Genomic DNA, 72,089 nt, shown 5'->3' with positions numbered 1-72,089 from the left:
AGAGTGCAGTCATTGAAGAATAAGCTTCTGAAGCTGGATGTTTAATCTTGGCTGCTGTTTATAAAAAAGTTAACAGTTATCTATGCACTTTCATAGTTTTGTTATTGGAGCTGAGTTTGTTGGACTTGTTTGTTGAAGTGTTCAAGCTGCAGCTGTGAAGCCATAGCAAAGTCATTTTTGGTCTTTTTCCATTGTTTTACCCAAATCTGATTACTTAGAAATATACAGAATACTTGCTGACTCAAAAGGTTTACACTGTAGTTTCATGGCCATAGCAGTGAATCCAGAAAAAGTCGTCGTTGTATATTTCTCAATATTTCATCTAGTTGTGTTTTGTATTCAGTGATTATTTGTTCTTTTTATTTGTTTTGGTCTCAAAATCTCTAATACTGCTTTTTTCACTCCTTGGACTCAGATTGTTTATGTACCATTGTTTAATTCAGGCTTACTCTTTTATAATTGGTGCAAAATCTTATATCGTTTTTTTATTCCTATTTGCAAACTTTCTTTCATGTTTGTATCGATTTATTGCATTATAATTGATATTTTATTTAAGATAAATTATATTAATATTGAAAAGAGAGCTTTTTGTAAAATGTATATTCAGTACCATGAATAATGTCTGGATTTTTGGTTGTGGTCATTTGTTTCTGTTTACTGGAGAGTTATTGAGACTCAATGCCTTGGTTTTATTAAATGTTATTCAATAAATAATAGCATTTATTCAAGTTGGATTGATTCATATTTTGTCTTGGAAAAGTCTCTAAATATCTGTTCATTCTTAAACTCTTCCAGTAATCAGTTCTGCTGTTTGTAACACCTCAGCTTATGGACAGACTGAGATGCAGACAGATACCATAAGCACAGACACAGCTCTTATTTTATATGCCACCATTTGCTCTTTAAAGACTTGTCTCATTTGTTTTAAAATGGATTTGAATGGGCTTGAACACGCGTATGAAAACAAACAAAACGTTACACGTCTCATTATCAACTTCTTTGGAGCATTTATTAATAAACTTGAACAAGCATCGGCTCTGTACATCCGACATTAACACTATAAACGTTTTACATAGAGTGCATTGTATAACGTAATGACATCACACCCAAATGAACCGTAATACATTCAATAAAACAAGAGTAGTTCGGCTGATGCCGTAATCTAACGAGTAAGAGTGCAATACTTAACACCCACACTTGCTCTTAGCTTATTAAGTTACCTGAAAACAAAATAACAAATAAGGCTTCTCTTTCACATAAACGATGTAAACATAAACCTTTTACTCTTTTAAGTACCAAACATATCTCGAGCAAACCTCTTTAACTTTAGCTTAGTGGCTGGCTTTGTCATAATGTCAGCAACCATTTGCTCTGTAGGTATTCCAAGATTACCTTGCCATCATTCACAGTTTCCTTTATAAAGTGCTACTTGATGTCAATGTGCTTGCACCTTTGCCTGTAAACTGGGTTTCTGGCTATTGCTATTGTACCTTGGTTGTCTTCATACACTTTTGTTTGTGCGTATTGGTATGTATCCATACCTTTGAGTAGCTGCTCTAAGTAGATACATTCCTGAATGGCTGATGATAAGGACATGTATTCTGCTTCGCAAGTAGATAATGCTACTGTTGGCTGTTTTCTGGTTTTCATGAGATCAGAGTAGTAGAGTAGTAGAGGTCACAGTATTTATTTCCACAATGAAATATTGAAATTTGGAGATTTTAGAGACTCAATGGTGAGGGACAAAATAATCTGTGGGATTCCTGATAATGGTCTCAGGGAAAGACTGTTATGTGAACCAGCTCTGACACTGGAGAAATCAGTCAATATGTGTAGACCTGCTGAAATAACTTGTGCACAAGCCAAGGAACTACATAGAGAAGATGCTGCAGTGCAGGCCATTAAAAAAGAGGAGCAAAACACATTTTGCAAAGCAAAAACTGCAAAGAATGAAAATCCCAAAAAGTAAATGTTGAAGATGTGGAGGCAAAATCTGCAACAATAATGTCTCTCCTGCGATGTCTTGCAGACCAAGATGACCTGTTAGACCTCCTGAAAGGCTTATTGAAATTTGTTAAATATTTCAAGGACTGGGGCTATATTCATGTGTTTTACCTCTTTTCTCTCTCTTATGTTAGTCAGCATGACTATGGTGGCAGATTTGTGCTCCCAAACCATTCTCCAGAAATCAGCCACTGTCTCCGGTTTCGGACCTGCAAACAGACCTTTTTAAAGCTTTCCAGCAGAAAGTCATGACATTCAGTAAATTCATTCTGACATTCACTCTTCTGATCTGTATGCTGTGTAACGTGTGGGTGACTGCTTCTGTGTTAGAATCTTGAAAACTGATGAAACCCTCAGATGAAAGGTCACTTACACTAACTACTAGCTGTAGTTAACTTTAGGTCTACACATATTGACTGCTTTCTCCAGTGTCAGAGCTGCTTCACATAACAGTCTTTCCCTGAGACCATTATCAGGAATCCCACAGACTATTTTGTCCCTCACCATTGAGTCTCTAAAATCTCCAAATTCACAAGTCTTACTTAGTGTGTGCAGTTCCGCAAGGTACTGGTCAAAACTCACTCCTTGTGTCTGGTCAGCAGAGAAAAACTTCTCAAAAGTGACATTCTTACTTGGCACGAAGTATTATGGAACATGTGCCACACACAAGACCTGAAATAATTGTTTGGTCTAAAAACCACACACCTGGCAACACACAAACATCATCTGACATTCACTGAATTGAACTAGATGACTGTTCCTGAGAAAATTCAGCAACTTATTATTTCAATCAATTTACGCGCTAGGCTTTCTCACAACAAATCAATCTCACTGTTGGATATGTAATCTAATGATGATGAGGTAGTTCTAGGTTTCGCCTTGTTTTATATAAGCTGTATCCGATACTGCCATCCTGTGGTGAGATTGAGAATTGACCTAATACAGGAGACTTACTATCAGGTACCACAGAGTATAGAAGTAATGCATTAAGTCTCTTTATATACTTTCACAAGAAGACCAGCCTGTAACCACTTAATGAAATAGAAACAATAAATGAATTAAATGACTTGAATGAAATTTGTTTTTATACTTGTACTTCTTGATATAATAAATAGCTTTTCTTTTCTTTTCTTTGTTAAACACTTCAGTTTCAGACATCTGAATCAGTGTTTATAAGTTAGGTCTGGTGATTAATTTCAGCTGGAGGATGTAGAAAGAAAACAAGGCCTGTCCCTGCACTTTCCTTCACTTAAAGCACTCTGAAATTTCCTTCAGGATGAATGTAAAAGTTTACAGAATTGCCATATTTGGCTGACGGTCTGTGTGCTCAGCTGTTTAAAGAGGCAGAAGGCCATCATACAGAGGTGGCAGCAGGAATAACACAGACTACTGACTTAACACCCTACTACACACTGTGTCACTTTAAATTTCATTCATCTCAGGTTACTTTTAGAAGCATTACTGCACTTTAAAGCTTTGGACCCTGTGTTTTCTATAATGTATAATTTTCATTTTGAATGTACTTTTTTGTGATTTCAGTATTTATACCCTATACTCTTATACTTACACTCTACCCATGTGTGTACTTACCCCCACTGTTACCCATAGCCCCTCCCTGCATGCTTAGTCTCGTCAGCACTGTGAATGTCATACATGTGTCTCAGACCTTGAGTCCAAGAGAATTATTATTTCATCTCATCACACTGTATGTGGCTGTGATTATCTTGAAATACCGCATAGTTAAAGCTCTGTGAAGAGATTCTGGCACTTAGGTTTAAAACACTTAAATCCTCATTATTCCCATCCTACAGTTCTGTTATTTATTTTAAAGTAAATTGTTCTTCATAAGTATACCAGTAATTGTTAAGAAGTTTCTGTCAGTTCACATTTCACAATACAAATCAAATCCAGCTCCAAGAAGAGATTCAGGGTCTAAGGTGATCTGTTATAAAGAAGGTATCAGCTTTCATATAAGCATTTCTTTAATGTTAACTAATGCAGTAAATAAAGTAAGTTAACAGAGCCTTAATGTAAAGTGTTATCACAGTATGTTTATATGGTTTATTACTCACATAAATAATTGTAATGTGATAAATGTATTGATTATGTCCACTGAAAAAAGTCCAAAATTCTGTGACCACATTAATAATCTGGGATTTTTCTTCAACTGCATTTTTTCCTATTTAAAATATAGAAAGTAAACAATAGTTCATTTAAGATTCTGTACTCTTTCTAGGTGTCTATTTAAAGGTCAGATTTTCCTCATGTCTGATCTTTTTTACTGAAGCATGTGTTCAAGTGACACACTGATGCATTTGATCTAAAATGGCTTGTAAGGTTTTACATAAACTTGTGGTGTCCATGCAGCTCAAATGCACACACTCATTTAAAGCAAAAAAGGCAACATGCTAAATGCTAGAAGCTCAGAAAGGCATCTTGCATAAATTTCAAAGATTTTACTTCAAGTTGTTGTCAAATAATATAATCTGTATAACAAATTGATGTATTAAATTAGAAAAAAATGCCAAAAAGAAGCATTTTTACTAGTGGTCTCAGACATTTGGACCCCACTATATATTTTATTATGGCCTTAGCAAGGCTATAAAGTGTCCAGCTTTTATATATTTCTTTTCTGTTCTGTACATTCCTTATTTTGAAGGCTAGTGTATTAATTTAAGTGTGTTCATTTATGACAGAAATGGCCTCAATGTGTCTTAAAATGTCCTTGTTTTGTCTGTGCAGGCAACATTTATAACTGATTCCAGGTGTTTTGAGGAAATGCATCTCAAGCTCTGACATACTGCTGTGGCTGAAATTGATTTTTAAGACACTAATGTACATGGAAGTTACTGGACAAAGCTCAGTCTGATGGTGTGCTTTTAGATCATTTGTGGCATATCTTGCTTCTTGTCATAGATAAATGTGATCTGTCTGAAAATGGAAAAATGGTGTTGGCAGTAGGACTAAAAGGGAACTGGAAGCAAACATTTTGATCAGTGGAGTTAATAAAGCTTATCTAACAGTTAGAACAGCTGTCCTGTGTTGTAATTATTTTATTGTTCATATTCTTCTTATTAACATGAGTTAATCATAATGGACTTTATACTGGACAATGGCAGCACACTGAGCGCTTACTCTAAATAAATGATGTTTATTATTATTTTTGTGGGAAATGGTGATGGAGTTCTAACTGAAAGACTACAAACTAAAATATATCATCCTATCATCACATACTCTCCCATCCAGCATGTCTAGACAAACATGCGTACACATGCACACGTGCACACAATCTTGGGATTTCCAATGACCTTCGTATTGGTGTAGATATTTAATGGAACATGCCATTTCAGAGGCTTGTACCAATCACTGTAGTTCCATAAAGCTCAGTCTTTACAATATGAATAGGTAAAAATCATCTTCTGTTGTGACCTAAATCTTTATAAACTACTGTGTTGAGACAGTGTGTAGAATTCATGCACTTGTCAGCCGTAAGGGTGTTTTATATTCTGACTCACATGTCAACAGAAACAGAAGCTGAACAGATTCTGGAAGAAGCCTTAAAAAATAATCAGACATGATCTTCCATGAGAGCATTCTCTGGACATCAAATAAACCCAGACACACCTCATATTTCTGCCCTTTTCATCTGGCAAAAGGGTATAGATAGGTTTTAAGTTAGTTATAGTTATAGTTAGTGCTGGTTTATACTGGTCTATACTGGTTTAGTGCTGGTTTATACCAGTTAGTGCTGGTTTATACTGGTTTATATACCAGTTAGTGCTGGTTTATACTGGTTTAGTGCTGGTTTATTCTGGTTTATACTAGTTAGTGCTGGTTTATACTGGTTTATACCAGTTAGTGCTGGTTTATACTGGTTTAGGTATTAGAAAAAAATTATGGCTGCTTTCTAGACGTGCTAAACAAGTATGTAATTTTCTGCAAACCTGTCCCTGGGTCATAAGCACAAGAAAAAAACATGATTTTGAACAGTGACCAAAATTAGTGAGAGGCTAATCAACCCACTATAAAATAACTTTTAATTAAATGAAAATGAAATGGCCTCAATGTGTCTTAAAGTTTAGTGAGGAAATAATAAAATACTACTAAAATAATAAAGTAGTAATAAAATAAAGGACAATAAGAAACGCAGAAAACTTATGCTGATTTATTTTGTTAGTTCAGATTCATTCTGGTTTAAATGTTTTATCATTATTTACAGTAACTTTAGGAGATAAAACTCATTCATAATGGTTAATAAAGGTGTCATGAAGACGCTGTGATTTCTATTTCACCAGCAGAGGGCGCGCTGAGACTGTCAAATATTCCCTAACAAGAACCTGAAACATCTCAATGGCGCCATCTAGAGGGAATCGTGCAGAAAATTATTTCTGTATCTTTGAGAATTTTTTAAAAGCATCAAATTTTTTTGGTAAACGGAAATGAAATACGTTGTGGAAGTGCAATTTTCATACGTTTTCATTAAGATTAAAATGGATTAGAATATAGCTCATATCTGTATATATGATTATATCTACATATATGATACAGTATAAACAACTCAATTCAATTCAGTTCAAAGTGTTTATTGTCTTGTGCACAGTGAGGAAAACAAGTTTCCCTGTACAATGAAATTCTTTCTTTGCTTTTCACAGTTAATGCCAAGACAAGTCACACACACAAAAATATAACTCAGTGTTCTAGTATTCAGTAGCATATGGTGAGATGCTGTTGTTTAACTGTTTAATTGTTTCATCTCAGTACACACACACACACACACACACACACTCTCTCTCTCTCTCTCTCTCTCTCTCTCTCTCTCTCTCTCTCTCTCACAGCATTTCACACAGTAACATGACTGTTGTTTTAGAAAAATACTGATATGTAATACAGCAATACTCTACTCTTTTTACTGTGTAATTATATGAGAAACAAATGAGAAATGTTTATGATGTGTTATAAAAAAAGACACTTGAGACACGTGTGTAATGAACCAAAAAATATTGTATTAACTTTTTACAAGCAATGACAAACTGTACACTTATTACAGATATTAATATTTTATATAATATTTTAACATTTTATACCACAACACATTTGTATAACTTAATAGTAATAGTCTTAAAAATGTAATATTTACATATTTACAACAATGCATAATTCAACAACAATACAATTATATTTATTTATTTATTAATATAAATGACAATAATACACATAACATAAATAAACAACATTAATATATTATAATTTTATAATTATAAAAATCCTATACATTTAATACAAATTAAATGCAAATGCAAAAAAAAAAACAACACTCACATATTTAACTAGATGCCATAATTACTTTAATCATACCACAATTATACCATTAAAATGATTTACATTTAGAGATTATGCTAGAGATGGTGGTAAGAATCCTCTGGATGCCTGCGCAATCACACCGAGATTCATAAAGTGACCGAATGATGTAGCTATGAACTATGGGCTATGAGCTCATAAGAGGTGTTCTTAAAAAAACTACAGAAGAGGCCTGAGCATGAACACTGGGCTCTTGGGTCTACTGAAAATTTTGGGAACAGGTTACATAGTTAGCTCCAAAATGTTTTTTTTAATTTTTTTCCAACACAACAGACGAGAAGGTATCAAGCGGATTCTCACCACCCCACGTGTTTAAAAGACTGAAATACTTACATAATTATTAAAAAAGACTAATGCTGAAATCTAGGGGTGAAATAATTATCACACATACTTACCACAGATACTTACCATACATCATGGATATGAGGTGATGAACATGAGGTGATGACTGAGCTTCTGAACTTTTGAACACCTCTCCCATGTAAATAGAAACCAAGTTAACGGGGAAACGGATGATCCATACAGGTGGTGGGATCCATACAGGAGAGAGACCTCTCATAGGTGGGGATGGGATCCTCACAGGTGATGGGATCCATACAGGAGAGAGACCTCTCATAGGTGGGGATGGGATCCTCACAGGTGGTGGGATCCATACAGGAGAGAGACCTCTCATAGGCCAGATGTCATTGTCCTCAGAGTCACTGAGCTCTCTGTTATAGCTGAGCTCATCCTCCGGAAACACAAACGTCTCCCTCTGTGTCCCTGTGTCAAAGAAGATAAACAGACAATGTGGCACATTTAAAAACGTCTCATAAAAAGAAGCAGAAACCCTTTTTAATAGCACTGTGTATGTTTTGTAAAGCAGGAAAACCTCCCTATCAAAACAAGACGTATTTACACAAGTTATATTAGTAAGAGTAATTCTGCAGTATGATTAATGCTGTCACACCTAGACTACAGTCTACTGGTCAAATTTAAGAAAAAGTATCGCAAAAGTAACATAACATTACTTTTTATAAAAAAAAATAACTAAGTAATGCAAGTAGTTACTTTTTTAGGGAGTAACACAATATTGTAACGCATTACTTTTAAAAGTAACTTTCCCCAACACTGAATATAATATATAATAAAATATATATAAAATAACAAATATATAATATATTTGTTATTTTTCACATTTTAGTAAACCATTTAAAGGTTGTGAAATTCTGTAAAAATGATCTGTATATGAGTGAAAAATTCAGTTTGTGTTGCGTTTAAAGGAAACTTTTATACATATACTGATGGCTAAAAATAATCAGAATGAGACCGCAATAGGAACAAATATAAACATTTATTTAAGCAAAGTCTATAAGAAGTATACAAATAAGTTTATTTCTAAACAATTCTATACATGTATTTACAATCTATAGGCTATTGATGGGAATAGGGGGAGTGGGATAGGAACAGAGGGATAGATTAATAAGGGATGATTATTAAGGGATGAGGGATCTTAAATGCTAAGGTTAAGCCCTTCTTCAGGTCCTGGGGTTCACTGTACAAACCTGTAGGAAAGAAAAGAGATTTTTTAAATATTAAGTTGATCAAAAATAGAAATAAAATGATTTCATACTTACGTGTGGAGCCTGAGCAATGTAGGAAAAAGAAGTGAGAGAAAAGAAGATGAAATGAAACAGAGGAAGAAAAGATGAAGTGGGTAAGGGGAAAGACATTGCTCAGAGCTCCTCCAAAATGTCCATCATCAGCTGGACGTGCAGCTTGAGGAGTCGCTGAACTGTGGTGGCTAAGGCTGCTGGGTCACTGTAGAGCTCCAGAGGCTGAGTGAAGAGTACTTCAGCAAGCTCTGTAAGGTAATCCTATTGACAAATTCCACACACATCCAACATAGTGTCACTGAGTTTAAGATACAATCCTGAGAATTTGTGGATCGTGGCATCAGAAGATATTCAACACTTACAATAAGCACTGTGAAGTACAGCTCTGCTGCAGGCTCCCACACGTCCACGTCCCACATGCTGAAGAGCGCAAGCAGGCGCTCCAAGAAACCTCCCTTAAACTTTTGGAAAGAAAGACAAGCTTCATTAATGCCATGTCTTATCAGGTTTAAAAAATATGGAAAAAGAAAACCAGATCAAATAGACCATGTTCTGAAACTCAAACATTACTTAGAAATCTCCTGATAAGACACTTACTGGCTGAGGTTTTGAGCCATTTATAAAGTAGCTGAAGAAAATCAGCTCAAAAAAACATCCAGGAAGTTGTAGTGGTGGTCCTGTACAGAGTAGAAAAGATACAAAAATAAATTAGCTTTACATATTGGAGTCCTGTTTTCTATATTAGCAAAATCTGTTATCGTTAAACATCTGTCATTTCACACAGGCGTTTATTAGCTTACACAGGAGCTGAGCTCTGCTTTAATCGATTCCTGATTGGAAGGCGTCCTCAGGAATCGAATCAGGGTCTCGTAGGCCAACTGCACACCAACTGCATCCTGTTAAAGCAAACGAAAAAATCTCTGTAACTCACTTTGGCTATGGCTGAGAAACTGAAATTATTTCCATCACAAAAATGATACAGTCTTTCATCATTCTGAAGTCACCTGGTTGTTAGCTGCTGCCAGTCGCATGACCATCTTCTTTCCAGCCATGAACAAGAAGTTCTGGTTGTGGATGCTGGCAAGCAGAGTCTGAATATAAGACAGCACACAATATAAAAGTTAAAGCAGAGTGGACTTTACCTGCGCAGTAACAGCAGCTGAATAAAGGTTTTACTCACAGCAAACGCCTCACGAAGCGCGGGCACCTTCAGGCCGATTTCAGTCACCCCTCTGTCTGAAAGATGGCAGCTAAGAAACAAGAGATGTAAATGTTTAGTGTATATTAAACATACAATACACTGTTACATCATTAAAGAGTGAAGAGGATCGTACCAAATAAAGGGCACCTCCAACTCCTCTGGGTTAAGGCGCTCCTCACTCTCCTGCAAGCCAAATCATTAAATCATTAAAAACTCACACAGTAAATTTTACAGTATCCGAATCAGGGGAATAGCAGCATATGTAGATACACATCAGGTCTGAAAGTCTGAATTACCTCACAGTCGTTGTGATCATAGTCCCAAGTGGAGGTGAACATCTGTCCATCTTCAGCCACATACAGCAAAGTGCAGGTTACCGTTGTAATGGTTTGCTGTTGAATAAAAAAAATATCCACACGGGAGACAAATAAAAGCACAACTGACAAAATTCTAAAAGTTACTAACTACAAGATACACTTCATGACAGTGCAATAAATTTACCACAAAATAATGTGGCACGACGAATGATGTCTCCATTCGGTTACAGGAGATGAACTCTGTAACCCTCCCAGATTCAGCCTTAAGAGAACAAATTAAAGTGAACACAATTAGTCACTGCAATTAACAAAAGTTTTGTGTTGCCACAACGAATAATCCCTTACCTGTATGCCAGTGAAACAGTCCTCTATGGAGGACTCATAAGGGAATCCCTGCAAATGACAAAAAGCTGAAACTCAAGATCTATTTCACAAACGTGAGCGTCTAATAATCATCAAGGTCAATTCTCTTCCTCAGAGTAATTAAGTCTGTGATTACCATGTGATTCAAGCTGCTCGTCTTGGTGGATTTAAACCAACAAAGACGGCTCTGTGGGCCCCTTATCATCCCCAGGAAGTATGTTTTCATTTCCACTGACTGAAAATAGAGAAACAAAACTAAACATTAGAACTTGTAAAGCCGGGTGTTTGTGTGTTTGTATCTCAGCTGCTGCACTGTAGAATACCTTGAACTGGGAGATGGAGGCCTGTGCAGAGAGGAACTGAATATTACACCAAGCGCTGATCAGCTCACCAGCATCGAGCGGCTGTGAAAAGTAGAGCAGGAAGATCATGAGTGCTTCTGATCACAGCAGTTTCATACTAATATTCTGTCACTTACAGTAAAAACAACCTTGTAAAATCCAGTGATCAGCTTTAGGAAATAAATGAAAGCTTTGGTTACCAGAAAAACAGGTGAAGGGTCTTGAGGTTGTTCTGCGGGCAGCAGCTGGATGTTCGGCTCAACAAACTTAAAACACACAAACACAATTAGTCTCTGCAGTTCATAACATTTTGTGATGCCACAAAGAATAATCCCTTACCTGAATGCCAGTGAAACTCTCCTTATCACTGGTATAATAAGGGAATCCCTGTAAAAGACAATTAGATGAAACTCAAGATCTACAACCACATTTCACAAAAGTGCTCTTCTAAAAATCATGTCAGTTCAAAAATGTCCATTCTCTTCATCAGAGTAATAAAGACTGTGATTACCTCGCGAGTCAAGCAGTGTGTCTCTGCGCTTTCAAACCAGCAGAGCCGACTCTCTGGACCCCTCATCATTCCAATGATGTCTCTGCTTATGTCCACTGGCCAGAAATAGAGAAACAAAACTTAACATTAGATCTTGTAAAGAAGGATGTTTGTGTGTTTGTATCTCAGTTACAGCAGTGTAGAATACCTGGGAGAGGGAGGAGACTACAGACACACTGAACATCACGGCAGGCACTGTCCGGCTCATCAGCATCGAGCGGCTGTGAAATGTAGAGCATGAAGATCACAAGTGCTTCTTATCATATCAGATTTATACTAACATTCTTTACAGTAAAAACAACCTTGTAAAATCCATTGATTGGCTTTAGGAAATAAATGAAGGATTTTCTTACCAGAATGACAGCTGAAGGTTCTTCGTGTGGTTCGGTGGGCAGCAGCTGCAGGATTGGCTCAATGACCTTGACACACACACACAAAAACACACACACACAAAAACACACACACACACACACACAAACACACACACACACACTTAGACAAAAGTGGCCTGTAGGTTTTAAATGAAGTTAAAATATTACTATTTAACTGACACATACCTGGAGGACAGAGGGAGTATCTGCTGATTCCTCCAGCACATCCACAGGCTCTGCAATAGATTATTTTTCTGTGACTCAGAATTATGACTCTTCAATTACACAATATCAAACTTTCCTATTAATGCATAAAAGTTAATAAAGCAGTGAGTTTGATAATTAGTTAACTTGTGAAGAAACAGAAAAATTGTAGCAGTCAGATTGTGTAAATTCACTGTACATGTGACCTGATTAAACTCTCTAAAACCTCCTGCCCCTGTCCACCACCCAAATCTATAAAAAAATATTATACTGTATAATTATTAAAACCTTTATACTCACTATGATATTGTGGAAATGAAACGAGTAGTGAACTTCTCTAGGTAGATACCATACACCGCTCAGCCATAACATTATGACCACCTGCCTAATATGCTGTTGGTCCCTTTTTGCTGCCAAAACAGCCCTGACTGTCGAGGCATGGACTCCACTAGATCCCTGAAGGTGTGCTGTGGTATCTGGCACCAAGATGTTAGCAGCAGATCCTTTAAGTCCTGGAAGTTGCGAGGTGGGGCCTCCATGGATTGGACTTGTTTGTCCAGCACATCCCACAGATGCTCGATTTGACTGAGATCTAGGGAATTTGGAAGCCAAGTCAACACCTCATTCTCATTGTTGTGGTCATCAAACCATTCCTGATCCATTTTTGCTTTGGGGCACGGTGCATCATCCTGCTGAAAGAGGCCACAGACATCAGGAAATACCGTTACCATGAAAGGGTGTAGATGGCCTGCAACAATGCTTAGGTAGGTGGTTCATGTCAAAGCATCATCCATATGGATGGCAGGACCCAAAAGGTTTCCCAGCAGAACATTGCCCAAAGCATGACACTGCCTCCGCCAGCTTGCCCTCTTCCCATAGTGCATCCTGGTGCCATGTGCACACACACCCGTCCATCCACGCCATGTTAAAGAAAACTTGATTTATCAGACCAGGTCACCTTCTTCCATTGCTTCGTGGTCCAGTTCTGATGCTCACGTGCCCATTATTGGTGCTTTCAGTGGTGCACAGGGGTCAACATGGGAGCCCTAACTATGCAGTCCCATAAGTAACAAACCGTGATTTACTGTGTATTCGGACCCCTTTCTATCAGAACCAGCATTAACTTCTTCAGCAATTTGGGCAACAGTAGCTCGTCTTGTGGATCGGACCACATGGGCCAGCCTTCACTCTCCACGTCCATCAGTGAGCCTTGGCCGCCCATGACCCTGTCACTGGTTCACCACCGTTCCTTCTTTGGACCACGTTTGATAGATACTGACCACTGCAGAACGGGAACATCCCACAAGAGCTGCAGTTTTGGAGATGCTCTGATCCAGTCGTGCAGCCATCACCATTTGTCAAACTCACTCAAATCCTTACACTTTCCCATTTTTCCTGCTTTTAACACATCAACTATGAGGACAAAATGTTCACCTGCTGCCTAATATATCCAACACACTAACAGGTGCCATGATGAGGAGATCATCAATCTTATTCACTTCACCTGTCGGTGGTCATAATGTTATGGCTGATCGGTGTACATCTGTAACCATGCCCTTTATCGCGAGAGCTGATTAATCAGTAGTCTAAGTATGATTTAGTATAAAACCAGTAGTCAGGGTTGTTAAAAGTGACTTTTTAATGGGGATGAGTATTATATTGTGGAAATAAATGAAATTCTCGTTGGTCAAGCTCATCAACTCGTTCAGGATTTTAGTGTGTAATGTAAAATAACAGCCAAGTTCACTAGTAGCTTAACTAACATTAGGCTAAACATTATATTTATATTATATTTACCGATAAAATGTGTACAAATTACAACAAATAGACATGTAGATATGATTAGTCCAAATATTACACTGTCATTGAAATCGCTAAAAATCGGCTAAAGTCCGTTAGCGCGCTAGCTGCTGAATCACAAAGCTAAGCACGATTTATTTTATTAAAACCAGGAGAAGGGGTTGTTAAGAATGGACTTCTAATGGGGTAAATATTTCATTGTGGAAATAAAATAAATTCTTAAACCGAGCTTAATGATTTTATTGTGTAGTTTAAACCAGTAGCCAGGTTCGCTAGCACGGTAACTAGCATTAGGCTAATTCACGGCAAGATGAGGTGTCTTGTGTGCTACATAACATTAGACTGTAACACTGTCACTTTAACATGATTTATTGTAGAAACAGTGTGGCATTAAAGGATAAAGATCATCCTACCTTGAGGACACTGAGTGTGTTCAGCAGGAGCAAATTATAAAATATATAATTTGTAAATGCATTTTTTACGGACTTCACTTCCTGGTTTCCGTACAGTTCGGTTTTTCTCGGAGGTTTTCGGTAGATGCCGTAAACAGGAGTTTTTTTTTTTTTTAAGGTCGTATCGTCTTTAAACTGGTCCTACAGCTTGAATTCTAACTGTACAGCTACATGCTGCCTTAAACTTCAGCTATGCTTCACTCCCTGGGCTTCCCGGACATTTCAGCTTATTATTATGATTATTATTATTATTATTTATTCATTATTGACTCTTGTTACTAGTTAGTGCTGGTTTATACTAGTTAGTGCTGGTTTATACTGGTTTATACTAGTTAGTGCTGGTTTATATTGGTTTATACTAGTTAGTGCTGTTTTATACTAGTTAGTGTTGGTTTATACTGGTTCTGAAGGTCGCAAGATTTGGATTATCTTTTGGCATTTTTGCTACACCCCTGTTTCGGATGTCTCTGTACCCCACTACTAGATTTGACTCCTACACGGACTCTACAGCGTAGCGATGATGAACTTCGGGGGAGGAGCCGAGCCTCAGCACCCGGATGTGGATCCCGAGCCCGGATGGAGCGGACTGTACGACCCCTGGAACGGTGAGTTACTGAGTTTCCTCTTTTTCACTTAAGTATAAAGTCTTTTAAACACCGCGTTATTACAAAAAACCACAATCAGGAATATCGTTTTATATGATTAGATGGTTTTGAGAAATTCTGTTCGGCTAATCGCTTTACGTACACGACCAGTATGCTAAAGCTAGCGGACAAAATGGCAGACTCCAGTGAAACGAGCAGGGAAGAAGAAAACAGTGTTGATGTTTTCAGATATGTTAACATCAGCTTTTCATAAAAGTCCCAATGTTTACTTAACGTTTGTTAAAATTTACTAAGTCAAGCCGAGGAGTGTTAGCAAAGATTAGCTAGACGGCTAGTTAGCATGTAGCTAAGTAATTGTTTTTCAGTGTTCATAGTTTTTTTTTGATGGAGTGAATAGAATAAGTTAAAATACTTACAATAACATGAAGTAACTTATTATTTTAAGGATTTTTCATTGTCCGTGTTTGTCGAGTTGTTAAAGCGGAGAGAGAAAGGGGCTGTGAGGAAAGGCAGCTAGCTGAACAAAACCAATCGGTACAAATAAATGGAGCTAGTGTGGCAATGTAGAGTGCAGCTTAGGCAAAAATATCAAGCTGTTTGTTTCAATTCTGTTCAGCAAGGTTTTGTTTCTAGCTGTCGTGAATAAAATAGTTAGGAGTAGTGTAATTTACGATAAAGGGCGAATTTTTGAGAGGAGACACAATTGGACTCAAAGGGGATGTGAACCACTGGAGTAAGAAAGTGCTAAAGTAATAGACTGTAATAGAAATGTATTTTAATCTGCATTTTTTGGGGGAAGATATTTTTAAGCATTGAAATAAGTGCACAGTGTGACTAACAGTGAAGCCGTGATACTGGAAGAGCCCTGTATAACACCTATAAATGCAGCTAAAATGTAAATACTGTAAATGTAAATAAAATAGTTTTTAATGCAGTGTTATAGGAAGATTACAGTAATATAACTTGTGTAAATACTTCTTGTTTTGATAGTGAGGCTTTCCTGCTGTATAAAACATACACAGTGCTATTAAAATAAAACCCCATCCCCTTTGAGGAGGCCACCACCTTCAGGGAGTCCACAGCCTTCAACAGTTCCTTTGCCCCAGCCTTATTTCAATATCGACATCCACAACATTGTGGCTGGTATGTACTATGTTCCTGCCACAATGATAACTCCTGTCCCACGCCAGGGCATAAGGAGGAGGCGGGACGAAGAGGATGGCAATCAAGAAGCCCCTCTGAGTAGACGGCAGCGTGTGGATCCTGATGGGGAGGTGGAGTTCATCAGGACGCCTGGACTTGAGGATTTAGAGAGTTTAATCAGTCACATGTACAGTGAATTTACACAAGCTACTAATGCTACAATTAGTCTGTTTCTTCACAAATTAACTAGCTAACTAACTCACAGGTTTATTAACTTTTAAGCATTAGAAAGAAAGGAGAGAAAAAATTTACAAGGTCTCTCTCTCTACTACCTTATAAATTTGGCCATTTTAATGTTTTACATTTAACAGAAAATATTAGTTGTAATTAAACTTACATGAAACTAATTTATTGCAGAAGCTGTGGATTTGCTGGAAGAATCGTCAGATACTCCCTCAGTCCTCCAGGTATGTGTCAGTATAATATTTTAACTACATTTGAAACGTGTAGGCTGCTTTTGTCTAAGTGTGTGTGTCTGTGTGTGTCTGTGTGTGTCTGTGTGTGTCTGTGTGTGTGTGTGTGTGTCTTAAGGTTGTTGAGCCAATCCTGCCGCAGCTACCCACAGAAACTCACTCCACATCTTCAGCTGTTGTTCTGGTAACCAAACCTGTTATTTATTTACTAAATCTGATCTCTGGATTTTCCAAGTGACAGAATGTTTGAAAGTGTTAGTGTGAAACTGCTATGATAAAAAACACTGATGATCCTCATCTTCTACTTTTCACAGCCCCTCAGTGCTGGTGAGCTGAACAGCACCTGCTGTAATGTTGAGTACAACACTGCAGACTCCTCCAACTCCCAGTCTGGGGTATTGTACAGTGCTGCAGCTGAGATACAAACACACACACATCCTTCTTTACAAGTTCTAATGTTTAGTTTTGTTTCTTTATTTCTAGCAAGTGGACCTTAGGAGAGACATCCTCAGGTTGTTAAGGGGTCCAGAGAGTCAGCTCTGCTGGCTTGAAACCGCACACTGCTGGACTCTCGAGGTAATCACGCTATTTATTACTCTCATGAAGAGATTCCACTTTAACGATTATTAAAAGAGAACTTAAATGAAATGCGGTTGTAGATCTTGAGTTTCATCTAATTGTCGTTTGCAGGGATTCCCTTTTCATAACAACTGTGAGGACAGTTTCCCTGGCATTCAGGTAAGGGCTTGTTCATTGTGTCATCACTAAATTGTGTTAATTGCAGTTACTAATTGTGTTTGTGTGTTTTAAGGTCGTTGAGCCAAACCTACAGCTGCTGCCAAACGAACATGTCCAGGAATCTTCACCCGTCCTTCTGGTAACCAAACCTTTCCTTTATTTACTAAAGCTGATCACTGTATTTCACAGGGTTGTTTTGACTGTAAAGAAAGTGAAAGAATGTTACTTGTGTTATTATAAAATGGCTGTGATAGGAAGCAGTTATGTTCATCATGCTCTTCATTTCACAGACGCTCGATGCTGGTGAGCTGATCAGCACCTGCTGAAATATCCAGTTCCTCTCTGCACTACACTAAGCATGTAAATCTTTTGTTTCTTAGGGACCATCTTACAGAGAGAGGGGTAACTGATATCGGCCTGAAGCTGCATGCTCTCCGTGAGGCGTTCGCTGTGAGTAAAACCTTTGTTTAGCTGCTGTTTTTGCTCAGGGGAAGTTCACTCTGCTTTAACTTATATTATGTGCTGTCTTATATTCAGATTCATCTTACCTGCATCCACAATCAGAACTTCTTGTTCGTTATGGGGAAGAAGATTGTGATGCTTCTGGCAGCAGTTAACAACCAGGTGACTTCAGAATGATGATAGACTGTTTCCTTGTGCAAAATACTTTCAGTTCCTGGGCTTGAAAATGATGTAGTTGTCAACCAAATGTGGTAATGAGTAATTAAGGAATAATAATTAAAATAACAAGCATCAAAAGCTAATTTTATAACAATCATAGCCTGCTAAAAAAAGGACATTCTTAGGATAAATATTAAAATAAAATGTACATAATGAAGAGGGCTCTGGGATATGCAGTAGTTGGACATTTGGCCCATGTCATACATCATCTGTGTATCTTTAGTAAAGTACTGGACATGCTGAGGCTTACATACTGCTTCATTTTAGGGTTTAAAATGAGTTTCCACGTTAAAAAAACTGAAGCCAAAGTGATTATTTTGTTTGTTTGCTTTAACAGGATGCAGGTCGTGTACAGCTGGACTACGAGGCTCTGATTCGTTTCCTGAAGACTCCTTCTTATCAGGACTGGATTGCAGCAGAGCTCTCCGGGTCCTATGTAAGCTTATAAATGCTTGTGTAACATGACAAATGTTTAAATCGAAAAGATTTTGATGTGATAGAAAACAGGACTCCATTATGTAAAGCTAATTTCTTCTTGTAACTTTTCTCTTCTGTGCAGGTCTACCACTACAACTTCGTGGACATCTTTTTCGAGCTGCTTCTATTCGGCTATTTTACAAACAGCTCAATACCTGAGACAGTAAGAGTCTTATCAGGAGATTTAAAAGCCATGCTTGAATGTAGTTTCAGAACATGGTTTATTTCATCTCATTTTATTTTTCCATGTTGTTAACCCTGATATGACATGATATTAATGGAGCTTGTCGTCTTTCTTTCCTAAAGCTTAAGGGAGGATTCTTGGAGCGCCTGTTTGCGCTCATCAGCATGTGGGAGGTAGACGTGTGGAAGCCTGCAGCAAGGACCTACTTTAAAGTGCTTATTGTAAGTGTCTAATATCTTCTGATGCTGTGATCCACAAATTCTCAGTATTGTATCCTAAACTCAGTGACACTATGTTGGATTGTGACAGTGATGATGTAATTTGTCTATAGGATCAGCTTACAGATCTCGCTGAAGTGCTGTTTACTCAGCCCCCGGAGTTCTACCAAGACCCAGCAGCCTTAGCCAGCAAACTGAGACCTTTCCTCAGACAGCGTGTCCAGAAGATGATGGACATTTTGTGGAAGCTCTGAGCAATGTCCTTCCTTCTACCAAATTCCTCTTTTCTTCCATCTGTTCCATTTCTTTTCCCTCACTTCTTTTCTATACATTGCTCAAGCTCTCCACACGTAAGTAGAAATTAATTTTATTCTTATTGTTGATGAGCTTAATATTAAAGTATACTCTTTTCTTCCCTACAGGTCTGTAGAGTGAACCCAGCACCCAAGGAGTCGTTTTAATATCCCTCATCCCTCATAGAGCGTCCCTTATCAATCTATCTCTCTATCCTTGTCTATATAGATAACTGCTAATAGTAATTAGTATAAATAGTAGCTGCAAATAGTATTGTTGTAAATAAACTTATAGTTGTATAGTGTTTATATAGTTTACTTTAATAAATGTTTTCATTTGCTCCTATTACCGTCTCATTCTGATTATTTTTAGTCATCAGTATGTCTACTGTATAACTGCAATAGTGTGAATGAGAGTACATTCCTACACACCATAAAGTCTGATTTTTGTATTTTGAAGACAATTTGGCTTTAAGTTCCAAAAAAGTATATAAGGCTATAGACCAGAATTCTCACATTTCATTTCCAGATATTTACATCTAGATGTGTAAACAACAACCTGTTATTTGAAATCTCTTATTTCACTGCCTTTTTGTTGGTGTCCAGTCTCTGTCATTATGTCTAATAGGTGTCTCCTGTGCTTTGTTTAGGTTTGTGTATTTAAGTCACCCTTTTCCTCCACAAATACTTTGCTTAGTGTTTCCTGTACCTTGATTAAGTCTAGGTCAGCCGTGTGCTCTGTTTTATGGCCTTGTCCTTAAAAGACTTTGTGCATCTGGTATAGTTCTTTGTTTTGATTGATTGACAAGTGCTCTTTTGAATGCCTTATTGATTTATTTTGTGGACTAATTAGAATGACTTTTTGGAAGTATTGACTTTGTTTTTTGATTAGACTCCTGTGAACCTTTTGTATGCTTTTGGATTAACCTTGTGGATTTTGGGGATTTATTCTTTGGAACTACTGTCAAGTCTTTTGAGCTGACTTGTTGGATTTGTTTTGTGGATTATTTGACCTGCATTATTATCTAATTAAAGATAAGTAAACATTTCTCCAGAACTGTGATCTGGTTATCTGAATTTGTGTTCAGCCCCCTTTGATTGTGTTCAAGTTTTCTCACTAGTCTTGCCCTCACTCACCGCCATAACCCACTTTTTTATATAGATATATTCATTCAGAGATCTGGTGAAGACCACACCTCTATGGGTCAGGGCTGCAGGGCTATTTTGGCAGCAAAAGGAGGACTAACAATATTAGGCAGGTGGTCATAATGTAATGGCTTAAAAGTTTATGCATATATATATATATACACTACTGGTCAAAAGTTTTAGAACACCCCAATTTTTCCAGTTTTTTATTGAAAATTATTCAGTTTAATGTCTCATTGCACTCTGAAATGAAAGCATAGTACAAATAAGCAACTGGAGTTAAAAAAGAAATCATGGAATCAATTTCTAGACCAAAATGTATTCTAAACTTTTGACTCATCGAAGTAGCCACCTTTGGCAGATATAACAGCTGAACACACTCGTGACATTCTTTCTACAATAGAAATCAAATATTCTTCAGAAAGTTCTTCCCAAATCTGTTGCAGAAGTTTCCATAAATGTGTGGCACTTGTAGGTTGTTTTGCTTTCACTCTTCTGTCCAGTTCATCCCAAACCAGCTCCATGGGGTTTAAGTCTGGAGACTGTGCTGGCCACTCCATGTTTTCAAGCTTACCATCTTGTTCTTTTTTCCTGAGGAAGTTCTGGCATAGCTTGGACTTATGTTTTGGGTCATTATCTTGCTGTAGGATGAACCCCTGACCAACTAGGTGCATACCAGAGGGTATTGCATGGCGCTGCAGAATGCTGTGTTAGCCGTTTTGGTTCAGGGTGCCTCTCACTCTGTACAAGTCACCGACCCTGGATCCAGCAAAACAGCCCCAGACCATCACACTTCCTCCTCCATGTTTGACAGTTGATGCCACACACTGTGGAACCATCCTTTCGCCTACTCGACGGCGTACAAAGATCCTGCGTGATGAACTGAAGATTTCAATTTTTGATTCATCAGTCCATAATACCTTCTTCCAGTCTTCAGCAGTCCAATGGCGGTGTTTCATGGCCCAGGCAAGCCTCTTTGTCATATTCTGACGTCTTAGTAATGGCTTTCTTGCTGCAACTCGTCCTGTCAAACCTGCAGCTCAAAGTCTTTTATGTGTAAAAATAAGAATTAATAAGAAAAAAAGCTCATATATTTAGAGACAGACCTTTTTTATTTATATATCTATTATATAAGTCAGTATGAGTGAGAGTGAGGGGAATCACCTAGTCCCACCCCCTGTGAGGAGTCCATCCCCTCTCAGGACCCCACCCCCTGTGAGGAGTCCATCCCCTCTCAGGACCCCACCCCCTGTGAGGAGTCCATCTCCTCTCCGGACCCCATCCCCTTTGAGGAGGCCACCACCTTCAGGGAGTCCACAGCCTTCAACAGTTCCTTTGCCCCAGCCTTATTTCAATATCGACATCCACAACATTGTGGCTGGTATGTACTATGCTCCTGCCACAGTGATAACTCCTGTCCCACGCCAGGGCATAAGGAGGAGGCAGGACGAAGAGGATGGCAATCAAGAAGCCCCTCTGAGTAGACGGCATCCTGTGGATCCTGATGGGGAGGTGGAGTTCATCAGGACGCCTGTCCTAGTCCCCACTTGGGTAGTTAGTATTTTTGTGAACGAGATGTAACTTTAAAAAGCTCAGTCTTCACCTCATGTTCATCACCTCGTATTCATGATGTAAGGTATGTATCTGTGGTAAGTATGTGTGGTAAGTATTTCACCCCTAGATTTCAGCATTAGTCTCATCTCTATCATAATCTATAAATGTAAACATTTTAATGATTGTAGAATTGTAGAAAATGTCTGCTGGTTTTTACATTTAGTTTTTGTTAAATGTATAGGATCTTTAGATTATTAATGTTTTTTTATTTCCTGTGTATTAGTCTAATTTACATTAATAATATAATTATATTAATATAATTTGCATTGTTGTTGATTTATGCATTTCTGTAAATATGTAAATATTACATTTTTAAGATTAAGATTTTTTTTCAATAAGTTATAAAAATGTAGTGTACTCCCACCCCCCCGAATCCCCCCCATTCCCTTCTAAACCCCCTAAACACCCCCACCCCCAAGTTTAGAGTTTATTAAGATATTTATACCACAGCGATTTGCCAATGATAGCAATGTTTCATTTATTAAACATTAATGTTACATACAGTAAGCATTTCATAAAAATGTCACATCAACCTTTTTAAGAATCACTTTATTAAACAACAATCAGTTTTTAAATCCATTCATCGTCTCAGATTATGTCTGGCATACACATATTTATTTTAGAAATAATTATTATTAATATTAACGTATAATAAATGGTACTAAAATAACGCTAAAGTGATCGTACTAAAATGTTTTAAAATAATGCACACATTTCAATTAGATTCAAGCATTTTGTTGTGGTATAAAATATGTTAATATCTGTAATAAGTTTAAAGTTCATCATTGCTTGTAAATAGTTATAAATAGTTAATAAATTATTTTTTTTGTTCAATACTAATGTGTCTCCAATGTCTTTTTTTATAACACATCATAAGCATTTCTCATTTATTTCTCATATAATTACACTGTAGAAATTCTCCATCTGCTGGAACTTTGGTGTTCAGAAGTAATTCCACTGTTTTCCTCTCACAAGCAAATACTTTCTAGCCAACAGTCTAAACCTGTTAAATCTGTAGAACTAATGATCTGGTGTTGTTGTAATGCCAAATAAACTGATAACAAGTGAAGCTCAAGATGTGATTTTAATTGTACATGTTCAAGTTAATTCACAAAGGTGATTGCAGCATGTTGGTCAAGTGATCAGTTCATAGATGAGACTTAGGAACTAACGCACCATGAGGAAGAAACTTCAGAGTTCAAAGCAGCATCAGCTCTAAATATGGAGGAAAAGCTGTCAGAGAGATGTTGTGGTCAGATAGACACCAGGGTTTGGATAACAAGTTTGGATTTCCTTTCTGCAACATTTAATAATTAACCACAACACTTATTTTTTCTTTCACACAGATTTTGTTTTAGATTATGTGTTATTTTTATTTTAGATTATACATTATTAAAAACAAACTGGTCCATCTGTGGTGAAAAACACTGGCAGCTGTGGTTGCTAGAACTTTCCAAAAATGATTGTTACTGTTTTATATATATATATATATATATATACAGTATATCACTCATGGGATCAATAAAGTCTATCTATCTATCTATCTATCTATCTATCTATCTATCTATCTATCTATCTATCTATCTATCTATCTATCTGATCAATCGTCAATGTGTGAATATACTTTCCCCAAAAAAAGGGAAAAGCATTATGATTCAGAAATATATTTTGTTCACTACTTGTGAAATGGTGTGGATTAAAAGACAAATAATACAAAATGAAAAAGAATAAAATAAATCAACAAGAAAGAATTACAAACCAGCAAGTTCCAGTGATTGTTGTTAACAAGCACAAAAGACAGAACTGCATCATAGTTGTCAAAATGGAACTACAGTAGTGTCGTGGCTGGGTGGCCACCTGGAATTTCTGAGCTGAGGAAGAAACCACATTATAACATGAACTGAAGTTTATTAACAGACTTGACATGAACACCATGTACCTCATAGTGCATACACAAGCACACCCTTCACATCACATGGCACCATGGCTCTACTTTCTTTTTGTACATAGACGTCCTAGACTATATCAACACATTTGTCTTTAAAAACAGACAATAACAATTTACTACTTTTCCAACTCATCCCAAAACATTTTTTTTTTACTTTTTTTGTATTATATTTAATACACTACACTCACTGTACCACTTTCACAAATAACACAACAGCCAACCAAAATAAATAAATAAATAAATAAACCCTTAACAAAAAAAATCCACAGCATCTTTATCCAGATTCATTGGGGTCTTACAGATTTAACCTCTGGCATACTCTTCAGACACAGAAAGGCTTAATGTTAACAGACCTTTGAGATATTTCTGATACTACTGTTGAATTTTCACTTGCTCTTAACCCTGTTCCTGAAGTGTCACAGACGTTTTGTCTGACAGCGCTTCCACATCCTGCTCAGTATTCATTCATTTTGTTGCTTTTAACTGATCTACATGCTTTTTGTAGGACTTGCCCTTTCCCCAGACCAGGTAAGTAACTGGACCTAATGGCCTTCCACTTCTCTTCCCTTCCCCTGAACTGCTTCACATGTACCTTCTGCTGTGGATAAAATACTCTCACATGAACTGAACTTCTTATTTGCGTTTGCTGCTTTTCCTGCATTTGAGAAGAGAACTGTGGCTGTATCTGTGATAGCCGCCTTCTAATTTTTCTTTTCAGAAACAATTCAGATGGGACTGAAGTATTTCTGTAACAGAAAAAAAATCTGTCACTGCAATGTGGAAGTGTGATGCCTAATTGTTTTTGCTTGTCCAATGACTGCTTACAGGTTTACAAATTGAGGTCCATTAGCCGAAACAATTACCTTCAGTAATCTATAGCTGGCAAACATACTACACATCACCTCAACTGTTGCTTTAGCAGTAGTAGTAGTCATTAGTGTGATTTCTTTGACACATAAAAGTCTCTGAGCGTTTTCAAAATCTCAGCTAGTAGTGTTTCAGACGGTCTTTTTGGTGCCAGTAAATCTGTGAGGAATGAAATGGTCTTTGCACCTACCATACCTTCTACAAAACACAGGCCCGATTCTGTGCTGAACACCGCCATCATCTCTCTCTCTCTTTAACGATCGCTTTTCAGCCTGGTGCTTCTATGCCAAATTGTTGTCACTGGGAGGACACCTGGAATTTCTGAGCTGAGGAAGAAACCACGTTATAACAAACTGAAGTTTATTAATAATCATCGTGGGAGTTCTGTGGATGTGGTATGTACAGAGTTAGATCATTTTCAGGATCAGTGACACATTGCATTTGCAAGTCCAAATCAGGGCAAAGTCACAGCTCCACTGAAGACCCGGATCTCCAGAGTGGACAGGTATGTGTCACACATCAGGATGATGTTCACTACTCCAGCATTCTCTTCTCCTCCCGCACTCAGGGCTCGTCTCTGACCACTGGTGGCACAAAGGAATACGAGCGTGTCCAGTACGCTGAGGTGAAATACAAAAGACCCGCTGCTGCCACCTAGTGAGAATACAGAGTAAATGCAAGCTGTTAGTAAATAAACAGCAGAGATCGAGCATCGTTGCAGATTGTACAGAGTGTGTGCAGTCTACCCAATCAAACAGCTCATAGAATATAGGATCAAGGGACTATTTACTTTGTATAATTAAATTTGCATAATCAGGACTGAATAAACGGGGGAATAAAATATGTAGATGTTTAGAAATAGTAATTGAATAATATATATTTTTGGATAGTGGCTTTAATAAATGTATTTGTGTGTGTGCACCACAAACTGTATTTATATGCAGTAAAACGACATTATATATATTTATTCTTGCAGGAATGTCTAATGTCTTTGCTTTAATGTATCTAATTGTTTCTGTGCTATATTATCTCTCTCTCTCTCTCTCTCTCTCTCTCTCTTTTACTAAAAGTGCATTTTATTTAACTGAAATATAGCATGAAAGGTTTTTTTGGTAAGAAATATTATGTTATCAATGCTTTGTACTGTTTTCTGTCTGTAATGTACAGTTTGTTTCTAGACCTGTAATAAATGCTATAATTGCTTTTGAAAGAAAAGAAAATGTTTAATTAAAGTGTTTAATAAAATTACAGTGAAGTTATAATAATAATAATAATAATAATAGTCTAGTTTCAATCTCCTTAATGTTCATCAGTGTGACACCAGAAGAAAATTGTTCGGTTTTAATCACAACTCGGACATTTTGAAGACAAAAAACGTTCACAGTCGGCAAACTGCAACAGAGGCCATTTTCTAAATCTCTGTAGCGCCACCAACAGGCCAAACTTGTACTTTGTTGCTTATAACCTTTGAATTGTTTGTCCTAGAGTTGTGATCTGAATCTTTGTGTCACAGTGATACCAATGCACCCACTGGGCTTAAAGTGAGCTATATTGAATTTACCGCCATTTTGAATTTTCCGCCATTTTGAATTATCTGAAAAACACGCTTTTGTGAACTAGACTGATCTTATCACCACCAAATGTAGTATTGTTTCATCTACAGAGGGTTTTGACCAAAAATAATAATTTTTCCCCAATAAATTTCCATGGCAATTTCATTTTTTATGACAGACTATAGAAACCCTAGGTGGATGTTGGTGGAATCCAATACAATTCTATGGTAAAGACCTAAACAGGAAGTGAGTCATATCTCAATAGAGCTTTGTTAACCCTTATATTGTGTTAGGGTCAAATTCGACCCGTTTTCAAGTTAAGATATGTAAAAAACACTATTTACTTTTTCTGTTGGAACAAGGCTTCATGATGTCCTCAAAGACAGCTATTTTAACACAACAGAAGAAACTGTCACCATTTTAGTAAATTCTAAAGGTCTTTAAAAAAAGTGACCTCTATGGTGCTACGGGGGAAATATGACCCGCTGAGAATATTGACTGTTATATGCATACATGCATCATATAAAAGTTATGGGTTGATCTGTGAATCAAATTTGGCTCAATTACCCAGCACACAGACACAGCTTACCCCTTCCCCCACCCACCCTGTCTTCCATGGGGACACCTGACTGCGAGGGAACACAACTTTTCTCAGAGAATATTTTATATCATTTTTGGGGATGGGGTGTGAACAATATGCACAGAATTCTCTGAACATTTCTATCTATAAATAAGGCTCATGTGTGTTATCAGTTTCATTTTGCAGCAGCATCAGTCTGTTTCAACATGAGCAAGAGATACAGTGTCTATTAGGTTACTGACCATATCTTTGTAAATAAAAGTGATACTGAGACCGAGAGCAAAGTGACATTGTCATAGTGGTAATGGTCAAGAAAAATAAACCTGAACTTCCTCTTGCACTTCTTGGAATAAAAGACAGGGCTCGTCTTTCCTCTAAGTTTGCATTTACAGAGTCAACTACAATTGTGTCATACCGTCCCAGAAAAAATAAAAATGTTTTTGTGATGTCCGCTCCTGACAAGAATGCTGCTGCGAGCAGTAGGGAGGACAAAAAGCCAGACAAGATTATGAGTTACAACAAAAACAAAGGAGAAATTGATAATCTAGACAAGGTCATTGCCATCTTCACATGCAAAGGGAAGACCAAAAGATGGCCAATGGCTGTCTTTTACAATATACTGGAAGTCTCAGCATACAATGCATTTGTAGTGTGGACTGAAATATTTCCTGGAAGGAACATGGGAAAACCCTACAAGAGGAGGCTTTTTTGGAGGAGCTGGTGAGGACCCTGGTGAATCCCCACATGGAAAAATGACAGTGGTTGCCCCAAAATCAAGCCTCTGTCAACTTAGTGAGAGAGCTACAGGGGTTGGACAATGAAACTGAAACACTGGCCAATTTAGTGTTGGAGGTTTTATGGCTAAATTTGACCAGCCTGGTGGCCAATCTTCACTGATTGCACATTCCACCAGTAAGAGCAGAGTGTGAAGGTTTAATTAGCAGAGTAGATGCATATAAATTTTGAGTAAAAAAAAAAAAGATTGATTTTGCATAACAGCTATGCTAATTCTTTTTTTCTAATTCTCTAATTCTTGTTTCTCTTCTTCTACCCATCCTGAGGCATATAGAGATTGTGCCAGCTTTAGTAGACAGAGGCCAACCCTGCGAGGACCCCAGGGCATACAGAGATGGTCCAGCTCCAGCTAAGTTCTGCTTCGCGAGGACTTGGGTATTCAAAGCAACATTGCCAACCCTATGTGGACTTTGAGGACAACAACCACCTCTTAATTAATACACTCAATAACATTCTACATCACACAACTGACTATGGCTCATTCTATAATTAGGGGTACATGTCATGTCCATGGGCTGTATTGATCAATTTTACTACTACTTACTTAAAGCAATGATGACTTATATTGGACCATATTTCTTCTTCATTTAATACAAAAAGTAAATAGATCACATCATTTATTTTGCAAAAAAATGCACATTATGTGCTGGAATTTGCTATTTTTGTGCTGTCCGATTTTCTAAATGTCAGGTTTGGCTCTTCAGATTAACTCTAAAAAACATGTTTTTGTGTACAATTTTCATAAATGTTGTTTAAAATAATGATTAAAACATGAGAAACATGTTTCAAAAAAAATTTTGCTCATTTATTTAAATTTTATCTGTCAACTGTGTTACCCATTGGAAAATTCCGTTTAAATCAGCAATGGTTTGCTCCAAAGTCACATGTCCAACATCATGTGATGTTCCTCCTTTTTTGGAGGGAGATTTGAAGACAGTGTGTTAAGTTTCTACTCCTCCTCTTCAATATTTTATCAATATTATTGTGTGTTCATAGAGAGGGTTATTTAATCGTCAACTGTGTTATCAACATGTTCTTGTAAACTTGCTTTAGATGTTATATTTACCAATATTCAGGGAAAGTGCATAAAAACATGAGATGATAAAGGTTATGTGGTGAATGGTCTGAGGTCTGCAGTTTTCATTACAGCCTAAAATGGCCGAAATGTCAACTGTGTTACCTGTCAACTGCGTTACCCATCAACTACCCATCAACCTACTCGATCTGTTCCAATGCCAACTTACAGACTTCAAAAGACACCTCTTTAACATTAAACAGCAATTCACCTACTACTGGGAACTAAAGAGGAGCATGACAGACCATGAATGCTTAATTCATGTAGATTTTTCAGAAACCTATGCCTGCAAGTACTCCTGGAGTATGCCTATGCCTGGAGTTCTTCATGTTGGTGGAGTGGAAGAACATGTGTGCTTTGCCACAATTAACCCATCAAAGGAGAAAGGCCCAGCAGCCATATGGACTCATCTATCCCCAATACTTCACCTGGTTAAGAGTTCTTATCCAAATGTGACCATGGTACACTTTTTCAGTGATGGGCCATGCACACAATACAGGCAGAAAGGTCATTTCTATCTGTTCTGTACTAAGCTGCAGCAGTGGGGGTTCCAATCAGGCACCTAGAACTTTTTTGAAGCAAATCATGGCAAAGGTGCTCCAGATGGAGTTGGTGGCCTCCTAAAAATAATGGCTGACAGGCTTGTCAGCCATGGGAAAGACATCCCTAAACCTGAGCTCTTATTCAATGCACTGGTGACCTCAGTAAAACTGTTCTACATCAGTGAGGATAACATAGATGAAGCCTCAAAGAACATGCCAGATGCATGTCTCCTCACGGTGCCATCAACCATGTGCATTCACCAAGTTGTTAAAGTTACCCCAGGACAAATCAGTTACCGTGATGTGAGCTGCCTTTGCTCAGTGAGACAGACCCTGGAGTGTCAGTGTTATAACTCCAAAACCTTTACCTTAGAGGTCCAGGCAACAGTTATGCTTCCAAATACATGCTCAGTAGACCTTGACTAATGAAATTTATTTCATTATTTTTTTATTTCTTTAAAATGTACAGGTACATCTCAAAAAATTAGAATATCATGAAAAAGGTCAATATTTTGTGTCACTCAGTTCAGAAAGGGTAAAAATAATAATTCCATCACACTGACCGCTGAGGCACACTTCAGCACGTCGAAATAAAAGACATTGGGTTTGTCTCTGAGAAAGAAGAGATACAGAAACACAGATGAGGCTTTGCACCCACACATAAACCTGATTAAATTTTCTTTTGTTTTATTTAAATTGTTGTTTTTAACTTATATAATATAATATATAATTATATATTATATAATATCTTATATAATAGTAAACAGGACCTTCATAAACACACTTCATAAACATAGACCTTCATAAACACACACACACTGTTAGAAATGAACAGCTAATAGAATTTTCATTTTAGTATGAAGTGTTTTAACTGTAGTGCTTTATTACTGACACATACCTGGACATCCTCCACTTCCTCCACATCAGCAACAGCTCCTGTAATCAATTTTACACATTTAACCAAATCACTATTTATTCATGTCCCTGCAGAGGATGTGTGTGTGTGTGTGTGTGTGTGTGTGTGTAAATGTAACTTTAAACTGTTAACGATAATTGATGAAAGTTTTTTAATAAACACTGAAAAGAGTTAATAAATCTCTGGGGTTTGAGAGGAAGAAGAGGGAAGCTAACAGTAACTCCGCTTCATGTCAGGCTTCTGGACATCACCCTGTCCTTCATTCATTTCATCTAAAAGCACAACTCCAAGCCTTTTATTCCTCACATCATCACTTTTAGACCTTAAATCCTCTCCTTAAGAGCCATGTAGCATCGCGGGCTAACGTTAGCTCAACTAAGCGCTTTATAGCTAGCTCTGTTAGCTAAACTACACACCGGGGTTTATCCGCTGTTGCTGTATATTAAAGTCTTTCATTTCACACACACACACACACACACACACACACACACCATCTCTCTGTGTCTTTGTAAACTGTAAGCTGATTATAAAGACACAAGCTAAGTGCTAACTGAGCTCTTCTCTTCTTACCTGGAAATAAAAATTAACAACATGGTGGCGTATGTTTCGCATATTTATTTAGATATTAAATAAAACAATAATTAATAACGAACTTATTGGACGAGGCGCAAGTGGTAAAATAATGTTAATTAAAAAAAACAGGTCAATTCCATATTTTTAAACAGCAGAGTGCGCAGTACCGGATATTGATCTGTACACCGACACGTCAATGCGTCCGCCATATTGGAAGGGGCGGAATTCGTTTATAATCCAGTGCAGGTTTGATATACAATTTGTAGTCGACCTTTATAAACTCATGCTGTAACTCTGTCTTTGTTACAGATTACCTCTTTTGCGTAGGCTCCATCCATCTGCATATCTGCTTTGACACATTTATATCTTTCACAACACTTCATTAAAAATGGAATAATGAGTTGATCATGTGCTACAAACACAATGAACATCATCAGCCATAGTGCCACATTAGTAAGTCACTAGAAATGACTCAGATTCTACGGTGGGGTAAAGTCTTCTCTGACTGTAGACAGTTACACACTGTCAGTGGTCGAGATGTGATATTTGGTTCAGTTTGGTGGAATTGCCTTTTACAGATCATCATTTTAAAGGTTTGCTTTATGTGTTTCTGTCGTTTCTGCAAACCGTTTCAGTTTTCAGTTAACAATCTTGTTATGTTGGCTTGAAAAAGCTGTCCGGCTTTGCTTTATCAGCTTATTATTATTATTATTATTATTATTATTATTATTATTATTATTATTAGGGCCCAAGCACTAGCAGTGCGAAGGGCCCTCTTGTTCTTCTAAGGATTATACTTTTTTTTTTTTTCCAATCATCCGGGCACTTTTGGGGGTCTGAACATGCTCACAAACTCATGAAAATCAGCAGACAGATTGGAATCTGCAGTCATTAGGAGGTCACTGTGACTTGGCCCTGGGCGTGGCACACACCCGTCACTGCGCCCCCTGGAAAATCTTCCTGCATAGCCTATACCCACTTGCATGTATCCATGTAAAACTTGGTACACACTTAGATCTCATTGAGCTGAACAACTTTCACATTACATGTCATTACTTCTAATCCACAGGAAGTCAGTTATTTTAAATTGTTTGCAAAATGCACCAAATGGAATTTGATATACTCCTCCTATATGATTATATGATTTTGACCAAACAGGGTCCAATATGATCTGAAGACATTGAGGATCTAAAACTGTGAAGGGATTCTTGATATCTCAAACGGTTCAGCCGTGAGGAGCCCTTAAACTTATGGCGAATAAAAGGAAACAGGAAGTGGCTAATAACTTCGGTGTATATTGTGTGATGTACATCAAACCTCAACTTTATGTTAAGAGAAGAAAGCTGATCACACCGACATGACTACTGTGAGTCTCAGTCATAGCGCCACCAACTGGCAGTAGGAAGTGTGTAACTTTTAGAAATCTAATGTATTGTCCCCTAATTTCACCTGATTTGGTTGAAAATCAGTCAGAATAATAGCAAGACGTGGCTGATGTGAAACTGTGAAGGAATTTGTGATTATTTTGAATGTTGTTGCTATGGTGAGGATTTAAATAAGGATATAATAGAAGAAAATTATTGTTCTTATATCTTAACAGTGGAAAGTCCTAATGTTTCAAAACATTTTACATAGAAAGAACAACTAGTTGTGAGTAAGTTTACTTATTTTCATGATTTTGTGTCCTGTGGTCCGATGAGACCAAGATAAACTTATTTGGTTCAGATGGTGTCAAGCGTGTGTGGTGGCAACCAGGTGAGGAGTACAAAGACAAGTGTGCCTTGCCTACAGTCAAGCATGGTGGTGGGAATGTCATGGTCTGGGCCTGCATGAGTGCTGCCAGCACTGGGGAGCTACAGTTCATTGAGGGAACCATGAATGCCAACATGTACTGTGACATACTGAAGCAGAGCATGATCCCCTCCCTTTGGAGATTGGGCCGCAGAGCAGTATTCCAACATGATAACGACCCCAAATACACCTCCAAGATGACCACTGCCTTGCTAAAGAAGCTGAGGGTAAAGGTGATGGACTGGCCAAGCACGTCTCCAGACCTAAACCCTAAGGTGGGGGAGCGCAAGGTCTCTAACATCCACCAGCTCTGTGATGTCATCATGGAGGAGTGAAAGAGGACCTGGGCTGCTCTACACATCTCACTTTTTTAATGCATCATGAACTAGTGGAGATATATACACATCTAAATATTAAACACACAAGTAAATAAATAAATAATAGACATGTAAGGTAAGCATGGCATGCAGGTAATGGCCATGGGTGGTTGGTGTTTTTGGAGATGGGGGGGGGGTGTTTTTTAGCTAGCTAGCTAGCTAGCTAGCTAGATAGATAGATAGATAGATAGATAGATAGATAGATAGATAGATAGATAGATAGATAGATAGATAGATAGATGCATGCTTGTGTGTTTTACTGTGTTCAGTCACTTTCTCTAACAGGACTTCATCCTTAACCTTTGGGTCTTGCAAGTATGACTTTGTGTCAGCTCATATAGTGTCACCCTGGAGACCAGGGACTACCGTTTGGAGGAAATGATTTGGAGCTCTGTAACGTATTTTAGTCTGGACTTATTAGATTTTTTTTTATAATTACAGCAACACTGTGGTACGAGGGTGGGATGGTTCTTCAAGACCTCAGACCTGCTGTAATGAAAATTGCAGAAAAAGTGAAAAAAATGAAAAAGTGTTAATCTGAAAGCTTTTGAGTTAATTTAGTATAAGATGTATAGAAAGAGAAAGGAAAGACTTATACCTCTTTACAGATACACAATTCATTTGGGAATTACTTTTATTTTGCCTTTAGATGCCTGAGGTGAATTTTAAGGAATAAGATGGCTAATTGTAGATAGATGGATGGATGGATGGATGGATGGATAGAGTTTTAAATGGAATTATTGGTCTGGTTATGGATGTGATTTAAGAAATATGAACAAATGGGTTGATTATTCCACCCACTCCGGATTCTGTTTTAATTTCAATGAGCAGTAATTGCTGGCTGGAGAATATCCATTAGGTTATACATGGATACTTACATGGATTACATGTCACAAACATTTCCTCTTTATGATCTGAGTAAGAGTTTCTTCCACATAATACACAAGTGATTGTTGCCCCTGGTTTTATTTATTCAGGGTTTGGACTGCACTGTAAAATGAAGACTCCTCCTTAGCATTACATGCCAACTAATCAATCTGCACAGATTACAGAGTATTACACAGATTATAAAGTATTACACAAACTAAACAGTAGAGGTGTATCTAAAGGGCAGGCCAGGAAGTTGGGGTGTCAGGCAATGAGGGTGCGGCTGCAGTACCAATTAGATCTGTGAAAATCAATGTCAAACATTTTAAACACAAAATCACACAAACTTATAATTTAATTTAATTCACATTTCAATTTTTATGTGATTAAATTTGATTTTATGTGATTAGTTTTATGTGATTAAATTTGATGTGATTTTATGTGATTAGTTTTATGTGATTAATGTAGCAGCTGATGAATTATACTTTGTAGTATATATTTTTCTGCTTTGGCAAGGAGAGAGAGAGAGAGAGAGAGAGAGAGAGAGATTTAACTTACATTTAACTTACATGGCTATAGAGAAGACAGGAGAGGATGGGAACAGAAAGAGACTTGTGTTTACCACTGACTCAAAAATCATGATCAGTAGACTGACCCTTTCTCTGGTCAGCATGATACCTCATGTAGAAGGGGTGGGGAACAGCTTGGCACTAAGCAAAGGGAGGGTTGAAGGCTTTATCATATTATTTACATTACTATGATTACCATTTTATATTACCTCATTTTTTATTTACATCACACCACAGTAACTGTATAGTGTATTGTAAGACCTTCATCTCGATTTATCACTTCAGTGTGGAGATCCTTTCTTTTCTGCCATTGTGTTTCTGTTTTTCTGTTATATACGTAACATATGTCATATAATATATAAATGTTATTTATTTTTCAGCGTTTTAGTAAAGCACTTAAAGGTTGTGAAATTCTGTAAAAATGATCTGTACATGAGTGAAACATTCTGTTTGTGTGTAAAGGAAAATTTTATACATATACTGATGACTAAAAATAATCAGAATGAGGCTGTAATAGGAACAAATATAAATATTTATTTAAGTAAAGCATATAATCATTATACAAATAAGTTTATTCATAAACAATTCTATTTATCAATATATTATCTATAATAATAACTTATGGGAATGGGGGAGTGGGATAGGAACAGAGGGATTGATTAAAAAGGGATAGATTAATAAGGGACGAATGATCTTAAGTACAAGGGTTAAGCCCTTCTTCAGGTCCTGGGGTTCACTGTACAAACCTGTAGGAAAGAAAAGAGATTTTTTAAATATTAAGTTGATCAAAAATAGAAATAAAATGATTTCATACTTACATGTGGAGCCTGAGCAATGTAGGAAAAAGAAGTGAGAGAAAAGAAGATGAAATGAAACAGGAAGAAAAGATGAAATGGGTAAGGGGAAAGACATTGCTCAGAGCTCCTCCAAAATGTCCATCATCAGCTGGACGTGCAGCTTGAGGAGTCGCTGAACTGTGGTGGCTAAGGCTGCTGGGTCACTGTAGAGCTCCAGAGGCTGAGTGAAGAGTACTTCAGCAAGCTCTGTAAGGTAATCCTATTGACAAATTCCACACACATCCAACATAGTGTCACTGAGTTTAAGATACAATCCTGAGAATTTGTGGATCGTGGCATCAGAAGATATTCAACACTTACAATAAGCACTGTGAAGTACAGCTCTGCTGCAGGCTCCCACACGTCCACGTCCCACATGCTGAAGAGCGCAAGCAGGCGCTCCAAGAAACCTCCCTTAAACTTTTGGAAAGAAAGACAAGCTTCATTAATGCCATGTCTTATCAGGTTTAAAAAATATGGAAAAAGAAAACCAGATCAAATAGACCATGTTCTGAAACTCAAACATTACTTAGAAATCTCCTGATAAGACACTTACTGGCTGAGGTTTTGAGCCATTTATAAAGTAGCTGAAGAAAATCAGCTCAAAAAAACATCCAGGAAGTTGTAGTGGTGGTCCTGCACAGAGTAGAAAAGATACAAAAATAAATTAGCTTTACATATTGGAGTCCTGTTTTCTATATTAGCAAAATCTGTTATCTTTAAACATCTGTCATTTCACACAGGCGTTTATTAGCTTACACAGGAGCTGAGCTCTGCTTTAATCGATTCCTGATTGGAAGGAGTCCTCAGGAATCGAATCAGGGCCTCGTAGGCCAACTGCACACCAACTGCATCCTGTTAAAGCAAACGAAAAAATCTCTGTAACTCACTTTGGCTATGGCTGAGAAACTGAAATTATTTCCATCACAAAAATGATACAGTCTTTCATCATTCTGAAGTCACCTGGTTGTTAGCTGCTGCCAGTCGCATGACCATCTTCTTTCCAGCCATGAACAAGAAGTTCTGGTTGTGGATGCTGGCAAGCAGAGTCTGAATATAAGACAGCACACAATATAAAAGTTAAAGCAGAGTGGACTTTACCTGCGCAGTAACAGCAGCTGAATAAAGGTTTTACTCACAGCAAACGCCTCACGAAGCGCGGGCACCTTCAGGCCGATTTCAGTCACCCCTCTGTCTGAAAGATGGCAGCTAAGAAACAAGAGATGTAAATGTTTAGTGTATATTAAACATACAATACACTGTTACATCATTAAAGAGTGAAGAGGATCGTACCAAATAAAGGGCACCTCCAACTCCTCTGGGTTAAGGCGCTCCTCACTCTCCTGCAAGCCAAATCATTAAATCATTAAAACTCACACAGTAAATTTTACAGTATCCGAATCAGGGGAATAGCAGCATATGTAGATACACATCAGGTCTGAAAGTCTGAATTACCTCAGAAGAGTAGAGCATGAAGATCATGAGTGCTTCTGATCACAGCAGTTTCATACTAATATTCTGTCACTTAGAAATAAACAGAAAAACAGGTGAAGGGTCTTGAGGTTGTTCTGTGGGCAGCAGCTGGATGTTCGGCTCAACAAACTTAAAACACACAAACACAATTAGTCACTGCAGTTCATAACATTTTGTGATGCCACAATGAATAATCCCTTACCTGAATGCCAGTGAAACTCTCCTTATCACTGGTATAATAAGGGAATCCCTGTAAAAGTCAATTAGATGAAACTCAAGATCTACAACCACATTTCACAAAAGTGCTCTTCTAAAAATCATGTCAGTTCAAAAATGTCCATTCTCTTCATCAGAGTAATAAAGACTGTGATTACCTCGCGAGTCAAGCAGTGTGTCTCTGCGCTTTCAAACCAGCAGAGCCGACTCTCTGGACCCCTCATCATTCCAATGATGTCTCTGCTTATGTCCACTGGCCAGAAATAGAGAAACAAAACTTAACATTAGATCTTGTAAAGAAGGATGTTTGTGTGTTTGTATCTCAGTTACAGCAGTGTAGAATACCTGGGAGAGGGAGGAGACTACAGACACACACTGAACATCACGGCAGGCACTGTCCGGCTCATCAGCATCGAGCGGCTGTGAAATGTAGAGCATGAAGATCATAAGTGCTTCTTATCATATCAGATTTATACTAACATACTTTACAGTAAAAACAACCTTGTAAAATCCATTGATTGGCTTTAGGAAATAAATGAAGGATTTTCTTACCAGAATGACAGCTGAAGGTTCTTCGTGTGGTTCGGTGGGCAGCAGCTGCAGGATTGGCTCAATGACCTTAACACACACACACAAACAAACACACACACACACACACACACACACAAACACACACACACACACACACACACTTAGAAAAAAGTGGCCTGTAGGTTTTAAATGAAGTTAAAATATTACTATTTAACTGACACATACCTGGAGGACAGAGGGAGTATCTGCTGATTCCTCCAGCACATCCACAGGCTCTGCAATAGATTATTTTTCTGTGACTCAGAATTATGACTCTTCAATTACACAATATCAAACTTTCCTATTAATGCATAAAAGTTAATAAAGCAGTGAGTTTGATAATTAGTTAACTTGGGAAGAAACAGAAAAATTGTAGCAGTCAGATTGTGTAAATTCACTGTACATGTGACCTGATTAAACTCTCTAAAACCTCCTGCCCCTGTCCACCACCCAAATCTATAAAAATATTATACTGTATAATTATTAAAACCTTTATACTCACTATGATATTGTGGAAATGAAACCATTAGTGAAGTTCTCTAGGTAGATACCATACACCGCTCAGCCATAACATTATGACCACCTGCCTAATATGCTGTTGGTCCCTTTTTGCTGCCAAAACAGCCCTGACCTGTCGAGGCATGGACTCCACTAGATCCCTGAAGGTGTGCTGTGGTATCTGGCACCAAGATGTTAGCAGCAGATCCTTTAAGTCCTGTAAGTTGCGAGGTGGGGCCTCCATGGATTGGACTTGTTTGTCCAGCACATCCCACAGATGCTCGATTGGATTGAGATCTGGGGAATTTGGAAGCCAAGTCAACACCTCATTCTCATTGTTGTGCTCATCAAACCATTCCTGATCCATTTTTGCTTTGGGGCACGGTGCATCATCCTGCTGAAAGAGGCCACAGACATCAGGAAATACCGTTACCATCAAAGGGTGTAGATGGCCTGCAACAATGCTTAGGTAGGTGGTTCATGTCAAAGCAACATCCATATGGATGGCAGGACCAAAAGGTTTCCCAGCAAAACATTGCCCAAAGCATGACACTGCCTCCGCCAGCTAGCGGATCACAAGGCTAATCATGATTTAGTGTAAAACCAGTAGTCAGGGTTGTTAAAAGTGACCTACTAACAGGGTCAATATTTCATTGTGGAAATAAAATAAATTCTTGACCAAGCTTAAGGATTTTATTGTGTCATTTAAACCAGTAGCCGAGTTCGCTAGCACGATAACTAGCATGATGCTAACTGTGTAAATGAAATGATTAGCGAAGTTCTCTAGGTAGATAACATACATCTGTAACTAAGTCCTTTAGACCTGACTAAATCACTAGTCTAGTCATGATTTAGTGTAAAACCAGTACTCAGGGTGTGAAAAGTCACCTTTTAAATGGGTAAATATTATATTATGGAAATAAACTAAATTCTCGTTACCCGAGCTCATCAACTCGGTTCAGGATTTTAGTGTGTAATTTAAAGCAGCAGCATGTTCACTAACAGGTGAACTATTATTAGGAGAAATATCATATTCACATTAATATAACCAATAAAGTGTTAAATAATTACAACAAATATACAAGTTCTCTCGGTAGATATGATTAGTCCAAATATTACAGTCATTGAAATCGCTAAAAATCGGCTAAAGTCCGTTAGCGTTAGCTGCTGAATCACAAAGCTAAGCACGATTTATTTTATTAAAACCAGGAGAAGGGGTTGTTAAGAATGGACTTCTAATGGGGTAAATATTTCATTGTGGAAATAAAATAAATTCTTAAACCGAGCTTAATGATTTTATTGTGTTGTTTAAACCAGTAGCCAGGTTCGCTAGCACGGTAACTAGCATTAGGCTAATTCACGGCAACATGAGGTGTCTTGTGTGCTACATAACATTAGACTGTAACACTGTCACTTTAACATGATTTATTGTAGAAACAGTGTGGCATTAAAGGATAAAGATCATCCTACCTTGAGGACACTGAGTGTGTTCAGCAGGAGCAAATTATAAAATGTAAAATATATAATTTGTAAATGCATTTTACGGACTTCACTTCCTGGTTTCCGTACAGTTCGGTTTTTCTCGGAGGTTTTCGGTAGATGACGTAAACAGGAGTTTTTTTTTTTTTAAGGTCGTATCGTCTTTAAACTGGTCCTACAGCTTGAATTCTAACTGTACAGCTACATGCTGCCTTAAACTTCAGCTATGCTTCACTCCCTGGGCTTCCGGACATTTCAGCTTATTATTATGATTATTATTATTATTTATTCATTATTGACTCTTGTTACTAGTTAGTGCTGGTTTATACTAGTTAGTGCTGGTTTATACTGGTTTATACTAGTTAGTGCTGGTTTATATTGGTTTATACTAGTTAGTGCTGTTTTATACTAGTTAGTGTTGGTTTATACTGGTTCTGAAGGTCGCAAGATTTGGATTATCTTTTGGCATTTTTGCTACACCCCTGTTTCGGATTTCTCTGTACTCCACTACTGGATTTGACTCCTACACCGACTCTACAGCGCAGCGATGATGAACTTCGGGAGGAGCCGAGCCTCAGCACCGGATGTGGATCCCGAGCCCGGATGGAGCGGACTGTACGACCCCTGAACGGTGAGTTACTGAGTTTCCTCTTTTTCCCTTAAGTATAAAGTCTTTTAAACACCGCGTTATTACAAAAACCACAATCAGGAATATCGTTTTATATGATTAGATGGTTTTGAGAAATTCTGTTCGGCTAATCTTTATTCGGCTAATCGCTTTACGTGCCCGATCAGTATGCTAAAGCTAGCGGACAAAATGGCAGACTCCAGTGAAACGAGCAGGGAAGAAGAAAACAGTGTTGATGTTTTCAGATATGTTAACATCAGCTTTTCATAAAAGTCCCAATGTTTACTTAACGTTTGTTAAAGTTTACTAAGTCAAGCCTAGGAGTGTTAGCAAAGATTAGCTAGACGGCTAGTTAGCATGTAGCTAAGTAATTGTTTTTCAGTGTTTATAGTTTTTTGATGGAGTGAATAGAATAAGTTAAAATGTTTACAATAACATGAAGTAACTTATTATTTTAAGGATTTTTCATTGTCCGTGTTTGTCGAGTTGTTAAAGCGGAGAGAGAAAGGGGCTGTGGAGGAAAGGCAGCTAGCTGAACAAAACCAATCGGTACAAATAAATGGAGCTAGTGTGGCAATGTAGAGTGCAGCTTAGGCAAAAATATCAAGCTGTTTGTTTCAATTCTGTTCAGCAAGGTTTTGTTTCTAGCTGTCGTGAATAAAATAGTTAGGAGTAGTGTAATTTACGATAAAGGGTGAATTTTTGAGAGGAGACACAATTGGACTCAAAGGGGATGTGAAGCACTGGAGTAAGAAAGTGCTAAAGTAATAGACTGTAATAGAAATGTATTTTAATCTGCATTTTTTGGGGGAAGATATTTTTAATCATTGAAATAAGTGCACAGTGTGACTAACAGTGAAGCCGTGATACTGGAAGAGCCCTGTATAACACCTATAAATGCAGCTAAAATGTAAATACTGAGTTTTTAATGCAGTGTTATAGGAAGATTACAGTAATATAACTTGTGTAAATACTTCTTGTTTTGATAGTGAGGCTTTCCTGCTGTATAAAACATACACAGTGCTATTAAAATAAAACCCCATCCCCTTTGAGGAGGCCACCACCTTCAGGAGTCCACAGCCTTCAACAGTTCCTTTGCCCCAGCCTTATTTCAATATCGACATCCACAACATTGTGGCTGGTATGTACTATGCTCCTGCCACAATGATAACTCCTGTCCCACGCCAGGGCATAAGGAGGAGGTGGGACGAAGAGGATGGCAATCAAGAAGCCCTCTGAGTAGACGGCAGCGTGTGGATCCTGATGGGGAGGTGGAGTTCATCAGGATGCCTGGACTTGAGGATTTAGAGAGTTTAATCAGTCACATGTACAGTGAATTTACACAAGCTACTAATGCTACAATTAGTCTGTTTCTTCACAAATTAACTAGCTAACTAACTCACAGGTTTATTAACTTTTAAGCATTAGAAAGAAAGGAGAGAAAAATTTACAAGGTCTCTCTCTCTACTACCTTATAAATTTGGCCATTTTAATGTTTTACATTTAACAGAAAATATTAGTTGTAATTAAACTTACATGAAACTAATTTATTGCAGAAGCTGTGGATTTGCTGGGAGAATCATCAGATACTCCCTCAGTCCTCCAGGTATGTGTCAGTAAAATATTTTAACTACACTGTGTCTGTGTGTGTGTGTGTGTGTCTTAAGGTTGTTGAGCCAATCCTGCCGCAGCTACCCACAGAAACTCACTCCACATCTTCAGCTGTTGTTCTGGTAACCAAACCTGTCATTTATTTACTAAATCTGATCTCTGGATTTTCCAAGTGACAGAATGTTTGAAAGTGTTAGTGTGAAACTGCTATGATAAAAAACACTGATGATCCTCATCTTCTACTTTTCACAGCCCCTCAGTGCTGGTGAGCTGAACAGCACCTGCTGTAATGTTGAGTACAACACTGCAGACTCCTCCAACTCCCAGTCTGGGGTATTGTACAGTGCTGCAGCTGAGATACAAACACACACACATCCTTCTTTACAAGTTCTAATGTTTAGTTTCTCTATTTCTAGGCAGTGGACGTTAAGGGATACTTCCTCGGGATGATAAGGGGTCCTGAGAGTGGTTTTTGCTGGTTTAAAACCACCAAGACGCCTTACTTTGACCAGCTGGTAATCACCATCTTTGTTACTCTGATGAAGAGAATAGATATAAATGATTATCAGATGAACACTTTTGAGAAATAGATCTTGAGTTTCAGCTAATTGTCATTTGCAGGGATTCCCTTATCAGACCACCATCGAGGACCATTTCACTGTCATACAGGTGAGGGATTATCTGTTGTGGCGTCACAAAACTTTTGTTAGTTGCAGTGACTAATTGTGTTCACTTCAAATTGTTCTCTTAAGGCTGAATATGGGAAGGTTACAGAGCTCCTTTCCTGTAACCGGGTGGAAACCATCATGGAGCCACTTGAGGATTATGTGGTAAATTTATTGCAATGTCATGAAGTCTTTATTGTAGATAGTAACTCTTGGAATTTTGTACACATATGGGTCTGCAGTGTTTTTATATATTTTTAATTTAACAGCAAACCTTTAAAAGGTGTCCTGCACGTTCCTGCATGTGGCTAAAGATGGTCAGGTGAACACCTCCACCTGGGAGCAGGAGCAGGTTGACTCTCCCCACAGTGATTCAGAGGAACAGTACGACTCTGAGGTAATTCTGTGTTTCAGACCTGATGTGTATCTACAGATGCTGCTATTCCCCTGAATGGGAGGCTGTAACATTTACTGTGTGAGTTTTAATGATTTATTGCTAATGTGTCTTGCAGGAGAATGAGGAGAGCCTTAGCCAAGAGGAGATGGAGGTGCCCTTTACTTGGTACGCTTCTCTTCACAGTTTAATGGTATAAAGGTGTAATGTATGTTTAATACACTAAGCATGTAAATCTTTTGTTTCTTAGGGACCATCTTACAGAGAGAGGGGTAACTGATATCGGCCTGAAGCTGCATGCTCTCCGTGAGGCGTTCGCTGTGAGTAAAACCTTTGTTTAGCTGCTGTTTTTGCTCAGGGAAGTTCACTCTGCTTTAACTTATATTATGTGCTGTCTTATATTCAGATTCATCTTACCTGCATCCACAATCAGAACTTCTTGTTCGTTATGGGGAAGAAGATTGTGATGCGTCTGGCAGCAGTTAACAACCAGGTGACTTCAGAATGATGATAGACTGTTTCCTTGTGCAAAATACTTTCCAGTTACTGGGCTTGAAAATGATGTAGTTGTCAAACAAATGTGGTAATGAGTAATTAAGGAATAATAATTAAAATAACAAGCATCAAAAGCTAATTTTATAACAATCACAGCCTGCTAAAAAAGGACACTTGGACATTTTGGATATTAATGGACATTTTGTGGAAGCTCTGAGCAATGTCCTTCCTTCTACCAAATTCCTCTTTTCTTCCTTCTGTTCCATTTCTTTTCCCTCACTTCTTTTCTATACATTGCTCAAGCTCTCCACACGTAAGTAGAAATTAATTTTATTCTTATTGTTGATGAACTTAATATTAAAGTATACTCTTTTCTTCCCTACAGGTCTGTACAGTGAACCCAGCACCCAAGGAGTAGTTTTAATATCCCTCATCCCTCATAGAGCGTCCCTTATCAATCTATCCCTCTATCCTTGTCTATATAGATAACTGCTAATAGTAATTAGTATAAATAGTAGCTGCAAATAATATTGTTGTAAATAAACTTATAGTTGTATAGTGTTTATATAGTTTACTTTAATAAATGTTTTCATTTGCTCCTATTACCGTCTCATTCTGATTATTTTTAGTCATCAGTATGTCTACTGTATAACTGCAGTAGTGTGAATGAGAGTACATTCCTACACACCATAAAGTCTGATCATCTTTATTTGCACTGACCTTCATCAGTGATGCTGCCACTGCTGGAGCCACCACTACTTTTAGAACATGGTTGGGAAGAAGTAGAAGACAGGGTTTCACCAATTAGAGGTTTAGGAGACAATTAGACACATATTAAGACTATTTGTACAGTCCCCTCTGAAAATACTCAATTGTTTTTTTTTATACTTTGAATACAATTTGGCTTTAAGTTCCAAAAAAGTATATAAGGCTATAGACCAGAATTCTCAGATTTCATTTCCAGATATTTACATCTAGATGTGTAAACAACAACCTGTTATTTGAAATCTCTTATTTTTTCCACAATCAAAATACTGGACATGTGACTGGTGTGTCCTGTTGCACAGATGTCCTGTGCTGACTGAATGAATGTTACTGATACTGAACAATTGGGAGAGCTGGTACAGTTCACAAAGTCTCAGAATGATTTTGCTCTCTGGTCAGCTCTCCTCATTTCTCTAGCTGGTCATTTAAACTCAGTAAAGATGAGCGTTTTGCCTAGATTTCTGTATTTATTTCAGTGTGTTCAACATTTTCTCTCTAAGAGTCATTTCGGGCTCTGTGATTGGGTCCCAGCTTGGGTCCAGTATTGAAGAGGGTTCTTGCTCCCGGCCTGACCAGCTGCACTACTGTGTGGTCCTCTTACTGCCGTCTCACGTTTTCCTAAAAGTAATTCCCTTGTCCAGCAATTATTATGAATTTGGTCCCAGAATTTTGATCCATAACTTTTTTTGGCTATAAATCTTTAAATGTTTTTCCACTGTGACAAAGAAACAGATCAAGCCTTGTCCTTTGGTTGCACTTATCAGACTTCCTCCGAGTGTCACCGGTTTGTCCGGATGTTCTGTATAACTGTATATATATAATCAGAAAGAGGACATCCTTTAAAAAGAGAGATTTGATTTGAAACCTGAACTGCTATCAGGTCCATGCTGAACACCTTCTGACCAATCCAAATCAAGTATAAATTTTAATCTCAATACTGCACATAATTATCAAATAAAAGTCTATCCAGCTGTTATCCAAAAGTCTGAAATAATGTTTCTCTTAAGCGTTTTAATTCAAATCCATATTTTGGTGTGATTTATACACAAGGGTTTGTCCATTCTGACTTTTGGACGCTTTATTATGTCCATTTTATGAAGAAACAGGAAAAGACTTTGAAAATCATCTGTCATTTTCTGATCATGTTAAATATCAACACAACTAGACTGAAATATACAGGTAAGATATGCAACTAATTGCAACATGAACAGAGCAAGATATAAACTGATATCTACTGGTTTCCTGTCAGGGTTGTGGACTGTTTTCTGGTCACTAGAGGCCCCCACTGCCTTTTTGTTGGTGTCCAGTCTCTGTCATTATGTCTAATAGGTGTCTCCTGTGCTTTGTTTAGGTTTGTGTATTTAAGTCACCCTTTTCCTCCACAAATACTTTGCTTAGTGTTTCCTGTACCTTGATTAAGTCTAGGTCAGCTGTGTGCTCTGTTTTATGGCCTTGTCCTTAAAAGACTTTGTGCATCTGGTATAGTTCTTTGTTTTGATTGATTGACAAGTGCTCTTTTGAATGCCTTATGGATTTATTTTGTGGACTAATTAGAATGACTTTTTGGAAGTATTGACTTTGTTTTTGATTAGACTCCTGTGAACCTTTTGTATGCTTTTGGATTAACCTTGTGGATTTTGGGGATTTATTCTTTGGAACTACTGTCAAGTCTTTTGAGCTGACTTGTTGGATTTGTTTTGTGGATTATTTGACCTGCATTATTATCTAATTAAAGATAAGTAAACATTTCTCCAGAACTGTGATCTGGTTATCTGCATTTGTGTTCAGCCCCTTTGATTGTGTTCAAGTTTTCTCACTAGTCCTGCCCTCACTCGCCGCCATAACCTACTGTTCCTTCATTGGACCACTTTTGATAGATACTGACTACTGCAGACTGGGAACATGCCCCAAGAGCTGCAGATTTGGAGATGCTCTGATCCAGTTGTATAGCCATCACAATTTGGGCCTTCTCCACACCCTCATCCATTTTTCTGCCTCTAACACATTAACTTTGAGGACAAAATGTTCACTTGCTGTCTAATATATCCCACCCACTAACAAGTGCCATGATGGGGAGATAATCAGTGTTATTCACTTCGTCTGTCATTGAATAAAAAAATAAAATAAAATATATATGTATATGTATGTATTCATTCAGAGATCTAGTGGAGATACTTCTATGGGTCAGGGCTGCAGGGCTGTTTTGGCAGCAAAAGGAGGACTAACAATATTAGGCAGGTGGTCATAATGTTATGGCTGAAAAGTTATATTTGTGTGTATATATATATATATATATATATATATATATATATATATATACACACACACACACACTGTAGACTGTACATAACTGCAGAAAGGACATTGTTCATATCACACTCTTCGGTGTTTAGAATAATTTATAATCACACTCTCCGGTGTCACCCAAATGAGGATGGGATCCCTTTAGAGTCTGGTTCCTCTTAAGGTTTCTTCCTCATACCATCTAAGGGAGTTTTTCCTTCCCACAGTCGCCACAGGCTTGCTCACTAGGGATGATTTTGTCTAATATCTAGGACTTTTTACACTATGTTTTTTGTTTCTTATGTTCTGTAAAGCTGCTTTGAGACAATGTTCATTGTTAAAAGCGCTATACAAATAAAAATGAATTGAATTGAATAGAATATGAATGCAGCCAGTCCATGGTTTGTACCACTCAAAGGACACAAGATTATGAAGAAGGGAAGCATCTTCCCTTCTAGCTGGTCACCAGATTTCCATGTAAGCCAGTCCTTTGCATGCAATGTTTTGACTTTGGCTCCCAGACAGTGTGGTGTAAATATATCATGGCCTTTTTTCTTTTCAAATAAGGATGTGGAGACACACTGGTGGATCAGAGAAATATAATATCTGGATTATTTATTTATTTGATATGATTTGAAGTACTATTATAACAAGCGATTAATTATAGAGCCATCATTTGAAAAAATTATTCATCCGTTACTTGTGAATCAAGCATGTGACTTAAATACACAAACCTAAACAAAGCACAGGAGACACCTATTAGACATAATGACAGAGACTGGACACCAACAAAAAGGCAGTGGGGGCTTTTAGTGGCCGAAAACAGTCCACAACCCTGACAGGAAACCAGTAGATATCAGTTTATATCTTGCTCTGTTCATGTTACAATTAGTTGCATATCTTACCTGTATATATACAGTTATACAAAGCAAAAAATAGTCTATGTCAAATATGTACAGAAGAAACTGAATTTGATTTTAGAGACTAACTAACTAACTAACTAACTAACTAACTAACTAACTAACTAACTAAATATAATCACAATCGTTTACATCAGCAAACAAAACATTAATATAAATTATGTATACACAGTGCACATACTTGTACTCAATACACTTTTGATCAAGATCAAGCCACAATTATAAGGACATCCTAATGATTAGACTGACCAACTATAGAAGAAGAATTCACATAATCAGAAAAAATAATAAATATAGCTGCAAGCAGCAATGACGGGCCCTCGCACTATGGGCCCAATATTGTATTGTATTACTAAATTTATTGCTATACATTATAGATTGATACATATGATGATATTATGATAATATTATTAATATTATACTAATATAATTTACATCATACTATTTTTCTTCTCCTGAAGTGTATATACATTTTTGGTTGACTCTGTATATATGAATTGTGAAAATGAAGCCATATTGTAAAGAAATTAAAATAAATGTGAAAGAGCCTCTAGTGGACATAGTCTAGTACTGCAGGAGTCAGGCCAAAACCATGTCCAGTCAATGGACTGATAAATGTAAACATTTGTTGTGAGCCGTTAGATCATCACAAAATCATGAAACTAAGCAGAATTACTCACAACCAGTTGTTCTTTCTATGTAAAATGTTTTGAAACATTAGGACTTTCCACTGTTAAGATAAAAGAACATTAATTTTTTTCTATTATGTCCTCACCATAGCAACAACATTCACAATATCACAAATTCCTTCACAGTTTCACATCAGCCATGTCCTGACATTATTCTGACTGATTTTCAACCAAATCAGGTGAAAATAAGGGAAAACATTAGAGATTTCTAAAAGTGACACACTTCCTGCTGCCAGTTGGTGGCGCTATGACCGAGACTCACAGTAGTCATGTCCGTGTGATCAGCTTTCTTCTGTTAACATAAAGTTGAGGTTTGATGTACATCACTCAATATACACCAAAGTTATTAGCCACTTCCTGTTTCCTTTTATTCGCCATAAGTTCAAGGGCTCCTCACGGCTGAACCGTTTGAGATATCAAGAATCCCTTCACAATTTTAGATCCTCAATGTTTTCAGATCATATTGGACCCTGTTTGGTCAAAATCATACAAATCCCCTAGGAGGAGTATATCAAATTCCATTGATTCCAGTGCGTTTTTCAAACATCCCAAAATAACTGAGTTCCTGTTAAGCAGATCCCATGACAGGTGGATGAACGTCATTTAACTCAATGAGATCTAAATGTATACTGGGTCTCATGCATATATGTTCAAGGGAAGATGAGCTGTGCAGCTATATTTCTGACAAAGTTCCAGGGGGCGCTGTGACAGCCCTGTGCCACGCCCGGTGACCAGTCACACTGGACTTTCTCATAAACATGTACACTCTCTATGGGAAATATTTGGAACATTAGGCCTTTCCACTCGTAAGATATGAGAAGATTCATTTTCTTCTATTATGTTCTCATGTAAATCGTCACCATAGTAACACGATTCAAGGTATCAAAAATTCCTTCACAGTTTCACATCAGCCATGTCTTGACATTATTCTGACTGATTTTGAACCAAATCAGGTGAAAGTAAGGGACAAAATATTAGAGATTTCAAAAAGTGACACACTTCCTGCTGCCAGTTGGTGGAGCTATGACCGAGACTCACAGTTGTCATATCTCTGTGATCAGCTTTCAATGCTTAACATAAGGTTTCGTGTAGATCACATAATGTACACAGAAGTTATTAGCCACTTCCTGTTTTGTTTTATTCACCATAAGTTTAAGGGCTTCTCACGGCTGAACCATTTGAGATCAAAAATCACTCATCAATTTTGCATTATCAATGTCTTGAGATCATATTAGCCTGGGTTTGGTGGCGGTTGTATCAATGTCTTGAGATCATATTAGCCTGGGTTTGGTGGCGGTTGTATCAATGTCTTGAGATCATATTAGCCTGGGTTTGGTGGCGGTTGTATCAATGTCTTGAGATCATATTAGCCTGGGTTTGGTGGCGGTTGTATCAATTCTCTAGGAGGAGTATATCAAATTCCATTGGGTGCGTTTTGCAAACAACTCAAAATAACTGACTTCCTGTGGATTAGACTTAATGACATGCAGTGTGAAAGTTGTTCAGGTCAATGAGCTCTAAGTGTGTACCAAGTTGTACATGGATTTTTGCAGCCTCTGTTTCTAGCCATCAGCCAGTGGGACGTGGACATCAGGGAGCCTGAGGCAGAGCGACTCTTTTTAAGGCTTTCTGTAAGTGAGGAACTTTTTTCTAATGCCATGAGACACGTTCTAAAGAACCTGCTTTAAATTCTCTGATCAATCTCTTCAGTATCATGCTGGAAATGTGTGTGTGTTTGTGTTTGTACAGAATATGCTGACAGTGCTGCTTGAGGACCTTTTCTATCAGCCTCTGGAGCTTTACAGAGATCCAGCAGCTTTAGCCTCTGCAGTGCTGAGCATCGTGAAGCAGCGTTTACAGGAGATGATGAAGACCATAGAGAGAGTCTGAGCAACATTCACACCCCTTTAACACACACACGCACACTTCTCTATCCCATTTGTCTTAAAGAGTGATCAGGACACAAATCTATTATTTGCTATTAGATATTTTAACTTTTATTAGATATTTAAGCTTTTATTAGATATTTAAACTTATCTACATTTTTTTAGTGTTCATGTGTGTGGAGTTTTCCTCTTAGTATTCTGATTATCTCTCACAGTCCAGTGATGTGTGGTAGGTTGATTGGCATCTATAAATTGTCCAAAGTGTGTGCATGTGTGTGTGAGTGTGTGACTGTTCCTTGTGTTGGGTTGGCACCCTGTTTAGGGTGTCCCCTGGTCCCCTTGGATAGGATCAGGCTCCCATTGACCCTGTGTAGGATAAACAGTTCAGAAAATGGATGGAAGGAAGATTCATACAAAGTAAAGAGTTTTATATACACCAGTCAGCCATAACATTATGAGTACTGACAGGTGACGTGAATAAGACTGATTATCTCCTCATCATGGCACCTGTTAGTGAACATTTTGTCCTTGCTGACCCCTGTGCACTGCCAAAAGCGCCAACAATGAGCACGTGGGCATCAGAACTGGACCAGGGAGCAATGGAAGAAGTTGGCCTGATCTGATGAATCACGTTTTCTTTTACATCACGTGGATGGCTGGGTGTGTGTGTGTGTGTTGCTTACCTGAGGAATACATAGAACCAAGGCAGTGTCATGCTTTGGGCAGTGTACTGCTGGTAAACCTTGGGTCCTGCCATCCATGTGGATGTTACTTTGAAACATACCCCCTACCTAAGCATTGTTGCAGACCATGTACACTCTTTCATGGTAACAGTATTTCCTGATGTCTGTGGCCTCTTTCAGCAGGATAATGCACCGTGACACAAAGCAATAATGGTTCAGGAATGGTTTGATGACCACAACAACCAGTTTGAGATGTTGACTTGGCCTCCAAATTCCCCAGATCTCAATCCACTCGAGCATCTGTGGGATGTGCTGGACAAACAAGTCTGATCCATGGAGCTTACAGGACTTAAAGGATCTGCTGCTAACATCTTGGTGCCAGATACCACAGCACACCTTCAGGGATTTAGTGGAGTTCATGCCTTGATGGGTCAGGGCTGTTTTGGCAGCAAAAGGGGGACCAACACAATATTAGGCAGGTGGTCATAATGTTATCGCTGATCGGTGTGTGTATACATAAATATATGTGTATATATATATATATATATATATATATATATATATATATATATATATATATATATACAGTGAACTCCATTTCACCACACAAACCCTCCTGTTCTCACCTACTCCTGGTTTAAGCAGAGTCCAGCTGCAGACACACTGCTGACAACAGGCCAGAATTACAGCATCAGCTACATCAGCTCCCAGCACAGTGGACTGTACTACTGCACTGCTCACAACCAGCTGGGAAACCACACCTCTACACCAACACACCTGGATGTGTTATAAACCTGCCTTAATGTACTTACACAAAACAATATTTATGTATACAAACATGGAGGGGAAAGAAAGTACACCCTCTTTCAATAACAATAACCTCAATTTGCCAGACAGTGTCCTTCACGTCCACTCCACCCATTTCAAGTACGTGATAAAATTGTTACCTAAAACTTTTATTCTAGTTTCAGTCACTTTCCAGTGAAGTTAATGACCTTAAGTCTTCAATGGGAAATCGTTTTGGACTTACATGGTCAGCCTTTCTACAGGCCTGGTCTCTCAACAAATTTGCAAGGGACAGACATTTTATTTTTCTCATTTTCTTTATTTTACTGAATTACTTCCAACATTCAAAACTGATTTTTTTATGTTTGTTAGTGAGAAGGTCATTTTATGTGAGTTTGTAGGCTTTCAAGTAAACTGCCACTCTGTGATAGCAAAAGGGGGACCAACCCAATATTAGGCAGGTGGTCGTAATGTTATGGCTGATTGTGTATGTATATGTGTGTGTATATATATATATATATATATGTAACAGGCAAAATATTGTGTTGGTCCCCCTTTTGCTGCCAAAACAGCCCTGACCCGTTGAGGCATGGACTCCACTAGATCCCTGAAGGTGTGTTGTATCTGGCACCAAGATGTTAGCAGCAGATTCTTTAAGTCCTGTAACCTTGTAACCTATATTCACTGTTTATCTCCAGCTGTATCCTCAAGAAAACAAACAATTGGATATATTCCAGTTATAATAATCTATCTATCTATCTATCTATCTATCTATCTATCTATCTATCTATCTATCTATCTATCTATCTATCTATCTATCTATCTATCTATCTATCTATCTATCTATCTATCTATCTATCTATCTATCTATCTATCTATCTATCTATCTATCTATCCCAAACAGAATGTTAAATTTACAGAGCAATAAAAAAAAATCTGAATTTTAACTGCAATGAAATGCTCAGAGGGCTAAAAGATTATCTGTGTCATCCAATCATAGGAGTCAGAGTGAGACTAAATCTGTAATAGGATGTTCATCAAACGGATGTGGATGTGACGGTCAGTTGTCTCAAAATCTGGACAAAAATACTTTTTTCCGTATTTTGTATATGCCTTGTTAGTACCTTGCTTATATTTATTCCCTGTTTATCCTTTCATTTTCTATACCTGCTTTATTCCTAATTAGGGTCACAGGGATCTGCTGGAGCCTATCCCAGCACACATTGGGCAAAAGGCAGGGGTACACCCTGGACATGTCACCAGTCCATCACATATAGACAGACAACCACACACACACAGGCAATTTAGAATTACCAAACAACCATGTTTTTGGACTGTGGGAGGAAACTGGAGAACCCTGAGTAAACATGCAAACGCCACACAGAAAGGCCCCTGCCTGTTTAAACCTGGGATTCAACAAAATTATGCAGAATCACAAAATTTCTGCAACATACACATGTGACATATCAACACATTCAGTGCAATGAAGGGAAGTGCATGGCGTGTATCCTGGTGTTGTGACGTGATGTGATGATATTTTATTATGATGATGGATTTTCTGCATTTGTCATTACTATTCCATGGAGATGAATCCACTACTCCATGCAAAATGGTGTTAGAATTTCAGTCTATAATCAGACTTTTCTACAGGCTCGGTATCTCAACAAATTTGCAAAGGACAGACATTTTATTTTTGTCATTTTCTTTATTTTACTGAATTACTTCCAACATTCAATTCAACATTCATTGTTAGTGAGAAGGTCATTTTATGTGTTTGTAGTCTTTCAAGTAAATAATAATATTTTATTTTAAACTGCCACTCTGTGATAGCAAAAGGGGGACTATATTAGGCAGGTGGTCATAATGTTATGGCTGATCAGTGTAGCAGAACTCCATGATGCGCATTTTGAAGACATCACTTATCCATTTGCCTTCAAAAATATTGGCACCCTCTCTGTACACATGCCTCCAAAAGTATAGGCACCCTATCTACCCCCTCGTATACAACATTTTTGGTGCCCTATCTGACCACCCACCTCCAAAAGTATTGGGATGCTGTCTGTCTGCTTGGGGACGAGTTTTGCCAGGGCAAGCACCACTCACATTTTCTTCAGGAAATGTAATTTATTCTTTTTTTTCTTTTAGGGCATTTACTGATGTCTTGTGCTGCATTATATTCATTGCGGCTGTGACTGGCTATGCAGTCCTTGGTGGGGCAGGTAAGATACAGTAGGAAATTACTTGTGCATTCTACTAACACCCTAAACAGAACTGAGGTGCAAATGTTTTATGTGCATTAAAATGTTCATGGTTTTTAATCACTTATCTCAATTTTGTTCAACAGCTTGGCTTTTTGGAAACCCCCAGTACATCATTCATGAGCAGAACTCTGCTGGAGGGTTTTGTGGAATTGGATCCAATATGTAAGTCTCTCGGAGTAGCTTATAGCTTCTTACAGATACAAAAGTGAACAGCTAGTGTATTTACTATTATATAAGTTAAAAACAACAATTTAAATAAAACAAAAGAAAACCATTAAAACATGTTAATCAGGTTTGTGTGGGTGCAAAGCCTCATCTGTGTTTCTGTATATAACAGAAAGTTATATATTTAAGTTATATATTTAAAGTTATATATTTCTCTATATAACCAAAGCTACAATACCATTGAACTCTTCAACTTAAATCGTTCTTAAGCTTCTTGATGAACTGAGGAGAACTCTCTTTTGGATTATTTTCTCTCTCAGTGTCTGTGAGTGTCAGTCCCAGTGTCAGTAGAACTAATCATGTAGTGTATCCGGGTTGCAGGATTTTTTCATTTATTTGTTTGTTTGTTTTTTTATTTAAAAAGCACAGAAGGTATCATTTGGGTATGAATCAGATCGTCTCTTGATATAGTGTCAAAAAAGATTACAACTATTCCAATCATGTCTAAATCAAAAGCCACTGCACCAGGCCAGAGGGGCGCCAGAACGCATATCACAACATGTAGCAGCTCCTTTTACCTGCCGGCCCAGGTGCGTGGGCCGTTTTTCACTTGAAAAGCATAAGCAGGTAGGACCCCGCTCCCATTAAGGCCCGCGTGGGCCAGTGGTGCAATGGATAACGCGTCTGACTACGGATCAGAAGATTCTAGGTTCGACTCCTGGCTGGCTCGGCTGCCTTTTAAGAGCCCAGAGGTGTGCCACAAACTCCAGCTGCCGAATTGCTGGCAGAGTAACACCTCCCACAATCCCTGTAATGCGAAGAGTCCTGTACTAGGAGGTACGCTGACTTTCTGCACCAGGAACACCAGCCCACGCTCTGTCTAGCGGCTGGAGTGACAGCTCGAGTAGCTGGATGTTCGGTCAGTGCTGGCCGATTTTGTGCTCTGCAATGCAAGGTTCCCGTGCAAAGATCTGGATGATACCGCGCCGGAGCTCAAACTCCTTGGTGGTCGAGTAAAACGCCGATCTCAACTCTCCCGGGGAGCCCTCCCATATGGTCTAGCGGTCAGGATATGGGAACTCCCGGTATGGGAACGTGACTTTATTGGATTGCCCGCAGAGCTGGCAAGGAGTTCACCAAATCGCTCAGTTAATAACGGCCGGGAACGCTTCCTCAACAGAAACCAAAAACGATCACTGATTGCAGCCAGCAGCATGTTGGTGTTGTGTTCATTTCGATTCACTGCGCAAAACGTTACATAACTGATTTGTCATCACTTATTTAATTGTAGGCTCCCCCTAAGGCTCCCATGGGCCAGTGGTGCTACCTGAAGAACGATAGTCTGGGTCAGCCGGCCAATCACATCTCACCCAGGAAATCTTTCTCGCCCAATCACATCGGCCCGTTACATCTTTCTTCCCCAATCCCTGCGCTGAAAAGATGGACAGACAACGATGGCCGCGCCCATAGCGAGCCAATCGAATCTCTCACAATTTTATCGTTCTCCGCTAATCGCAACAATGGCCCGCCCACAACAATCGATGGATCGTGCGCGCTAATGACATGTCATTCAAGTCAAATGTATTTGCATAATTACAGTGTGGCACAGAAGCGGATTACAAACGAATTACTGCGTCAGGTTTTTTGTTTTTTCATGTTTTTTTCAGTGTGGGATTTACCATTTTATTTTAAAACTTTGTTTAACCTTTATTTTAGTAGGTTTTTATTTATCTTTAACGGTTGTTGTTTACACATCTAGATGTAAATATCTGGAAATGAAATGTGAGAATTCTGGTCTTTAGCCTTATATACTTTTTTGGAACTTAAAGCCAAATTGTCTTCAAAGTATAAAAAAAAACATTTGAGTATTTTCAGAGGGGACTGTACAAATAGTCTTAATAAGTGAGTGAGTGTGTATCTCTGATAGAAACTACTATATATTAACTGTACCAAGTCAGTGTGTTTTATGAGTATTGTTCATTTCCATCAATCTAACCTAACACTAGCCTACAATCTCCACAGAAGGTTGATCTGAAAAAGAGACCTCAGTCTGGGAATTCCTCCACATCTAAGAGTACATCCCCTACCCTGACTCCATCACCATCCCCAACTCCTAAGCCTCTAATTGGTGAAACCCTGTCTTCTGCTTCTTCCCAACCATGTTCTAAAAGTAGTGGTGGCTCCAGCAGTGGCAGCATCACTGATGAAGGTCAGTGCAAATAAAGATGATCAGACTTTATGGTGTGTAGGAATGTACTCTCATTCACACTATTGCAGTTTACCAGTCTCTAACATACAAAAGCCAACATGGTTGTGGACCATGAACGTAGACACGGTATTCAGAAATGAACACATCTATCTACAAAATACATAGACCACCCTGAGCAAATTGTGTCAAGACATAGAGCAGGGTAAAGGTATAAACCATATCTAAGGTGTTGAATGTTCCAAGGAGCACAGTGGGTTCTATCATTGTGGAAAAATGTTATGCAACAGGATATCCAGCCAAACTCAGTAACCAGGTTAGAATGGCTTTGATCAGAGAGAAAACAAAAGCCCACTGACAACTTTAACAGCTTTAGAAGTCCTCTGCAGAAAAGGGAGTACTTGCTGGAAGTACAGCCATCTCAGAAGTTCTCCATCAGTAAGAGCTTTATGTTGGAATAGCTAAATGAAAACTGCTGCTGAATATAAGCACTGCTCAATATTTGGGCAATACCACTGTTATTGTGAAGCATGGTGTTGGCAGGAGTACTTCTCAGTGGCAGGAGGGGAAAGACGGGTCAGAATTAAGGGAAGGATGAAAGCAGCCGAAATACAGAGAGGTTCTTAAAGAAAACTTGCTCCACAGTGGACACAGCCTCAGATTTTAAGACAAGGTTTAACCTTTCAGCACGACAACATGAATATATCCAAGACAACCCTGGAGTGGCTTTGGAACAACTTTCTAAATGTCCTTAAATGGCCCAACCAAATCCCAGACCACATAGGACTTCAGTGAAGCAACATGAAGATGGCAGTTACACCTGTAGCCTGTAGAGTCTTGTCAAAGTAGACTTAGAGCTGTACTCAGTAAATTGTGCACAAATCATATGTGATTTTTTCATCTCTGTAAATTACCTGTATTGTTTTATTTACAGGTAGACATGGAGGCCTTTTTGACTCTGACTGATGGAGATCTGCAGGAGCTGGGGATTAAAACAGACGGGCCCAGACAACAGATTCTGGCAGCCATTTCTGAACTTAATGCTGGAAAGGTGTGTTTTTTAAAAACTGCTAGTCAGCATTGTCTAATCTGGTCCCATGTTTATAGACGGTTTTGTTATAATATCATATGAATTTCAGGGAAGAGAAAGACAGATACTGCAGGAAACTATCCACAATTTCCAGTCATCTTTTGGGAGTAGCGCAGCATCCTGCAGGTTATTCACATTTTGAGTATTAAACACAAGATATAATAGATATAAGATATAAATTAAACATTATATAGATTGTAAATTTTCACATTTTTTGCAGAATCTTTGTGTACTTATTGCCATTTCACTGTATCTGGAAGCTCTAATATACTTTATATTTATTTTCTTATACTCCAGTTTGGGCAAGACATCAGCTGCATTCCCTTAACAAAAGGTAACACTTTTGGCCAGATGAGGGACTGGAGAATGGTGCCAACTCACTTCAAGACTGATCGTACCCAAAGCAAATGAGAAGTCACAAAGGACCTCACAGGTTATTCTGCATAAGGGACCGCATCTTAGAATAACGCATACAAGCATTGACATAGGGTCGCATATTGGATGTGTCTATTTTGCCATCCAATTTATGGTGTTTAATGTATTGCTAAGTTTGGGCATGATGACAAATAACTGTCTCAGATAATATGATGTACACTGATCAGCCATAACATTAAAACCACTTGCCTAATACTGTGTAAGGCCCTATCGATACAAAAACAGCTCAGACCTTTCAAAGCTTGGAGTCTACAAGAGCTTTGAAGTATGCTGTGGAATCTGGCACCAGCAGTATCTACAAGCACAGATAATAAATAAAATAAGAAGGAATATAACAAAAAATACTAAAATACCCCAATTTAAGGGTACAAAAATATAACAAAAAATATACAAAAATATAACAAAAAATATTAGACATTTGTAGTCTAAAATTTAGCTTTGCTCCAGAGACTTTCAGTGGGGTGTACTCATTTTTGCATCACCCTAATTTGAGTAAAACTGAAAATTTTGTTCTCTAAGTTATATTATTAACCTTACTTTCATGTTATAAAAGTTCAGATGTTATGATTAGTCCCGACTGACCTTTCTGACCTGCCTTTCTCGAATTTGCTAGAAACATCAACGTTAGACGTGGTTCAAGATGTGTTTATGTGTAATGTTGGTATTTGCAATATTTTGTTGTGCAATGAGAAGTAAGGTCCAACTGCCAGCATGAGGAAGTGGACCAAAAATGTCCTCCAAGAAATGTCATCTCAAGGTGAGCTTGCATGTCTAAAAGCTATACAGATGCCATTGATGGTAGACGATTATAATGAGCTAGCTCTTGACAGTTGTTGGTTTTATACTGCACTTTCTCAGGTTGTGCTCTATTTTGGTTTATAATGTTAATTTCCAACTATCATTGCCCTACCTGCTGCTGACTACCAGGATCAGGTGTGTATATTTCAATTAAAAATCCACTTTTGAAACTTTTGATATTTCTTCTTAAAGAGAAACCTTGAGAGTTCAGAGTAACTGCATTATAAATGATGTGCTACAGTGCTGTGATTTGGTGTAAACTGTAAATCCACATTTTTAGTCCTCTACAATTTAGATTTTCAAATTTTTACCTCAAGATTTCAGACTTTTTATACACAACTGTGCTCTGGATGCTTAAATGTAAATGTGCAATTCCCCAAATGTTACAGATTTTTCTACATTTTGGAAACAAACTTTAAAAGACTATAAATATCTGAATGTTGTTGGATGTTATTTGTCATTTTTCACATTTTAGTAAACCTTACAAAGTTTCTGAAGATCTTTAAAAAGGATTTGTATATGAGTGAAAAGTTCATTTAGTGTTGTGTTGCTTTTTAAAGGAAAATTATATAGACATACTGATGACTAAAAATAATCAGAATGAGACGGTAATAGGAGCAAATGAAAACATTTATTAAAGTAAACTATATAAACACTATACAACTATAAGTTTATTTACAACAATATTATTTGCAGCTACTATTTATACTAATTACTATTAGCAGTTATCTATATAGACAAGGATAGAGGGATAGATTGATAAGGGACGCTCTATGAGGGATGAGGGATATTAAAACTACTCCTTGGGTGCTGGGTTCACTGTACAGACCTGTAGGGAAGAAAAGAGTATACTTTAATATTAAGTTCATCAAAAATAAGAATAAAATTAATTTCTACTTACGTGTGGAGAGCTTGAGCAATGTATAGAAAAGAAGTGAGGGAAAAGAAATGGAACAGATGGAAGAAAAGAGGAATTTGGTAGAAGGAAGGACATTGCTCAGAGCTTCCACAAAATGTCCATCATCTTCTGGACAGGCTGTCTGAGGAAAGGTCTCAGTTTGCTGGCTAAGGCTGCTGGGTCTTGGTAGAACTCCGGGGGCTGAGTAAACAGCACTTCAGCGAGATCTGTAAGCTGATCCTATAGACAAATTACATCATCACTGTCACAATCCAACATAGTGTCACTGAGTTTAGGATACAATACTGAGAATTTGTGGATCACAGCATCAGAAGATATTAGACACTTACAATAAGCACTTTAAAGTAGGTCCTTGCTGCAGGCTTCCACACGTCTACCTCCCACATGCTGATGAGCACCAAACAGGCGCTCCAAGAATCCTCCCTTAAGCTTTAGGAAAGAAAGACGACAAGCTCCATTAATATCATGTCATATCAGGGTTAACAACATGGAAAAATAAAATGAGATGAGCTCGAAAAAGATGTCCACGAAGTTGTAGTGGTAGACCTGCACAGAAGAGAAAAGTTACAAGAAGAAATTAGCTTTACATAATGGAGTCCTGTTTTCTATCACATCAAAATCTTTTAGATTTAAACATTTGTCCTGTTACACAAGCATTTATAAGCTTACATAGGACCCGGAGAGCTCTGCTGCAATCGAGTCCTGATAAGAAGGAGTCTTCAGGAAACGAATCAGAGCCTCGTAGGCCAGCTGTACACGACCTGCATCCTGTTAAATCAATCAAACAAGATAATCATGTTGGCTTCAGTACTTTTAACGTGGAAACTCATTTTAAACCCTAAAATGAAGCAGTATGTAAGCCTCAGCATGTCCAGTACTTTACTAAAGATACACAGATGATGTATGACATGGGCCAAATGTCCAACTACTGCATATCCCAGAGCCCTCTTCATTATGTACATTTTATTTTAATATTTATCCTAAGAATGTCCTTTTTTTAGCAGGCTGTGATTGTTATAAAATTAGCTTTTGATGCTTGTTATTTTAATTATTATTCCTTAATTACTCATATTACTCATGAATCTGAATACAAGACAGCACATAATATAAGCTAAAGCAGAGTGAACTTCCCCTGAGCAAAAACAGCAGCTAAACAAAGGTTTTACTCACAGCGAACGCCTCACGGAGAGCATGCAGCTTCAGGCCGATATCAGTTACCCCTCTCTCTGTAAGATGGTCCCTAAGAAACAAAAGATTTACATGCTTAGTGTATTAAACATACATTACTCCTTTATACCATTAAACTGTGAAGAGAAGCGTACCAAGTAAAGGGCACCTCCATCTCCTCTTGGCTAAGGCTCTCCTCACTCTCCTGCAAGACACATTAGCAATAAATCATTAAAACTCACACAGTAAATGTTACAGCCTCCCATTCAGGGGAATAGCAGCATCTGTAGATACACATCAGGTCTGAAACACAGAATTACCTCAGAGTCGTACTGTTCCTCTGAATCACTGTGGGGAGAGTCAACCTGCTCCTGCTCCCAGGTGGAGGTGTTCACCTGATCATCTTTAGCCACATGCAGGAACGTGCAGGACACCTTTTTAAAGGTTTGCTGTTAAATTAAAAAAATATATAAAAACACTGCAGACCCATATGTGTACAAAATTCCAAGAGTTACTATCTACAATAAAGACTTCATGACATTGCAATAGATTTACCACATAATCCTCAAGTGGCTCCATGATGGTTTCCACCCGGTTACAGGAAAGGAGCTCTGTAACCTTCCCATATTCAGCCTTAAGAGAACAATTTGAAGTGAACACAATTAGTCACTGCAACTAACAAAAGTTTTGTGACGCCACAACAGATAATCCCTCACCTGTATGACAGTGAAATGGTCCTCGATGGTGGTCTGATAAGGGAATCCCTGCAAATGACAATTAGCTGAAACTCAAGATCTACTTCTCAAAAGTGTTCATCTAATAATCATTAATATCAATTCTCTTCATCAGAGTAACAAAGATGGTGATTACCAGCTGGTCGAAGTAGCGCGTCTTGGTGGTTTTAAACCAGCAAATCCACTCTCAGGACCCCTTATCATCCCGAGGAAGTATCCCTTAACGTCCACTGCCTAGAAATAGAGAAACTAAACATTAGAACTTGTAAAGAAGGATGTGTGTGTGTTTGTATCTCAGCTGCAGCACTGTACAATACCCCAGACTGGGAGTTGGAGGAGTCTGCAGTGTTGTACTCAACATTACAGCAGGTGCTGTTCAGCTCACCAGCACTGAGGGGCTGTGAAAAGTAGAAGATGAGGATCATCAGTGTTTTTTATCATAGCAGTTTCACACTAACACTTTCAAACATTCTGTCACTTGGAAAATCCAGAGATCAGATTTAGTAAATAAATGACAGGTTTGGTTACCAGAACAACAGCTGAAGATGTGGAGTGAGTTTCTGTGGGTAGCTGCGGCAGGATTGGCTCAACAACCTTAAGAAACACACACACACACAGACACACACACACACAGACAAAAGCAGCCTACACGTTTCAAATGTAGTTAAAATATTTTACTGACACATACCTGGAGGACTGAGGGAGTATCTGACGATTCTCCCAGCAAATCCACAGCTTCTGCAATAAATTAGTGTCATGTAAGTTTAATTACAACTAATATTTTCTGTTAAATGTAAAACATTAAAATGGCCAAATTTATAAGGTAGTAGAGAGAGAGACCTTGTAAATTTTTCTCTCCTTTCTTTCTAATGCTTAAAAGTTAATAAACCTGTGAGTTAGTTAGCTAGTTAATTTGTGAAGAAACAGACTAATTGTAGCATTAGTAGCTTGTGTAAATTCACTGTACATGTGACTGATTAAACTCTCTAAATCCTCAAGTCCAGGCATCCTGATGAACTCCATCTCCCCATCAGGATCCACACGCTGCCGTCTACTCAGAGGGGCTTCTTGATTGCCATCCTCTTCGTCCCGCCTCCTCCTTATGCCCTGGCGTGGGACAGGAGTTATCATTGTGGCAGGAGCATAGTACATACCAGCCACAATGTTGTGGATGTCGATATTGAAATAAGGCTGGGGCAAAGGAACTGTTGAAGGCTGTGGACTCCCTGAAGGTGGTGGCCTCCTCAAAGGGGATGGGGTTTTATTTTAATAGCACTGTGTATGTTTTATACAGCAGGAAAGCCTCACTATCAAAACAAGAAGTATTTACACAAGTTATATTACTGTAATCTTCCTATAACACTGCATTAAAAACTATTTTATTTACATTTGCAGTATTTACATTTTAGCTGCATTTATAGGTGTTATACAGGGCTCTTCCAGTATCACGGCTTCACTGTTAGTCACACTGTGCACTTATTTCAATGCTTAAAAATATCTTCCCCCAAAAAATGCAGATTAAAATACATTTCTATTACAGTCTATTACTTTAGCACTTTCTTACTCCAGTGGTTCACATCCCCTTTGAGTCCAATTGTGTCTCCTCTCAAAAATTCGCCCTTTATCGTAAATTACACTACTCCTAACTATTTTATTCACGACAGCTAGAAACAAAACCTTGCTGAACAGAATTGAAACAAACAGCTTGATATTTTTGCCTAAGCTGCACTCTACATTGCCACACTAGCTCCATTTATTTGTACCGATTGGTTTTGTTCAGCTAGCTGCCTTTCCTCACAGCCCCTTTCTCTCTCCGCTTTAACAACTCGACAAACACGGACAATGAAAAATCCTTAAAATAATAAGTTACTTCATGTTATTGTAAGTATTTTAACTCATTCTATTCACTCCATCAAAAAAAAACTATAAACACTGAAAAACAATTACTTAGCTACATGCTAACTAGCCGTCTAGCTAATCTTTGCTAATACTCCTCGGCTTGACTTAGTAAACTTTAGCAAACGTTAAGTAAACATTGGGACTTTTATGAAAAGCTGATGTTAACATATCTGAAAACATCAACACTGTTTTCTTCTTCCCTGCTCGTTTCACTGGAGTCTGCCATTTTGTCCGCTAGCTTTAGCATACTGATCGGGTACGTAAAGCGATTAGCCGAATAAAGATTAGCCGAACAGAATTTCTCAAAACCATCTAATCATATAAAACGATATTCCTGATTGCGGTTTTTTGTAATAACGCGGTGTTTAAAAGATTTTATACTTAAGTGAAAAAGAGGAAACTCAGTAACTCACCGTTCCAGGGGTCGTACAGTCCGCTCCATCCGGGCTCGGGATCCACATCCGGGTGCTGAGGCTCGGCTCCTCCCCCGAAGTTCATCATCGCTGCGCTGTAGAGTCGGTGTAGGAGTCAAATCCAGTAGTGGAGTACAGAGAAATCCGAAACAGGGGTGTAGCAAAAATGCCAAAAGATAATCCAACTCTTGCGACCTTCAGAACCAGTATAAACCAACACTAACTAGTATAAAACAGCACTAACTAGTATAAACCAATATAATCGAGCACTAACTAGTATAAACAAGCACTAACTAGTATAAACCAATATAAACCAGCACTAACTAGTATAAACCAATATAAACCAGCACTAACTAGTATAAACCAACACTAACTAGTATAAAACAGCACTAACTAGTATAAACCAATATAAACCAGCACTAACTAGTATAAACCAGCACTAACTAGTATAAACCAGTATAAACCAGCACTAACTAGTATAAACCAGTATAAACCAGCACTAACTAGTATAAACCAGCACTAACTAGTAACAAGAGTCAATAATGAATAAATAATAATAATAATCATAATAATAAGCTGAAATGTCCGGGAAGCCCAGGGAGTGAAGCATAGCTGAAGTTTAAGGCAGCATGTAGCTGTACAGTTAGAATTCAAGCTGTAGGACCAGTTTAAAGACGATACGACCTTAACAAAAAAAAAAAAAACTCCTGTTTACGGCATCTACCGAAAACCTCCGAGAAAAACCGAACTGTACGGAAACCAGGAAGTGAAGTCCGTAAAAAATGCATTTACAAATTATATATTTTACATTTTATAATTTGCTCCTGCTGAACACACTCAGTGTCCTCAAGGTAGGATGATCTTTATCCTTTAATGCCACACTGTTTCTACAATAAATCATGTTAAAGTGACAGTGTTACAGTCTAATGTTATGTAGCACACAAGACACCTCATCTTGCCGTGAATTAGCCTAATGCTAGTTACCGTGCTAGCGAAACTGGCTACTGGTTTAAACTACACAATAAAATCATTAAGCTCGGTTTAAGAATTTATTTTATTTCCACAATGAAATATTTACCCCATTAGAAGTCCATTCTTAACAACCCCTTCTCCTGGTTTTAATAAAATAAATCGTGCTTAGCTTTGTGATTCAGCAGCTAGCGCGCTAACGGACTTTAGCCGATTTTTAGAGATTTCAATGACAGTGTAATATTTGGACTAATCATATCTACCGAGAGAACTTGTATATTTGTTGTAATTATTTAACACTTTATTGGTTATATTAATGTGAATATGATATTTCTCCTAATAATAGTTCACCTGTTAGTGAACATGCTGCTGCTTTAAATTACACACTAAAATCCTGAACCGAGTTGATGAGCTCGGGTAACGAGAATTTAGTTTATTTCCATAATATAATATTTACCCATTTAAAAGGTGACTTTTCACACCCCTGAGTACTGGTTTTACACTAAATCATGACTAGACTAGTGATTTAGTCAGGTCTAAAGGACTTAGTTACAGATGTATGTTATCTACCTAGACAACTTCGCTAATCATTTCATTTACACAGTTAGCATCATGCTAGTTATCGTGCTAGCGAACTCGGCTACTGGTTTAAATGACACAATAAAATCCTTAAGCTTGGTCAAGAATTTATTTTATTTCCACAATGAAATATTGACCCTGTTAGTAGGTCACTTTTAACAACCCTGACTACTGGTTTTACACTAAATCATGATTAGCCTTGTGATCCGCTAGCTAGCGCGCTAGCGGACGTTAGCCGATTTTTACCGATTTAAATTACACTGTAATAGTTGGACTAATTATATCTACATGTCTATTTGTTGTAATTTGTACACATTTTATCGGTAAATATAATATAAATATAATGTTTAGCCTAATGTTAGTTAAGCTGCTAGTGAACTTGGCTGTTGTTTTACATTACACACTAAAATCCTGAACGAGTTGATGAGCTTGACCAACGAGAATTTCATTTATTTCCACAATATAATACTCATCCCCATTAAAAAGTCACTTTTAACAACCCTGACTACTGGTTTTATACTAAATCATACTTAGACTACTGATTAATCAGCTCTCGCGCTAAAGGGCATGGTTACAGATGTACACCGATCAGCCATAACATTATGACCACCGACAGGTGAAGTGAATAAGACTGATGATCTCCTCATCATGGCACCTGTTAGTGTGTGGGATATATTAGACAGCAGGTGAACATTTTGTCCTCATAGTTGATGTGTTAAAAGCAGGAAAAATGGGAAAGTGTAAGGATTTGAGCGAGTTTGACAAATGGTGATGGCTGCACGACTGGATCAGAGCATCTCCGAAACTGCAGCTGTTGTGGGATGTTCCCGGTCTGCAGTGGTCAGTATCTATCAAACGTGGTCCAAAGCAGGAACGGTGGTGAACCGGTGACAGGGTCATGGGCGGCCAAGGCTCACTGATGCATGTGGAGAGTGAAGGCTGGCCCATGTGGTCCAATCCACAAGACGAGCTACTGTTGCCCAAATTGCTGAAGAATTTAATGCTGGTTCTGATAGAAAGGTGTCCGAATACACAGTAAATCACGGTTTGTTACTTATGGGACTGCATAGTCAGGGCGCCCATGTTGACCCCTGTGCACTACCGAAAGCACCAACAATGGGCATGTGAGCATCAGAACTGGACCACGAAGCAATGGAAGAAGGTGACCTGGTCTGATAAATCAAGTTTTCTTTAACATCGCGTGGATGGACGGGTGTGTGTGCACATGGCACCAGGATGCACTATGGGAAGAGGGCAAGCTGGCGGAGGCAGTGTCATGCTTTGGGCAATGTTCTGCTGGGAAACCTTTTGGTCCTGCCATCCATATGGATGTTTCTTTGACATGAACCACCTACCTAAGCATTGTTGCAGGCCATCTACACCCTTTGATGGTAACGGTATTTCCTGATGTCTGTGGGCTCTTTCAGCAGGATGATGCACCGTGCCCCAAAGCAAAAATGGATCAGGAATAGTTTGATGACCACAACAATGAGAATGAGGTGTTGATTTGGCTTCCAAATTCCCCAGATCTCAATCCAATCGAGCATCTGTGGGATGTGCTGGACAAACAAGTCCAATCCATGGAGGCCCCACCTCGCAACTTCCAGGACTTAAAGGATCTGCTGCTAACATCTTGGTGCCAGATACCACAGCACACCTTCAGGGATCTAGTGGAGTCCATGCCTCGACAGGTCAGGGCTGTTTTGGCAGCAAAAAGGGGACCAACAGCATATTAGGCAGGTGGTCATAATGTTATGGCTGAGCGGTGTATGGTATCTACCTAGAGAACTTCACTAATCGTTTCATTTCCACAATATCATAGTGAGTATAAAGGTTTTAATAATTATACAGTATAATATTTTTTATAGATTTGGGTGGTGGACAGGGGCAGGAGGTTTTAGAGAGTTTAATCAGGTCACATGTACAGTGAATTTACCCAATCTGACTGCTACAATTTTTCTGTTTCTTCACAAGTTAACTAATTATCAAACTCACTGCTTTATTAACTTTTATGCATTAATAGGAAAGTTTGATATTGTGTAATTGAAGAGTCATAATTCTGAGTCACAGAAAAATAATCTATTGCAGAGCCTGTGGATGTGCTGGAGGAATCAGCAGATACTCCCTCTGTCCTCCAGGTATGTGTCAGTTAAATAGTAATATTTTAACTTCATTTAAAACCTACAGGCCACTTTTTTCTAAGTGTTTGTGTGTGTGTGTATGTGTATGTGTGTGTGTGTGTTTGTGTGTGTGTGTGTGTGTTAAGGTCATTGAGCCAATCCTGCAGCTGCTGCCCACCGAACCACACGAAGAACCTTCAGCTGTCATTCTGGTAAGAAAATCCTTCATTTATTTCCTAAAGCCAATCAATGGATTTTACAAGGTTGTTTTTACTGTAAAGAATGTTAGTATAAATCTGATATGATAAGAAGCACTTATGATCTTCATGCTCTACATTTCACAGCCGCTCGATGCTGATGAGCCGGACAGTGCCTGCCGTGATGTTCAGTGTGTGTCTGTAGTCTCCTCCCTCTCCCAGGTATTCTACACTGCTGTAACTGAGATACAAACACACAAACATCCTTCTTTACAAGATCTAATGTTAAGTTTTGTTTCTCTATTTCTGGCCAGTGGACATAAGCAGAGACATCATTGGAATGATGAGGGGTCCAGAGAGTCGGCTCTGCTGGTTTGAAAGCGCAGAGACACACTGCTTGACTCGCGAGGTAATCACAGTCTTTATTACTCTGATGAAGAGAATGGACATTTTTCAACTGACATGATTTTTAGAAGAGCACTTTTGTGAAATGTGGTTGTAGATCTTGAGTTTCATCTAATTGTCTTTTACAGGGATTCCCTTATTATACCAGTGATAAGGAGAGTTTCACTGGCATTCAGGTAAGGGATTATTCATTGTGGCATCACAAAATGTTATGAACTGCAGTGACTAATTGTGTTTGTGTGTTTTAAGTTTGTTGAGCCGAACATCCAGCTGCTGCCCACAGAACAACCTCAAGACCCTTCACCTGTTTTTCTGTTTTTTTCTAAGTGACAGAATATTAGTATGAAACTGCTGTGATCAGAAGCACTCATGATCTTCCTGCTCTACTTTTCACAGCCGCTCGATGCTGGTGAGCTGATCAGCGCTTGGTGTAATATTCAGTTCCTCTCTGCACAGGCCTCCATCTCCCAGTTCAAGGTATTCTACAGTGCAGCAGCTGAGATACAAACACACAAACACCCGTCTTTACAAGTTGTAATGTTTAGTTTTGTTTCTCTGTTTTCAGTCAGTGGAAATGAAAACATACTTCCTGGGGATGATAAGGGGCCCACAGAGCCGTCTTTGTTGGTTTAAATCCACCAAGACGAGCAGCTTGAATCACATGGTAATCACAGACTTAATTACTCTGAGGAAGAGAATTGACCTTGATGATTATTAGACGCTCACGTTTGTGAAATAGATCTTGAGTTTCAGCTTTTTGTCATTTGCAGGGATTCCCTTATGAGTCCTCCATAGAGGACTGTTTCACTGGCATACAGGTAAGGGATTATTCGTTGTGGCGTCACAAAACTTTTGTTAATTGCAGTGACTAATTGTGTTCACTTTAATTTGTTCTCTTAAGGCTGAATCTGGGAGGGTTACAGAGGGTTACTAATAAACGCCTGTGTGAAATGACAGATGTTTAAAGATAACAGATTTTGCTAATATAGAAAACAGGACTCCAATATGTACAGCTAATTTATTTTTGTATCTTTTCTACTCTGTGCAGGACCACCACTACAACTTCCTGGATGTTTTTTTGAGCTGATTTTCTTCAGCTACTTTATAAATGGCTCAAAACCTCAGCCAGTAAGTGTCTTATCAGGAGATTTCTAAGCAATGTTTGAGTTTCAGAACATGGTCTATTTGATCTGGTTTTCTTTTTCCATATTTTTTAAACCTGATAAGACATGGCATTAATGAAGCTTGTCTTTCTTTCCAAAAGTTCAAGGGAGGTTTCTTGGAGCGCCTGCTTGCGCTCTTCAGCATGTGGGACGTGGACGTGTGGGAGCCTGCAGCAGAGCTGTACTTCACAGTGCTTATTGTAAGTGTTGAATATCTTCTGATGCCACGATCCACAAATTCTCAGGATTGTATCTTAAACTCAGTGACACTATGTTGGATGTGTGTGGAATTTGTCAATAGGATTACCTTACAGAGCTTGCTGAAGTACTCTTCACTCAGCCTCTGGAGCTCTACAGTGACCCAGCAGCCTTAGCCACCACAGTTCAGCGACTCCTCAAGCTGCACGTCCAGCTGATGATGGACATTTTGGAGGAGCTCTGAGCAATGTCTTTCCCCTTACCCACTTCATCTTTTCTTCCTCTGTTTCATTTCATCTTCTTTTCTCTCACTTCTTTTTCCTACATTGCTCAGGCTCCACATGTAAGTATGAAATCATTTTATTTCTATTTTTGATCAACTTAATATTTAAAAAATCTCTTTTCTTTCCTACAGGTTTGTACAGTGAACCCCAGGACCTGAAGAAGGGCTTAACCTTAGCATTTAAGATCCCTCGTCCCTTAATAATCATCCCTTATTAATCTATCCCTCTGTTCCTATCCCACTCCCCCTATTCCCATCAATAGCCTATAGATTGTAAATCCATATATAGAATTGTTTAGAAATAAACTTATTTGTATACTTCTTATAGACTTTGCTTAAATAAATGTTTATATTTGTTCCTATTGCGGTCTCATTCTGATTATTTTTAGCCATCAGTATATGTATAAAAGTTTCCTTTAAACGCAACACAAACTGAATTTTTCACTCATATACAGATCATTTTTACAGAATTTCACAACCTTTAAATGGTTTACTAAAATGTGAAAAATAACAAATATATTATATATTTGTTATTATATTATATTCAGTGTTGGGGAAAGTTACTTTTAAAAGTAATGCGTTACAATATTGTGTTACTCCCTAAAAACGTACCAAATTGCATTACTTAGTTATTTTTTATAAAAAGTAATGTGTTACGTTACTTTTGCGATACTTTTTCTTAAATTTGACCAGTAGACTCGTTCTCTTTTCATTTTATACACATAGAAACCTATATGTGTTACATTACAAAGTAAACTCACAGTCCAATTTAATAAAGACATTAAAGAGTGCAATATAGTCTTCCTAAAGTCATTCTAAAATTAGATCAATCTGCAAATGTTTTCTTCAGGTCTGCCTCCATTTCTATATATGCCTTGTCCAAAAAGCTTGTAAAGGTTTTGCGATCGGAGAGCACGGCCCCTGTCCATTTCCCTGATTTTGCTGATGATATTACAAAATGTCGGCGCCTTCACAGTGAAGAGTGGCTGCATCTCCTCAACAATAAATGCAGCAACCAATTTATTGAGTTCAGTCAAACTAATTGTTTTACCTGGTGGTGAACTGAAATCTAGCTTTTGTTGTTCAGCAGTAGGCGGGGTATTTTAATACTGACATACATGGTTTGTTTATGTAAATTAATGTTAAATAATATCATTTAAGGGGACCATAATGTAAAGCATTATTGATTGAGACATTTCCCATATGAGTAACATAGTTATTCTACCATAATTTAAATCATATCTAAGGCTGGGTTTGATTAGGAGTGGGATTATTAGATAGATGAATTCAGACCCTCGCTGTGAAACATCACCCCCTGGACACAGGTGGACACAGCGTCCCTCATTTATTCCAAGTGTAGGGTGGCTTGAGTTCAGACACCATTAGTCAGGTGTGACAGCATTAATCATACTGCAGAATTCCTCTTCACTGAACAGCTTACGAGACAGATACCCCCTGCTGAAGAAATCTGTTTGCTTCACTTTTGTTCAGTCACACAGGACAGCTGTTCTAACTGTTAGATAAGCTTTATTAACTCCACTGATCAAAATGTTTGCTTCCAGTTCCCTTTCAGTCCTACTGCCAACACCATTTTTCCATTTTCAGACAGATCACATTTATCTATGACAAGAAGCAAGATATGCCACAAATGATCTAAAAGCACACCATCAGACTGAGCTTTGTCCAGCAACTTCCATGTACATTAGTGTCTTAAAAATCAATTTCAGCCACAGCAGTATGTCAGAGCTTGAGATGCATTTCCTCAAAACACCTGGAATCAGTTATAAATGTTGCCTGCACAGACAAAACAAGGACATTTTAAGACACATTGAGGCCATTTCTGTCATAAATGAACACACTTAAATTAATACACTAGCCTTCAAAATAAGGAATGTACAAAACAGAAAAGAAATATATAAAAGCTGGACACTTTATAGCCTTGCTAAGGTCATAAATATATAGTGGGGTCCAAATGTCTGAGACCACTAGTAAAAATGCTTCTTTTTGGCATTTTTTTCTAATTTAATACATTAATTTGTTTTACAGATTATATTATTTGACAACAACTTGAAGTAAAATCTTTGAAATTTATGCAAGATGCCTTTCTGAGCTTCTAGCATTTAGCATGTTGCCTTTTTTGCTTTAAATGAGTGTGTGCATTTGAGCTGCATGGACACCACAAGTTTATGTAAAACCTTACAAGCCATTTTAGATCAAATGCATCAGTGTGTCACTTGAACACATGCTTCAGTAAAAAAGATCAGACATGAGGAAAATCTGACCTTTAAATAGACACCTAGAAAGAGTACAGAATCTTAAATGAACTATTGTTTACTTTCTATATTTTAAATAGGAAAAAATGCAGTTGAAGAAAAATCCCAGTTTATTAATGTGGTCACAGAATTTTGGACTTTTTTTCAGTGGACATAATCAATACATTTATCACATTACAATTATTTATGTGAGTAATAAACCATATAAACATACTGTGATAACACTTTACATTAAGGCTCTGTTAACTTACTTTATTTACTGCATTAGTTAACATTAAAGAAATGCTTATATGAAAGCTGATACCTTCTTTATAACAGATCACCTTAGACCCTGAATCTCTTCTTGGAGCTGGATTT

The 72,089-nt window shown here is 38.0% G+C and overlaps 1 long non-coding RNA gene and 1 other non-coding gene across 2 annotated transcripts; one reads left to right on the top strand and one right to left on the bottom strand.

Annotated features, from left to right (window-relative positions):
- Positions 1-35,737: 35,737 nt before the first annotated feature.
- On the bottom strand, positions 35,738-36,275 carry LOC131349937 (uncharacterized). Its single transcript, XR_009204121.1, has 3 exons — positions 36,177-36,275; positions 35,974-36,053; positions 35,738-35,837 (listed from the first exon to the last, which is right to left on the bottom strand). It is a non-coding gene; the product is annotated as an uncharacterized LOC131349937 (long non-coding RNA).
- Positions 36,276-54,541: 18,266 nt separating this feature from the next.
- Positions 54,542-54,614, top strand: trnar-acg (transfer RNA arginine (anticodon ACG)). Its single transcript has one exon. It is a non-coding gene; the product is annotated as a tRNA-Arg (tRNA).
- Positions 54,615-72,089: the final 17,475 nt, after the last annotated feature.

Source organism: Hemibagrus wyckioides, unplaced genomic scaffold, assembly GCF_019097595.1.
Source record: "Hemibagrus wyckioides isolate EC202008001 unplaced genomic scaffold, SWU_Hwy_1.0 Contig17, whole genome shotgun sequence".
In the NCBI taxonomy this organism is placed as follows: Eukaryota; Metazoa; Chordata; class Actinopteri; order Siluriformes; family Bagridae; genus Hemibagrus; species Hemibagrus wyckioides.
The sequence above is the reverse complement of the archived record's forward strand: the minus strand, read 5'-3'. Positions and strand labels throughout refer to the sequence as shown.